This window comes from Budorcas taxicolor, chromosome 20, assembly GCF_023091745.1.
Source record: "Budorcas taxicolor isolate Tak-1 chromosome 20, Takin1.1, whole genome shotgun sequence".
NCBI classification, from domain to species: domain Eukaryota; kingdom Metazoa; phylum Chordata; class Mammalia; order Artiodactyla; family Bovidae; genus Budorcas; species Budorcas taxicolor.
The window spans coordinates 69,364,499-69,434,738 of record NC_068929.1 but is presented as its reverse complement, the minus strand read 5'-3'; the positions used below and the strand labels follow the sequence as shown (position 1 = coordinate 69,434,738).

The 70,240-nt window shown below is 53.9% G+C and overlaps 1 protein-coding gene across 2 annotated transcripts; it reads left to right on the top strand.

The window, feature by feature from the left end:
* The first annotated feature begins 19,513 nt into the window (after window positions 1-19,513).
* On the top strand, window positions 19,514-59,835 carry TENT4A (terminal nucleotidyltransferase 4A). Of its 2 annotated transcripts, none has more exons than XM_052659004.1 (13): window positions 19,514-20,262; window positions 44,013-44,136; window positions 44,916-44,962; window positions 45,790-45,910; window positions 46,811-46,918; window positions 47,979-48,107; window positions 50,226-50,439; window positions 52,306-52,432; window positions 53,418-53,518; window positions 54,065-54,237; window positions 54,487-54,645; window positions 57,000-57,164; window positions 57,736-59,835. In XM_052659004.1, exons 1-13 carry the CDS (start codon window positions 19,514-19,516, stop codon window positions 57,925-57,927), a joined length of 2,409 nt encoding a protein of 802 aa, XP_052514964.1. In that variant the 3' UTR covers window positions 57,928-59,835. The 2 variants fall into 2 exon arrangements, with proteins under 2 accessions (XP_052514964.1, XP_052514963.1); XM_052659003.1 differs by having other exon boundaries at window positions 57,733-59,835.
* Window positions 59,836-70,240: the final 10,405 nt, after the last annotated feature.

The window sequence follows — 70,240 nt, the reverse complement described above, 5'->3', positions numbered from 1 at the left end:
TTCCTGACCCAGGGATCGAACCCGGGTGTCCCGCATTGGAGGCAGATGCTTTAATCTCTGAGCCACCAAGGACATTAAACATGCCAATTTACAATCTAATAATTAAAATGGTATTTTTCTGGTTGAAGAATGGACAGAGTAATGGACAGAACAGAAAGAAACTTTAGAAACATACATCACAATAGTCAGAGACATACTGGACTGGATTGCTAATTATTTGGAAAAACTAAATCAGATTTCCTATTTCACAGTTTACACACAATCAGCTCAAATACATTAAGTTTTTTTTTTTTGACTGCATCAGGTCTTAGCTTCGGCACGGGGCGGGGGGGCTTAGTGGTTGTGGCACAGCGGCTCAGTCGCCCCTTGGCATGTGAGATCTTAGTTTTCAGATCAGGGAGGGAACGTGCGTCCCCAGCATTGGAAGGCAGATTCTCAACCACTGGCCCACCAGGGAAGTCCCAAGATGCATTGTTTTAAATTTGAGATATAAACGCATATGTTTAATTCCACCATAGATGCATACTATAAAGCAGACCTTATGGTGGAAATAAACACATGCATTCAACTGGTTGAGGGATGTCTAAGTGTGACTCACAGTCAGAAAAAAGTATTCTATGAATAGTTCATGCCTTCACTGTGCTTGATCATTACTCTCGAAATACTATAAAACCCACTGAAATGTTGTTTCATGTTTCACGATCCACCACTTGAAAACAGTACGCAAGTTCTTCGCTGGAATTATTTTCTCAGACAACACAAAAGTCACAAATGTAGAGGATATTTCCAGTATTGGGCCTAAGTTTACCGTGAGTGTTTTTTCTGCCATGAAATTACACATCACCTTTCAGACATTAGGAGACTGCGTCCTGAGTGGTCTCGACTTGAATTTAAACATGTCTAGCTTTCAGATGGACAGGGAGGCCTGGCGTGCTGCGATTCATGGGGTTGCAAAGAGTCGGACACGACTGAGCCATTGAACTGAACTGAACTGAGCTTTCAGAAATGTTAACTAGCAACTGTAAATGATGTGCCAGTGTGGGCAGTAATTGTTCACAGCTACTTTAAATGCTTGCATTCTGGAAATGCCTTTGCCTCCCCAGCCAGTCTGTTTTGCTTTAGGCATTTTGCAAACAAGATGCTTTCGAAACAAAACTTTCTAACTCCCCGGGTGGCAGGGGGTGGGGCGGGGGGAGTGTTTTGTCATTTTATTGTTTAGAAATGAAATGGATTCATCTGCCTGCTATAAGACAAGCCTTTGTTACGTACTGACCTAATTGCAGGATTTCTGCATATATTTCTTATGACACTTCAAATTTCACAAACTCATTCTTAGAGGTTAGTGGTTAAGAAGCAAGGTGAAAGTTTCACCTCCCTCCAATAGCTGTGTCTGGTAGAAAACACATGCTGTGATTTGTGCCTCTAAAACAAGCTGAGTCCATTGTCCTGAGAAAGAGCCAGTTCTTTGGGAAACAACTTAGCCAAGATCACATGCGAACGGCATGATGAAATGTAGGGTTTCATTATAAAGCACATGCAACCCACTCCAGTATTCTTGCCTGGAAAATCCCATGGACAGGGAAGTTCCCATGGCAGGTGCAGTCCATGGGGTTGCAAGAGTTGGACATGACTTAGTGACTAAACCACCATTTCAAAAGGAAAGGAAGTAATTTTTAAAGTTTTTATTGAAGTGTAGTTGATTTACAATGTGGTATTAGTTTCAGGTATATAGCAAAGTGATTCAATTATACATACATATTCTTCAGCTTCTTTCCCCTTATAGATTATCACAAGATACTGAGCAGAGTCCCCTGTGCTAGACAGTAGGTCCTTGTTGGTTACCTGTTTTACTGGGCTTCCCTGGTGGCTCAGAGGTTAAAGCATCTGCCTGCAATGTGGGAGACCTGAGTTTGATCCCTGGGTCGGGAAGATCCCCTGGAGAAGGAAATGGCAACCCACTCCAGTATTCTTGCCTGGCGAATTCCATGGATGGAGGAGCCTGGTGGGCTACAGTCCACGGGGTCGCAAAGAGTCGGACATGACTGAGCAACTTCACTTCACTTCAGTGTGTATCTGTTAATCCCTATCTCCTAATTTATCCTCCCCTGTTTCCCCTTTAGGCTTCCCTGGTGGCTCAGACGATAAAGCATCTGCCTACAATGCAGGAGGCCTGGGTTCGATTCCTGGGTCGGGAAGATCCCCTGGAGAAGGAAATGGCAATCCACTCCAGCACTCTTGCCTGGAAAATCCCATGGACAGAGAAGCCTGATAGGCTACAGTCCGTGGGGTCGCAAGAGTCTGACACACTGAGCATCCCTAAATCTGTTTTTGTGTCTGTGAGTCTCTTTCTGCTTTGGAAATAAGTTCCTTTTTATCTTTGTTGCTGTTCAGTTGCTCAGTTGTGTCCCACTCTTTGTGACCCCATGGACTGCAGCACACCAGGCTTCCCCATCCTACACTATCTCCCAGAGCTTGCTCAAATTTGTGTCCATTGAGTTGGTGATGCCATCTCATCCTCGGTCACCCCGTTCTCCTCCTGCCTTCAGTCTTTCCCAGTATCAGGGTCTTTTCCAAGGAGTCGACTCTTCGCATCAGGTGGCCGAGGTATTGGAGCTTCAGCTTCAGCATCAGTCCTTCCAGTGACTGTTCAGTGCTGATTTTTTTTTAAATCATTTTTCCTTTGGATCCCACATGTAGGTGATATCATTCCCTTCTGGAAGTGAATTTTAAGAATATTATTTGATTGAGCCAAAGATAAAGACAAAATAAATTGAACATCTCCTTTTGGGCTTCCCTGATAGCTCATTTGGTAAAGAATCCACCTGCAATGCAGGCGACCCTGGTTCTATCTCTGAGTCAGGAAGGTCCCCTGGAGAAGGGATAGGCTACCCAGTCCAGTATTCTTGGGCTTCCCTGGTGGCTCAGCTGGTAAAGAATCTGCCTGCAATACGGGAGACGTGGGTTGGGAAGATTCCCTGGAGAGAGAAAGGCTACCCACCCCAGTATTCTGGCCTAGAGAATGCCATGGACTAGTCCATGGGGTCACAAAGAGTCAGACATAACTGAGTGAATTCCACTTCACTTTTCCTCTAAGTGACATTTTGGGGAACTTTTAGCACCCGATAATCCATGTCAGCAATTGTGTTAAATTCACTGGACACCACTTGACTGATCGAGTGACCCATTTCAATCTTACTGTTTTAACTTTTTTTGTTCCGTTGCTCAGCCGTGTCTCTCTGTGACCTCTTGGACTGTAGTCCACCAGGCTCCTCTTTCCATGGGGTTCTCCAGGCAAGAATACTGCAGTGGGTTTCCATGACCTTCTCCAGGGGATCTTCCCCACCCAGGGATCAAATCCGCGTGTCCTTACACGTTTCTTGCACTGAGGACAGATTATTCACTGCGGAGCCACTGGGGAAAGCCGTTTTTCTTGGTAAGGACTTATGTTTTCAAAACAACGTGGAAAAGTTTCTCCCTTGTCCGCTAAGCTGAGTTCTTCAGGATAGCGGCCAGCTCAGAGCCTGGCACCCTGGCGTGGGGTGGTTGCTTCTTAAATATTTACAGATTGGAATGTCTTTCTTGTCTTCAGATTCCTTTTTCTGCTGCCTGTGGCAGGAGATGAACCATGTCTTGTCTGCTGCTTGTTTGAAACTTCTGTAGTTCTTTTAAAAGATCTGGACCCAGATGGGTTTAGGGACGTTTCGGAGAAGGCAATGGCACCCCACTCCAGTACTCTTGCCTGGAAAATCCCATGAACGGAGGAGCCTGGTAGGCTGCAGTCCATGGGGTCGCTAGGAGTCGGACACTACTGAGCAACTTCACTTTCACTTTTCACTTTCATGCGTTGGAGAAGGAAACAGCAACCACTCCAGTGTTCTTGCCTGGAGAATCCCAGGGACGGGGGAGGCTGGTGGGCTCCCGTCTCTGGGGTCGCACAGAGTCGGACATGACTGAAGCGATTTAGCAGTAGGAGCCTCCCCTGAGATGCTGCGATATCTCTGCCCACTGTGAGAAGGCCCAGTGCCCTCCCTGTCAATCAGGAAAAAGGGGAGGAGCCGCTGGAAACACGCCACACCCGCGTGCATTGAGCGCCTCCTGCCGGCCAGCCGCGGAGCTGGGGCGGTGCCGGGCTCAGTGTCCCAAGACTCCTGCTGTGATGAATCCTGCAGTCCACCTGGAGCACTGAGTAAAAGGGTCATAATCAAGTGACACCAGAGTTACCTCATTCCAGGCAATGGGAGAAGCCCACCTCTCCTTTTCAAAATCACTTGGGTGATGTTCAGAATGACTGTCAGTCTCCACCTCCCAGTTCCATCTCTCTGTGGCCAGGAAAAGTCCTGCAAAGATTTTGGCTGCACCCAGGTCTGGGAGGTTCAGGTTACACTGGGAGAGGCAAAGATGAGGTTGAGAGAAACTTTCAGAGAATCGACAAACCCTGAATGCAGGTCAGAGACAAGAAAGCTGGCTCAGAGGCTGTGAGCTCAGAGGCTGTGAGCAAAGAACTCTGAGAGTCTGGGCTCCAGCAAGTGGGGGAGTGGTTTGGGGAAAGGCTGGTCTGGAGACTGAGGTCCAGTTGGGAGGATCTTGAATGTCAGTTCTTTTATTCAGCAAACAACATTGTACGGGACACCCTGTTGAGCTCTGCTGAAGGGTGGGAAGGTTGGCAGTCTCCCTGTCCCAGCCCGGGGCAGGAGACGGGGACATCACCAAGGTCACCTCACTCTGAGCTGGCTCATGGTTCATGGCCCATGGTTGGTCCTATGAAGACTTTCTGCCCAGAACTTTTAGCACCTGCTTCCAAGCCTTGACCTTTTGCTCCTTGGGGCAGGACCTTCCCTGCGACTGAGGTAGGTAGGTAGAAGCCCTCATTCTGACTTTCTGATGGGAGGAGTCACACAGACGGTCCCTAAAGTGTTCCCTGCTGTCCATCCTGCGCCCGTCTTGTGGGAGGGACTCCACACAGGTCTGTGCAGTAATTGCGTCATGAACGTGCAAGTGGATGGATTTATCTACAGAAGAATTGAGACAGACACAACCATGAAAACAAAGCAAAACCTTCACCATCTGAAGTGGTTTCTTATCTCCAGACATCCTGATGGCAAAACATTCACCAATCTTGAATATTTTTAAGATAAAAAGAAATGGACTGGTTAATGGCTGTTTTTAAACTTAGCCAGACTGAGGCAGAGCCTGCAAACCCCAGAAGCAGCTTGGACCACAGCAGCATCGTCTGTGAGTGGGTGGACCACTGGTGAGAAGCAGTACCTGCAAGGTAGCATCCTTCACCCAGAGGTGTTGTGGGAGCTGATTATTGGAGCATCGTTCCTCCTGGTTGTTATCCGTCTTCTATCAGAGGGCCACCCATCACATCTTCTCCCTCGGGCATGGCTTCAGCCAGCAGAATGAGACTGTATGTAGCATCACCACATCCCAGCAGAACACTGAGAGTCACCTGCGGCTTGGCTAGGTCTCCCTTTTCCCTCGCTGTGGGGCTGAGAGGGGCTGCTGCTCCTCCTGTGAGGGTCCCTGAATGGTGAAAGCATGATGGAGATAGTGCGGGGGAGGTGTTGCCCTTGTTATTCCTAGAAGCCGGTGAGATGGGGTCATGGGTCGTTCAGTTCAGTTCAATTCAGTTGCTCAGTCGTGTCCGACTCTTTGCGACCCCATGAATCGCAGCACGCCAGGCCTCCCTGTCCATCACCAACTCCCGGAGTTCACTCAGACTCACATCCGTCGAGTCAGTGATGCCATCCAGCCATCTCATCCTCTGTCGTCCCCTTCTCCTCCTGCCCCCAATCCCTCCCAGCATCAGGGTCTTTTCCAATGAGTCAACTCTTCACATGAGGTGGCCAAAGTACTGGAGTTTCAGCTTTAGCATCATTCCTTCCAAAGAACACCCAGGGCTGATCTCCTTTAGAATGGACTGGTTGGATCTCCTTGCAGTCCAAGGGACTCTCAAGAGTCTTCTCCAACACCACAGTTCAAAAGCATCAATTCTTTGGCACTCAGCTTTCTTCACAGTCCAACTCTCACATCAGTACATGACCACCGGAAAAACCATAGCCTTGACTAGACTGACCTTTGTTGGCAAAGTAATGTCTTTGCTTTTGAATATGCTATCTAGGTTGGTCATAACTTTTCTTCCAAGGAGTAAGCGTCTTTTAATTTCATGGCTGCAATCACCATCTGCAGTGATTTTGGAGCCCCCCAAAATAAAGTCTGACACTATTTCCACTGTTTCCCCATCTATTTCCCATGTAGTAATGGGACCAGATGCCATGATCTTCGTTTTCTGAATGTTGAGCTTTAAAGAGCCAACTTTTTCACTGTCCTCTTTCACTTTCATCAAGAGGCTCTTTAGTTCCTCTTCTGCAGCTGGGAGGAGCTACCCCATGTCCAAGGAGTGGTGGCTGCACGGGCGCAGGAGTGCCTAGAGGAGCTACTCCACATTCAAGGTCAGGAGGGGCAGCGGTGAGAAGATACCCCTCGTCCAAGGTAAGGAGCAGCGGCTGTGCTTTGCTGGAGCAGCCATGAAGAGATACCCCACGTCCAAGGTAAGAGAAACCCAAGTGGGTCATTACTGCAGCATAAATGAGCAAAGCTGACTAATGAAGCAATTTTAAAATTTAATTTAATTCAGTTTGTGGCCGTGCTGCTTGACTTGTGGGATCTTAGTTCCCTGACCAGGGATTGAACCCTGGGCCCAGACAGTGAGAGCTCAGAGTCCTAACCACTGGACTGCCAGGGAGTTCTTGCGATTTGTATTTTAAACTGTTAAACCACACAGAGTAGGCCAAAGGAAGTGTGTATTAGGCCAGTGTGTTCTTTGAAACACAATGCCCATGCCCTCCCAGGCAGGAAGATTGATGTGATCTCAGTGCTTCTGGCCTGTCTGAACTTCTGCCTCCTGCAAGGTGTCTGGGCCAGGACGGGCAAATGCAGCACGCAGGAGCACCCTCCTTCCAGCCCCTTCCTGTAGGGGGATTTGCTGACCCCACCCACTCAGAAGACTCTTGAGAGTCCCTTGGACTTCAAGGAGATCCAACCAGTCCCTCCTAAAGGAAATCAGTTCTGAATATTCATTGGAAGGACTGATGCTGAAGCTGAAACTCCAATACTTTGTCCACCTGATGCAAAGAGCTGACTCATTGGAAAAGACCCAGATTCTGGGAAAGATTGAGGGCAGGAGGAGAAGGGGACGACAGAGGATGAGATGGTAGGATGGCATCACCAACTCAATGGACATGAGTGTGAGTAAGCTCTGGGAGTTGGTGATGGACAGGGAGGCCTGGCATGCTGCAGTGCATGGGGCTGCAAAGAGTCAGACACAACTGAGTGACTGAACTGAACTGAACTGAACCCACTCCTTTAAAATACCAAGTGAAAGTGAAAGCTTTCACCTTTTCTCTGCTGGTGGTAACACCCAGACCTTAATTACAGCCAGTGGTCTGTGAAGGAAGCACAGGTGCTGGTTTGAAGCTTCAGGAACAGGTTCCCTCTCGCTTGCTCAGTCATTTCCAGGGGGCTGCCCTGTGCTTTGGAGAACATGACGTCCTTGTGTTTCTCCCAATGACTGTTTTGTTTCTGCTGTGGCCGCCATTCACGTTGGGGGGCTCTAACTATTGCCCTGTGTGTGTGTGTGTGTGTGTGTGTGTGTGTGTGTGTGCGCGCACACTTAGTCGTGTCTGACTCTGTGCAACCCCATGGACTGGAGCCCATCAGGCTCCTCTGCCCATGAAATTTTCCAAGCAAGAACACTGGAGTGGGTTGCCATTTCCTCCCTCCAGGGGATCTTCCCGCCCCAGGGATCAAACCCGTGTCTCTTGCGTCTCCCTGCTTTGGCAGGTGGGTTCTTTACCACTAACGATACTTGGGACACCTGGCCTGAATCAAATTCAGAAGGAAGGCAATGTGAGGATGAGGATTTTTCTCAGCAAACAGCCAATTTGGTGGACCGGGCTGCCCTGGCCCTGTCTCCATCTGCCCTTGTGGCCGCATGGAATCCACTAGCAATGTCTCCCCAGCAAGTCTTCGCGTCCAGGCCTGCCTCCAGCTCCAGGGCTGCTTGGCTGGGCCTGCGAGGTCTCACTGTCGTGAGAAAAGAACCCACAGCTCTGTCAACTCGCTATTTTTAGGCCTGAGTGGACTTCAGCCAGTTCCCCAAGTGTAGTAATTACTCAGCTATTTTATTGAATAGAGCCTTGAAAAATGACAGCACACATCCTAACTCCACTCAGAAATTCAAATGGGCTGAAAAATGCCACGCAGTGGGTCCAGGCAGACGGTGACGCGTCTGCTTGCCCCGCCGTCAGGCTGGTTCCATCCCCATTTGTCTGTTCTGCTCACCGACACCCCCTGGGCGAGCTCACCGCCCGCGCTCCATGCCAGCAGGGAAGGCTTCCCTCCCAGTCGCGCCTCTCCAGACCAGCTCCTCGTCCAAATGCATCACTTCTGTGGCCGGCTGCCTCCTGGGTATCTCCCCGGGATGTCAGGCCAGGACATCACAAACCTCATGTTTCCAAAGGAGCTGCCTCCTGCTGCCCTGTGTCTCCATCTAGGAGAGGAAGCCTCTCAGTTGCTCAGGGCACCACCTGGGGTCCCTTTATTCTCCCCTCTGCCTCACTCATCAGTCAATCCGAATGATTCTGCCTTCAGACTGCACCCGCCCCCCACACCCAACCATAATGGTACCAGCATCCACATTTCTTCGGTGGGATGGCCAAGGCCCCAGACTGGTCCCCTGTCTGGATCCCTCCCTCTCGCTGGTTCCCTTCCACTCAGGGCAATTTGTTAGGAATGTAGACTCTGCCTCCATCCCTGGGCTCAGAATCCTCTTGCCCTGGCCCGTGAAGAGGGACATGTGTCTGTGGGTCTTGCTGGCCCTCGTCTCTAGTCATTCCATGTCACACACGGACGTTCTTGACCCAAGTGACAGTTCAGCAGCAACTGGGAACCGACATGTTCCGGCCCACATCCTTGACCCGAGTGACGGTTCAGCAGCAACTGGGAACCGACATGTTCCAGCCCACGGGCCCAAGGGCTCCGTTTGCACAATAGAACAAAACAGACCCTCGGAGAGTTTGTCTGGGGATGAAGATCTATTAGAGAAATAGAAAAATGAATGAGTTCATCAGACCTGCGGAGCAGTGAGCTCTTCTCTTTCATCACCAGGGAAGTTGGAGCCTGACCAAGAGCGAAAAAACAGGAAGCAGGGCCCTTGACTGCATCTTTCCACTGCGAGCAAGAGGAAACTAGGAAACTGAGGGTGTAAGGAAAATTCTAGCTTCTTTAAGAACCTCTGAGGGACTTCCCTTGTGATCCAGGGGTAAGAATCCGCCTTGCGATGCAGGGAAAGTGGGTTCAAACCCTGGTCGGGGAACTAAGATCCCACATATGGCAGAGCAGCTAAGCCTGGGCATTACAACTACAGTCTGCGCATTGCAACAAAAAATCCTGCATGCAGCAACTAAGACCCAATACAGCCAAACAAATAAAATATTTTAAGAAGAACCTCTGAGAAATAACATGAATACACGTGTAGGACAGATGCTCTGTGCCCGTCACTCTGGTAAGCACTCCACAGGTGTTGACTCTTTTAATCTTCATGCAGTCCTATGCACGTGTGTGTGTGCTAAGTCCCTGCAATCGTGTCCGACTCTTTGCGACCCTGTGGACCGTAGCCCTCCAGGCCCCTCTGTCCATGGGATTCTCCAGGCAAGAATACTGGAGTGGGTAGACATGTCCTCCTCCAGGGGATCTTCCCGACCCGGGGATCGAACCGCATCTCCTAAGTCTCCTACATTGGCAGGCAGGGTCTTCACCACTAGCGCCATCCTATGCATAAGTTCGAATTATTGTCACCGTTCTGCCAAAGGAGGCGACTCGGGCCACCCAGGTTAATCAGCTTGCCCGAGGCCCCACAGTCAGGAAACAAACAGGAGAGTGATTGCAATGTGAACTGGCTCCCGCAGGCCCTGTTCTTACACAAAGAAACTGACCTTGGTTTGAGAACTGGCTGTCCCAGTCAAGCGCTAAGGCAGAGGGAAATTTCAGCAAACCCCTGAGATGAGAGCCTGGGTCCCCGTATACCTGGCACAGCTTCCCTGTGCAGGGCAGTAGCTTACGAATGCCTCGGGCTGTGTAAGGAAGGTTTGGACCTGGCTGCTGGTGACCTCCGTCAGAGGGGGACCGAGCCCGGGGCTGCAGGAAGCGCCTGAGACTCTGGGGTGTAATGTGTGAACACTCAGGCAGAGCTTCTGGTTGTGGAGGCTTCTCCAGGGAGCGGGAGAAACGCTGAAGCCAAGGAGCCTCCATGAGGCGAGAATGAGAGACCACCAAAGAGAACCCTCCTGTTTCACCTTCAGGTTGCCTATCTACACTGGAGGTTTACAGCCGCTTGCATCTGTGGTTCTCCTCTGGCGGGAGGCGGAGTCCGGCAGGTGGTGGCGGCTGCAAGGTGGTCTGCTGGGCTTGTAGAGGAGCCCCTGGTCGGCTTGCCCAGGCTGGGGCTCCTGCGTGTCCTCCATCTGGGGGTCCTGGCCCGGGCTCCTCGCTGGAAGCTCCCGGCTCCTCCCTCTTCCCTTCCTCCACGTGGAATCAATTATGGGCCCGATGATCTTACCTCCAAAACATCCTGCGGCAGCCTCAGTGCTGCGGTCTGCCAGACGCGTTTCCTTTCTGCTGGGCTCGTGGCTCTATTACACTTTATATACTCCCCCAGTTAGGTGGGGCCGAGAGCGTGAGTTCTGGCCACCGGGCTGCCCACTGCTACAGATGTGGGCCATGCTAGGCCTGACCCCGAACCTCCCACCGGACCCATCATCCTGCTCCTTCCCTCCCCTGCCGGTCCTTGCTGGGTACCGGGGGAGCCTGCTGGGCCCAGGGAAGCCAGCACCCCTGGACAGGGTAGCTTGCGTCCCTGAAGGACCTTCACATGCCCTCCCTGCCCACACCCAGGCCCCATCAGGCCCAGCTGGACGCAAGTATGAATGAGAGACAAACCCACTGTGGCCTGCTGCTGAGACCTGAGGGTTTTCCTTCCAAGAGGCACAGCCCCTGACCTGAGCGAGTTTATCTTCAACTAAATTTTCCTTTGCAAACCTAACACCGTGCTCGTTATTGACTTTCCAGTTCTCTCCTCAGGCCCTAGGTCATCAGCCACTATCACCCCTCATCCAGCCTTGTGCATCGAAATTCCATCTCCTGAGGCAGAGTGAAAGTGAAAGTCGCTCAGTCCTGTCAGACTCTTTGCAACACCATGGACTATACATTCCATGGAATTCTCCAGGCCAGAATACTGGAGTGGGTACCCTTTCCCTTCTCCAGGGGATCCTCCCAACCCAGGAACTGAACCCAGGTCTCCCACATTGCAGGTGGATTCTTTACCAGCGGGGCCACAAGGGAAGCCCAAGAAAACTGGAGTGAGTAGCCTTTCCCTTCTCCAGGGGATCCTCCCAACCCAGGGATTGAACCCGGGTCTCCTGCATCGTAGGCAGATTCTTTACCTGCTGAGCCACGAGGGAAGCCCAAGAGTACTGGAGTGGGTAGCCTATCCCTTCTCCAGGAGATCTTCCCGACCCAGGGATTGAACTGGGGCCTCCTGCATTGCAGGCGGATTCTTTACCAGCTGAGCTATGAGGGAAGCCCCCTGAGGCAGAGTGAGTCTCCTTAAACAACTCAGCTCCTGTCGCTCCTCAGTGCAAATCTCTTCTTGGGCATCCAATACATCTCACATGCCGTTGGGTGGAATACGGCCTTCCCAGGCCAGGCCTCAGGCGAGATTTCTGTGGCCACCCCTGGACCTGGAAGCGGGCAGTGTGGTCCTCCTGTCCTCAGGAATGTTTCTCTCCCCAGGCCTAGAATATCCTTCCTCTGCACGCATTTCCTGCATCTCAGGTTAGATGGGAAGGGGCGTCTTGGGATAGCTGTGCTGCTGAAACGTGATGACCCCTGCCCTGGAGGAACCATGGGCAGAAGTCTTTGGTGATGCTCACACCAAGGGCGCTTGAGGACACAGAGCCATCTCCACGGTTGTCACACTTCCCAGAAAAGGCCAACCCTGAATTCAACGGAGAGTCTACATCCAACAGACCAATTTGCAGAAAACAGAGGAGACTTCCCTTGAAGGTCCATGGGTTAAGACTCCACGCTTCCACTGCAGGGAGCACAGGTTTGATCCCTGGTTGGGGGACTAAGATGCTACATGCCACAGCCAAAAAGCAAAACTAAATCAGTAAGTGGGGTCAAGACCTTAAACAAAGGAAAAAAAGAAAAGAAACTAGAGATGGCAGCGAACATGTCAAGTGATACCACAGGGAGATGTGCCTGCAAGACAGACTGTGGGACGAAGGAGCCATATTCTTCAACAAAAGATTGCCACCCCCTCGGCCCCCAGAAGAGAAAAAGATGAGGGGGAAATCACAGATGAAAAACCTGGGAAGATTCAAACTAACCATTGCAATTACAGAGCTTATGGGGGGAAAACAACCAATTAAAATTTTGTAAGATAATCAGATATCAATGATCCAGGAGTCATGTACAGATGTGAGAGTTGGTCCATAAAGAAGGCTGAGGGCTGCAGCATTGATGCTTTTGAATTGTGGTGCTGGAGAAGACTCTTGAGAGTGCCCTGGACAGCAAAAAGATCAAACAAGTCAATCCTAGAGGAAATCAACCCTGAATATTCATTGGAAGGACTGATGCTGAGCTGAAGCTTCAATATTTTGGCCACCTGATGGGAAGAGCCAATTCATTGGAAAATAGCCTGATGCTGGGAAAGATTGAAGGCACAAGGAGAAGAGGGCAACAGAAGATGAGATGGTTAGAGAGCATCACTGACTCAATGGACACGGATTTAAGCAAACTCCGGGAGACAGTGGGACAGGGAAGCATGGCGTACTACAGTTCACGGGAGTAACAAAGAGTCGAACACAATCGCAAAGAGTCGGACACAACTTATCAGCTGAACAACAACAGATATCGGTTATGGATCAGATGTTTGATGATATTAAGTAAGACATTATCATTAATACATTGATGTGATTAATACCATAGCTATGTTTTAAAACAAGAGTGCTTATAACTCAGAAATACATACTGAGATATTTATGGATGAAATGATATATTATCTGGGATTTGCTTCAACATATTTGGAAGGAGAGAAAGTGGGTAAGGATGTTAGTGAACACATTTGACCATGAGTTGATAATTACTGAATCTGGTTAATGAGTACATAGGGTTTCATTATATACTTTCTTGCTACTGTTGTATAAAGTTGAAAATGTCCATAATCAATGACGAGGATGATCACTCATTTTACAGAAATGCTCACCCCCAAGGTTTACTATTTTTTAAAAATTTATTAAATCGATTTACAATGATGTGTTAATTCCTGCTGTACAGCAAAGTGATTCAATCATACATATATTATACACATATATTCTAGATTTCCTTTAAGTAGTGCCCCAAGCTCTTGAGACTTTCAAAAAGCTCAGCCTTCACCTTGGTAGGAACAGAGCTCTTTGAAGAACACCTGTCTTCATGGACAAGAATCCCTGGGGCACAGCTCAGGTAGATGGCTCTTGCCTTCTCTCTCTTTTTCCCTCATCATATTATTTGCTTCCCAGTGACCAGAGATTATCCACAAGCCACAAATAACCCACTGACTCTTCCTGTCTGGCTCTCTCTGTGTGGTAGCATTTTCTGAGTCACTTGCTCTTGTTGTTCAGTTGCTCAGTTGTGTCTGATTCTTTGTGACCCCATGGACTGAAGCATGCCAGGCTTCCCTGTCCTTTATTATCTCCAGGAGTTTGCTCAAACTCATGTCCACTGAGCTGGTGATGCTATCTAATCAGTTCATCCTCTTCTATCGCCTTCATTGTTTCCCAGCATCAGGGTCCTTTTCCAATGAGTTGGGTCTTCATATCAGGTGGCCAAAGTATTGAAGCTTCAGCATCAGTCCTCCCTATGAATATTCAGGGTTGATTTCCTTGAGGATTGACTAGTTTGATCTCCTTTCTGTCCAACGGACTCTCAAGAGTCTGCTCCAGCAACACAATTCAAAAAGATGCTTGCTCCTTGGAGGGAAGACTATGACAAACCTAGACATTTTATTAAAAAACAGAGACATCACTTTGTTGACAAAGGTCCATATAGTCAAAGATACAGTTTTTCCAGTAGTCATGTAGGGATGTGAGAGCTGGATCATAAAGAAAGGTGAGCACTGAAGAATTATGAGCAATACTGAACACTTATTTTAAGCCACTGAGTTTAGGGGTGGTTTGTTACTCAGCAGTAACTCACTAATACAAACACATGCACAATCTGATTTTTGTCAGTTACTCATATCACCTATTTAGTTTCTGTGAGCAACTGAGTTAGGAACCTTGAATTAGATAGAGGTTTTCAAACTTTACTGTGCTTAAGAATTGTCCAGGGAGTTTACTTAAAATACTGATTCTGGGCCTCACTTCTAGAAAGATTCAGTAGATTAAACGAGCCCCTGACATCTGCATTTTGACCACCATGTCTGATTTCAGTACAGATCATTTATGAAATACACATTGGAAACCATTTGCTCGTGAGAACACTAAAACCGTGATGTAATCACAAATATTATCTCTCTTTAATATCAGGAAAGAGAGAGAGTGGGTTTTGGCCAAAGAAGGGTAAATGCTTTGTCTGATAAGCAAAGAGAAAGATGCGCCCCTTCCCGGAGTCTGAGACTGCATTTTGCTGTCAGTACTATTTCTTTTTTTTTAATATGTATTTACTTTTCTTCGGCTGCATCGGGGCTCAGCTGCGTCATTTGGGATCTTCTGCTGCCGCCCGTGGACTCTCTCTGGAGTGCTGGCGCTCAGTAGTTGTGGTGCCTGGGCTTAGTTTCTCCAGGGCGTGTGGGATTTTAGTTCCCCCAACCAGGGATGGAACCCAGGTCCCCTGCATTGCCAAGTGAATTCTTAACCACTGGACCACCAGGGAGGCCCCAGGATTGTTTCTTCATTTACATAAGGAAATGTTTCTTCGAAATCACATAAAAGGTTTACGATCAAATGCATAAATAGCAAAATCTGGATATAATTACTAGAAGTTGACTGGTGGCTGAGGAATCAGGCTAAGAGGGATTAGCTAGAGGTAAACAGCAAAGAGGGAGTGGGAGGTTGGGCGGGTGGGGTGGGCGGGAAGCTTAAAATGGGGAAAACAAGTAAACAGTGACAAGCTGTGTAATGGATCCTGGAAGCTCGGCAATGCAACTGCTGCCTTTCATTCCCACCGGGTCAGTGAGGTGACGACTGGTCATCCCACCAGTTCATTAAGGGCCCATCATGTGCCAGACACAGTCCTGGAGCTGGCCTCCACCAGGGAAAAGGACAGATAAGGATTCTTCTCCTTGTGGAGCTTACATTCCTATGGGGTGAGGGGACACAGATGATAAACAACGTAAAGAAAATTTACATCAGATGGCACAGTGGGTCGATTTGCGTTCCCTGGCCCCTCCCCCTCAAAAAAAGCTCTGGTCAAGCTCTCCCCCCGGGTGCCAGTAGCACGTGCCCTTATTTGGAAATAGGGTCACCGCAGACGTAGTCGAGTTAAGATGAGGTCAAGCGTGAGCCCTGATCCAAGGTAAACGGTGTCTTTATAAGAAGGGAACAGACACACAGAGAAAACTTCATGCAATGCTGGAGGCAGACAGTGGAGTGATGTACCCACAAGCCTGAGGAATACCTAGAATTGCCGGCAACACCTGGGTGGCACAGTGGTAAAGAATTCGCCTGCCAATGCAGGAGATGCAAGGGAGAAGGCTTTGATTCCTGCGTTGGGAAGATCTCCTGGAGTAGGAAATGGCAACCTGTCTAGCATTCTTGTCTGCAAAATTCTATGGACAGATGAGCCTGGGGGGCTGCAGTCCTTGCGGGTCGCAGAGTCAGAGGTGACCAAGCACAGGCACACACACTTCAGAAGAGTAAGTTTCTCCCCCAGAGCCCCCCGAGAAAGGCAGGGCCCTGGCGACACCTTGATTTCTGACTTTTAGCCTCCAGGATTGTGAGAGAATGAATTTCCGTTGTTTCAAGCCATCTGGTTTGTGGTATTTTGTTATGTGGTCAAGGAAACGAATGGAGATAAATGCTAAGAAAAACAGAGCAAGGAAAGGAAGGAGAGAATGCTGACGATCAGGTTTGCAGTTTAAACAGAGCCACTTGGAAGGCCTCCCTAAGACCTGAGAGCGGGGAGGGACGTCTAGGGTAGGAGCATCCCAGGCAGAGGTAACAGTAAGTGCAAAGGCCCTGGGGTGGCAGTGTGTCCACTGCCTTGTGATTGAGTGGGCAAGGTGATCAGACAAGGCAGGGACTTGCAGGTCATAGTCCGGCTAAGTGAGAAACAGAGCTCCCAGAGCGTTTGGAGCAGTAAAGTGGCATGATTCTTATTTATTTAAAATCAACACTTTTTTTTAAGGCTCACTCAGGTGGCTCTGGGGAGACAAGGCCAAAGGGGGCAAGAATGGGTTGGGGAAAGCCAGCTAGAAGGGCCTGTTTAGGTTAAACCTATGGAAGCTTGGGGCTTCCCAGGTGGTACTAGCAGTAAAGAACTGCCCCGGGCCAGGAAGATCCCCTGGAGGAGGGCATGGCAACCCACTCCAGTATTCTTGCCTGGAGAATCCCACGGACAGGGGACAGAGGAACCTGGGGGGGGGGGGGGTGCTGTGGTCCATGGGTCACAGAGTCGGACACAACTTAAGCGACTTAGCGTAGCACATGGAAGTTTGAAGGGGCCATGGGTGGAGGGTGGGGTGGATGGAGGCTTTTGGCTGTTTGGAAGGTGAAGCCTAGAGGGTGTATTGGCTCTGGAAAGAGGAGGCTGGGATGACTCTGAGGGCTTTGGCCTGAGTCACTGGAAGCAACGAGTTCCAGAATAACAACTGACTTGTTTTGTGTGTTTTCTGTGGTTTATTTTACTGGACATGTTCTAATCCTTGATCATAATTTCCACATGTACCATATACAGGTGCTGAGCAATGTCTGAACAGAAATAGCCACTTTTATCAAGTAACATCATTTGAGGGAAGAAAAAAAAACACCAAAAACCTCAGTATGTAATACACGGACTTTTTCATGTTGGTAGGAGAAGGCAGTGGCACCACACTCCCGTATTCTTGCCTGGAGAATCCCAGGGACGGGGGAGACTGGTGGGCTGCCGTCCATGGGGTCGCACAGAGTCGGACACGACTGAAGCGACTTAGCAGCAGCAGCAGGAGTTTCCAGTGTCAAGCACTTAGCACAGTCTACTCATCTGAGATACCGACGAAGACGAGACCATTTAAAATACGCTTTGTTCTGAGGTTCGACAGGAAAGGCGTCCAGGCTGCGGGGAGGGAAGGAGGCAGGCTCGGTCAGGGAAGTCGCCTGGCCCAGGAACGCCCTCCCCGGGTCAGGCCAGGCCGGGTGGGGCCGCCGGGTCCGGCAGGCAGGCAGTCTTAGCTCCCCTGGCACAAGGAGACTGTGGACCTCACCGAACGTGTGTGGTCAGCAGTGTGTGCCAAACACCTCCAGCGTCAGAGCGCCGGGCTCAGAGCACTCTCTGGACACGGGAACACACAGGGCAGACGGCTGGGCAGAGTCGCTGATGAAGCCCGCAGAGCCCGGGCCAGCCCGCAAATCCAGGCCACCACGGCCTGCTTCCCTGATGGGCAGCGCCGCCGGGCCGGCCTCGGGAGCTAAGCTGCCAGCTTGAGCTTCCTTTTCCGCATAGAAAATTATTTTTAAAAGCATAACAACAGCAAACCAACGAACAAAATAAGCCTGTGAGGCGGGATGTGTATTTTCCTTTGGAAACAGAGTGGAGAGAGAAGCTGTGAATATTCAAAACTGTTCCTGGTTAGTAAGATGGGGTATGAGAAATGTAGAACTCGTTTGAGTTTTTGAATTCAGAGAAGGCATAGCACAACGGGTATGCGCTTTAGGCGTTACAGCCACAACAGAAATTCAGTGTTACCACCTACTGCTTGAGTGAGGGTGAGAAAGGACTTAGAAATCTCTTCGAGCCCGGATTTTTCTTCAACCAGGAAATGAGAATAACAACGCCTACCTCACAGGGATGCTGACCTTAGCCCACCCCGGCAGCCCGTAGCGTTGTTTGCGTTGTTATAGGATTCATGCTTTATTACTTTTGCTTTGCTTTATTACTATGTAGGTCTTTTTATGTCTCCTAAAACTTGGGGGGGGGGGTGTGAATCTTAATCTATTTAATTATATTTTAAAAAAAGCCTGTGAGGAAACCGGCAGATGAGGGTTTCCCCCCCGCAGGGTGTGGGGCGGCTCCTCAGGAGGACGAAGGTGAGCACGTGGGCGGCGCCGACACCGGGGACCGCGGCGTGACCGGCCGCCCGCGGGACCCTGGTCGACGCGAGGGCGGCTTTGGGGCATCTCTGTTCTGCCCGTGGGGCAGCGACCGCCCCGCCGAGGGGCCGGTCAGCTCCCTACGTACGGTCTCGGCCGGCGGAGGGCGAGGACGCGGAAACGTCCCCCACAGGCGGCGCCGAATTCGGGCTCCTGCGCATGCGCGGCGCGGCCGAGCGGCCGCCGGACACCCAGCGCGCATGTCTCCACGCCTCGGCCTGCGCGTGGTGGAGGGAGGTGCGGCCGGCGGATGCAGACGGGGCCGAGGGCGGTGCGTCGCCTCGCGGCTTTCCCCTCTGCCCCCGCCGCAGCCCCAGTCTGGTCTAGAAAGGCCCGCGAAGCCGGCGTCCCCTCTTTCCAGCCCCTCCCCCGTCGCGTATCCTTCCGACGCGGTGCCCCGCCCCTCGCTCCCTCCCTCCCCCCGCGCCCTCCTCAGACGGAAGGGAACGCCAGCACGCAGGCGCGCTAACCCAGGCGGCGGTGTCTAGTGAGGATTTGAAATCGGCTGCGCGTGCGCACTGGCGTCCGGGCCCGGGCACGGGAGGCCGCGTTTCCTGCCCGCCCGCCGCCCCCGCCCCCCGCCCGGCTCCCTCCCCGCCCCTCATTGGAGCGGAGGCGGCGGCGGCGCCCCCTCCTTCACCCGCGCCCCGTCGCCGCCGAGCGTGCCTTTTCGCCGCCGCCTCCGCCGCCGCCGCCGCCGCTGCTGCTGGCAGGGACGCGGAGCTAGCGGCGCGAGCTCGCCTGAGGGCCCGGCTCGCGGCGGCGGCCGCCCTCCCGCGGGTCCCGGGCCGCGCGGCGCCTGGGCCCGCCCCCCTTCGATGGCCTCCGCCGCCGGCCCGTGTGGAACGCCGCCGCGGCCCCCGCGCCGCCTGAAGGGAGCCTGACAGGCCCCAGCAGCACCGCCGCCGCCTGCCCGGGGACCTCCTCGTCTCCTCAGAGACCGCCGCCGCGAGCCGCGACCCCGACGGGAGCCGCCGCAGCGAGCCGGCCCGAGGCGCGGCTCAGGCCCGCCCGCCCGTGCGTCCGTCCGCCCGTCCGTCCGTCCGTCCGTGCGCGGCGCGGCGCGGCCCGGGGGCGGGGCGGGGCGGGCGGGCGCGCGGGCCCGCGGGGCGGGCGCGTGGATGGATCCGCGCGTGGCCTGGATCCAGCCCGAGCAGAAGGGGCCAGCCAATGCCCTGTGGATGCAGATCTGGGAGACCTCGCAGGGCGTGGGCCGCGGCGGCGGCTCGGGCTTCGCGCCCTACTTCTGCCTCAACTCGCCGGCGCTGGACACGGCGGCCGCGGCGGGGACGGGGGCGGCCGGGCCGGGCAGCGGCGGCGGCCTAGGGGGGCCCGCGCTGCCCGCCGCGTCGCCCCCGCCGCCCCCGCCGCCGCCTGCGCCCGGCGCGGCCGCTCTGCCCCCCGCGCTGCTGACGGCGCTCGGGCCCGCGGCCGAGGGTGCCCGGCGCCTGCACAAGTCGCCGTCGCTGTCGTCGTCGTCCTCGTCGTCGTCGTCGTCGTCCTCCTCGTCCAACGCCGAGTCGGGCACCGAGAGCCCCGGCTGCTCCTCCTCGTCCTCCAGCAGCGCGTCGCTCGGCCGGGCGGGCGGTGGCCGCGGCGGCGCCTTCTTCCACTTCGCGGACGGCCCCCCGAGCGCCCCCAACGGGCACGCCGGGCCGCGCGGGCCCGCGCCCGCCGGCTCCCCGCCGCCGCAGCACCAGTTCCACCCGGGCCGCCGGAAACGCGAGAACAAGGCCAGCACGTACGGCCTCAACTACCTGCTGTCCGGCAGCCGCGCGGCCGCGCTCAGCGGAGGGGGCGGCCCCGGGCCCCAGGCGCCGCGGCCCGGCACGCCGTGGAAGAGCCGCGCGTACAGCCCGGGCATCCAGGGGTGAGTGCGCGCGGCGGGGCGCCGGGGAGGGGGGCGGCCTCGGCCGCGAGGGCTCTCCCGGGGCTGCGCCGCGGGCGATCGGACGTCCCCACCCGGCGCGCTCACCTCGTTTGAAGGGTGGGTGTTGGAAGCCGAGGTCCGACTCTGCGAGGAGCTTTTTTAGTTCCTTATTTTCATATTCAGAGTATAAACGAGCGGTGTGTTGAGATTCTAGAACTGACGGTGCAGGAAAGGGCCCACTGCGTTCTGTGCGTGCAGGTGTTTTCCTTTTCTCGCTGGCTAAACTGGAAAGGTGGAGAAGGAAACAGCAACCTACTCCAGTATTCTTGCTGGAGAATCCCCATAGACAGAGGAGCCTGGCGGGCTACAGTCCATGAGGTCGCAGAGTCGGACACCACTGAAGCCACTTAGCAAACTGGAAAGGAGGTCGCATACTTTCCAATACTACCCCCGCCCCCGCCAGGTTAGGGACCTTTTGTCAAGTGGGATGCAGAGGGGTGTTTTATGTTAACTTGCAGAGGCTTTTTAGTATTGTCGGGAACTTGAATCAAGTTGAAGGGAAATGTTGGTTAAATGTTAACTTTTTTACCCCCCACCCCCCGCGAAAATCCGTTTAGAACAGGACTAGATTTTTCGGTAGCGATACACTTTAACCAACAGCGACTTTAGAAACGACTTTCTCGTGAAGGGGCTTGCATATTGTGGTTTAATTTTGTGCCGAAATTGCCAAATAGCGTCTTCTGCAGTTTTTTTTTTTTTTAATAAGTTAGTAGTGTTCAGAAAAAGTGAAAAAACGTTTGTAGCTATTGGTTATTCTCTGGGAAGTGTCATCTCTATTTTAAGCATTTCCACATCAGCCTAATGGGGATTAGAAGTTCCTTTTAAGGTTAGAGCAGTTACAGAGGCCAGGACCTGTGAGGAAGGTGGGTGTGTGGGGGGGAGCTGTCCCAGGTGAGGCTGTCTGAGGTGTGAGTGCTACTTACCTAGCCCTTCTTGCGCTCTTCTGAGCACCTGGAAACAAGGTATCTGTAGGCAGGGTTTTTTTTTTTTTTAGTCAGCATTTTTAGGATTTAAGTTATAAACTTTTTTGTACAGTTAGGAGCTGATTTAAAGGTCACGTAAGGATCTTTCAGGGTGTTAAGGTTGTAAAACATTAGTTTTATAAATCCCACAGTTGCTTGGTATTTGGATTATTTGTAAAAGTAACTAATTGTTTATCTTCTAGGTCTGTTTATTCTCTTCTGAAATGTGTTGTGAAACCTAAGTTGATACTACTTTAAAGCATGTGTGATACACAGTAATAGCTGCTCTTTCTGCAGTTTGTTTCACCTGGTGTGGGTTGGAAGCAAGTTACTTTCAGAAATTCCTGAAGCCTTTGAGTTAGGGCTTCCCTGGTATTTCAGCTGGTAAAGAATCTGCCTGCAGTGCAGGAGACCCGGATTCAGTTCCTGGGTCAGGAAGATCCACTGGAGAAGGGATAGGCTACTCACTCCAGTATTCTTGAGTTTCCCTGGTGGCCCAGCTGGTCAAGAATCTGCTTGCAATGCAGGAGACCTGGGTTCGATCCCTGGGTTGGGAAGATCCCCTGGAGAAGGGAAAGGCTACCCACTCCAGTATTCTGGCCTGGAGAATTTCATGGACTGTATAGTCCACGGGGTGGCAAAGAGTCTGACACGACTGATCGACTTTCAGTTTGAGCTAGTACTTCAGCCCTGAGTAGGAGTCCCACCTCCTCTTGCTGTCTCCCTCCAGTTGCTACTTGTGGAACTTTCTGAGCAGAGGTGGTGGGGGGTGGCTGTAGGTTTCCAGCCTGTCTCCCCTGGAATTGACTGTGTCTGAGCCCTAGGAAAATAGGAGGACGTGTGGTCTTCACCTGTAGAGCTTTGGGTGTGATGCTCTTGTGGGCCCTGCTCAGGCTCTGCAAGCGGTGTCCTTGCCTGTAGTTTCTAGTAAGCCTGGGCACATGGGTTGCTGTCTTTCCTTAAGGAGCGCACGACCTGCCAGGCGCTGTGCTGGCATCTAGGGGAGGGGTTGGCGTGGGCTATGGCCCTGGGACCCTGACTCGGGGGCCCCTCTCGTGGGCTGTCATCCTCTCTAGTGAGGTTCAGTCAGGGCCCACCCCGCCCACCTCCCTCATTCCCCTTAGGTTAGAGGCAGAGCAGACACCCTGCTTGCCACTACAGGCTCTTCTGGGGTCTCCGCTTCCGGGGGCCTGCCTCCTCCACTCCCACCAGTCCGTTAGAACTCAGCTCCGCAAGGTGCAGGGCTGAAGAGTGGGCTCCCAAGCTGCCAGGAGTTCTGCCTTTCAGCCCCTTAAATAGGTGGGGTTTTTTCCCCCTTCCTCGTGGGACTCTGTGGGTGGCCCTGGGTCTGTCTACTCTCTTCCATCCCTGCCTAGAGGAGGAGACTGCTTGGATTGCCCACCTGTGCCTTGAAGGGTGAATGTCCAGCACCTGGTTCCCTGCTCTGAATCCTAGCGGACTGCCGCTTTAGAAGGGCAAAGAGGAGGCGGAGTGCACCCCAGCAGCGGTCCAGCTGGGGGGTTCGCCTGTGGGGGGAGGAAGGAGGCCTTCCTGATGGTCAGTCATGTCCGCCGGCCTGCTGGGCTTCTGGGAACTCACCTTTTGGTGTGGAGAAAGATCTGTGTCTGGAGCTTGCTCCTGGTCACCAACTTCTCTGGAGAGATGAGGAAGGCCACCAGAACACCTCTCCCTTGTGGCTTAGAAAGAAAAGGAACTGAGGTCAGAGAGCCGCTGTCCACCCAGCAGACGAGACTCTTGTTGATGAAAAGTTGCCGGACAGCGTTTCTGGAAGGATGGTGTCTGCAGCCCTCCAGAAATGGTTCACACTTGCTGGTGTGGCAGGAGTTTGAGTGGCCTCCACTGAACCCCATTGGGCCTCTGCCTGGCAGCCCCTGTAGCAGCCGGCACCATCCCTCCTTTCTTGGGGAGCTTTCTGCCCTTGGGAACTCAGCCTGATGGCTGCCTTGAGAGATGGCCAGCCTGTCTTCATATGAAGAAAAAGCATGTGAAAGTGGATGGGAACGAGGGTGAGAACTTCAGCGTAGAGAAGGTCACATGCTTCTCTTGTAGCTGCCATTGCCTCTAGTTCTTAGTCTGTTTCTTTGGTTGAATCTCAGTCTTTGGGGAACCGTGTGGGCAATGGGAGGGGTGCTCTGCCTGGGCTGCTGACCTGGGGATGCAGGCAGGTGGCGGACAGGTTCAGGGCTCCTGTGACCTGGCCTCTGCCTACCTCGCTGAACTTTGCCCAGGTCAGCCTCAGCAGCTTCAGAAACCTCAGTTTCAAGGTAAAGAAAAGTCCTGCATAGCAAGTCAGGGTGTGGGCCCCAGTTCCGCTCTCACATCCCCCCTGGTGCTCTGTGGGCCCCTGGGAAGGAGGTCCTGGGATGAGAGAGGAGGCCTGGCGAGCCTGCCATCGGGTCCTGCCCAGGCTCGGGCTCCGAGTTTGCCCTCTCAGGCCTGCCGGCGTGTGTGGGGTCACCCAGCAGCCTCCCCTCAGGTCTCTGGACGTTTCATTTTTAAAGGTCTTCTGTTCCCCCAAAGAGAATTCACTCAGCCTGAGTGTCCGAGACACCAACAAGTGTCATTCATAGGGGTGTCCAGCCGCTCCCTCGGGACCTGGTCCGGATTCCTTCTGCCCTGGGTCTGTTCCCTTCTCCCCACTCTCCTGAGTCAGCGCCTGGAGGAGGTCATGACCTCGCCCCTCCCTCTGGCCCAGCCTGCGGTCCAGCAAGCTGCCTCCCCTGGTGCGTCCTCGGGACCGGTGGGAGGGCACAGGGGAAGGCCCAGCATGACTGCCATGGACCCTGGGCTGTCTCCACTCTCCTGCCTTCGTCTCATCTAGATGTCGTCCTCTGAACGTGCTGGGATTCGCGGGAATGGTATTTGGAGATCTGCCTTGAAAGGTGGCACACCTGGGCCTGGTTTTTCCAGTGTTCATCCCCGGAGGCCCTTGGTTGTGGAGGGCAGCAAGGGCGATGCGCTGGGCATGCGTTTGCTGCTGCCCAGGCCATTCATGAAATCCGCTGCCGTGCAGGCACTTACCTGCGTGCCAGTCACATAGCTCTTCCTGCCCCTTGCACCATGGCTGGTCTCTCTGCAGAGTGAAATTGAAATCTCGCTCAGGGTGCTGGCTGTGACACTCAGGGAGAGTGGCGCCTGGTCGCTGGTAAACAAGGATGGGCTGACCCTCAGGGAAGGGGCTGCCAAGGAGGAGGGAGGGAGGGGCAAGACAGAGTCCTGGAAGTGGAGGGGCAGCTTGTTACACCGGCTGGCGAGGGGGCCTTTGAAATGGGGGCCCTCAGAATGTTTTGTAAAATGGCTTCCCGATTGCTCCTGTGTGGAGGGCAGGGTGGGATGGAAAAGCCTTGCCAAGGCCGGGCCACTGCGGCTGCTGAGACATGGCATGTGGTGGGGCTGTGCACTCCTAAAAGGAAGTCTTCAGTGTTATGAAGTTAAAAAAAATTTCATAATTGAAGATTTGTCAAAGTAAAGTGTCAGACTTTCCTTTTGTTTGCCATTTAATTTTAAATTTTGGTCCCCGTTTTAAGTGGGCTCATGTGAATGGAAGGAGAGGTAGCAGTCATCCTTGAAAAATGCTGTTGTTAATGTGATTCTGGTTTAAGCTTTGGCTTTTTTGGTTGTGGAGTAAAAGAGGATTGCCATAAACAGGCAGACACAAACCTGTGATGTTCGCGTTCACAAACCTGGTTTTGATGATGCAGCCAGAACGTGGGCTTACGGGGTGTGGGAGGAGGGCTGACTGAACCCGGGAGCAGCCGGGTTGTTGAAAGCCACAGTGCTTGCTGGGAACAGTTGCCGGCCTGTCTAGAAGGCTCCAGCTGGCCCGGCAGGGTTCCTCTGCTCTGAAGGCTGCGCAGGGGGTCTGGCAGTGGAGGAAGGGGAGGTGGGTGGGCTCTAATCGGGATAGCCCGAGACACCCGCCCACAGTGCACTGCACGTGCGACTTCTGACGCTGAGCTTTCAGCGCCACACCTAGTGTGCTGCTGCTGTGTAACACACATCCAGGCTCCGGGCTGCCCGCCGCTCTCACCGACTGTCTCACGGGCTCTGTGGGTCGGAGGGTGGGCTGGGGGTTGGCTCCTCCACTCGGGCGCTCGCTGGGCTGAAGTCCTGGGTTGCCCACTGCATCCTCCGCTGTGGCTCAGGAGCCGTCTGTGAACTCACTCCTGTCATGGCGTGATTCTCCCTCAGGGTCCTAGGACTGAGGTCCCTGGTTTCTTGCTGGCCGCCAGCTGGGGCCTCTCTCAGCTCCTTTAAGCCACCAGTGTCTTTTGTTCCTGGTCCTTCTGTCTTCAGACCTGCCAGGCTTTGAATCTTCGGTAGCCTCTGCCAGCTGCAGGAAGCCTTCTGCTTTAAGGACTTGTGGAGTTGGTTCAGGCCCACCAGGGGACTGTGTTAAGGGCTTGCAGTACTACAGCATGGTCCCAGGAGCCACGAGCATTTCCTCATGGCCACAGGTTCTGGATCTTCCGGGGTGTGGGTGGGGAGGTGTTCTCTTGTAGGTAGACCTGTCTGCCTGGGGACTTGGGCTGCGCTGTCCTTTTCCAACACTGCTCTCCTTTGACTGGACACTAGCCCGTCACTATGACTGGCAGATTGTCTGTCTTCTGGTCTGGTTGTCACCACTGAACTTGGGCAGCCAGAGCGACCGTAGCTCTGAGGGCCTGTCTGTGCCTTTCATGTGGACTGTTCTTAAAATATGTTATCTGAGCAGAGTTTATGTGAATGTTGTGGACATACAAAAATCTCAGTGATTGAGAAGTCCTGTGTGTGAGGTGTCCTGCCTTGGCTTGCTTAGCGAAGGTGCCTTTCCTGTGCCGGGGGAGGGTGGCCGGTGACTTGCCCAATCACCCCTGGATTACCCCGCGGTCCCTCCATGCTTTCAGAAGACCTAGCCCAGGTTTGGGGACTGGTGCCTTGCTCAGAAGCCCCGCCTCAGGGCTCTCCCCCTGCCTGTGGAGTTACTGCTGCTCTTGAGAACTGGCGTCAACTCTCCTGTGTCCTTTTGGGGGAGGGTGGGCTGTGTCCAAGCCTGGATTCCCAGCACCAGGCACAGTCACACTATGTGCACTGCTGCTGTGTGTCTGGTGGGCGAGTGAGCGAATGAATGAGAGAAAGAAAGGAAGAGAGTCTGGCAGGTGTGGCAAGTCTGCTGAGTTGAAATAAACCAAATGCTAAAAATAACTTTCACTGTTTTTCTTAGAATTTTTGAAGATTTTATTGCTAACTGAGGTTATTTAAGTGCAGAATGAAGTAAAATTTATCACAGTGTATCTGCCTCCTTTCCTGAAAAGTGGTGAAGTCAGGTTTACGCTTTGCAACCCAGAATGTGAAAAACAGAACATTCAACAAAAATTCTATTTGGTGTTAGAAAGGCATCTCCATTTAGTTTTTAGCTGGTCTCTCTCTCATTATGAAATTAATACCTAACATGAGGAGGTAGAAAGCTTGGTGCCCAGTGGGTGTCCTGTGACCTGGTCCCACATGCCCTGGGCTTCTGAGGCCTGGGTTCCCTTTGCTGTGGAGAGGAACGGCAGAGGCTGGACCCACGCCGGCCTGAGGCGGCTCTGCGCGGAGGTCTGTCCTTCTCCACACTCACAGGTGGACAGCGCTGAGGTTCCCCTTGGCCGAGATTGGCTTCAGTTATCCGAACCATGTCCTTTTCTTGTGGGTTTGTGCTCCTTTTAACTCCCAAGTCAGCTGCTGTGCATAGCCGTTTCAGCTCTGTGTGGTTGGAGATGAGAGTGAACTTCTTCTTAAGTGTAACAGGTGGATTGTAGGTAGTTTCTATCTTTTCACATCTGGAAGGGATTTCGCTAGAAATACCATCGCACACGTTACTCGCTGGCTTGCTCGGACGCTGTCAGTTGTGTCCAACTCTTTATAACCCCATGGATTGTAGCCTGCCAGGCTCCTCTGTCCGTGGGGGTTCTCCAGGAAAGAATACTGGAGTGGGTTGCTGTGCCCTCTTCCAGGGGGTCTTCCCCACGCAGGGACTGAACCTTGTGTCTCTCATGTCTCCCGCATTGGTGGGTGGGTTCTTTTCCACTGGAACCATCTGGGAAGCCCTTGAAAGGCATTTCAGATCTTAACATTCTGGAATCCTGGGAATCAGAAGGAATGGCTAGGGTGGAGGAGTTAAAAGGAAATGAAAAATCAAAACATTTGCCTGATGGTGGTGGCTGCGTGGGGAAGCATGTGCAAGGCCTTGAGCTCACTGGGTTAGCCCCATCTCGGGTAGCCTGGTTTTCCTGTCTGGATGTGACTGGCTTCTTTGAGGGTCCTGACTTCTGAACCTCAGTTTCCCACTGTGGAAGGGGGCCCGCCCCTTCGCCGGGCCTGTCACATAAAAGGCGAGCCGGGTGAGTTGTCACATGGAGGAGTTAGGAAGGCCACTGGTTTCGTTCCTCCCTCTTCTCTAGAGAAATCGAAACCAAAAGTTAAATGGTTCTTGTTGCCAACCGAGTAGTGGCAGCGTTCCCCCTCAGGCCAGAGCCTTTGTGTTGGAGAGACGGCTACAGGGCACTGGGCGGCCCGGGGGCACGGCTGGGATAGCCCCACCGAGGCTGGGAAACGCTTTCTCCCTTTGGTCCCAAACAAACTTTTCTGCTTTTAAAAATTTAAACAGTGCCCAAGTCTTGTGTCCTCTAGGTTTAAGCGTCCTGTTTTCCCAGAGCTTCCAGGGTCCTCTGTGTATATTTACCGGGTATGTGGGGGCTGCCCTGTGTAACTTGATTAGAAGCCTTTGGGAGTTTGGTCTTGTCTTGAGTAGAAGGGGCGGGTGTTATGCTGTTTCTCTGAGCTCCTTGCAGCCTTCAGCACGTGTTCTAGATCGTGTCACAACTTGCGACTGAATAGCAGCTGTGTGTTGTGCAGGAAAGCGGGGTGAGAGTCTGGGCGGGTCAGAACTAGGGCCACGCCGCCCACAGGACCAGGATGGGACCTGGTTCTGTGCTGCCCAGCGTGGGGGGCCACTGACCCACTGACACTCACAGGACTGAGGAGCTGGGTTTTCATCGTAGTTAAATTTACTTTAAATTTAAACAGTTTTACGTTGGACAGCACTGAACTGCAGTAACTTAAGATTCTTTACTCAAAACACAGTGCTTGATTCAGTAACTGCTGCCTAAATAAATCCAAACCCTCACACCAGCAGAAGCCATGCTGCTCACCAAGTTACCACCAGAAAGCCCTGGAACAGTGTTTCTGAGTTTCTAGTGGAATTCCTTTCCCAGGGCTGGCATCTGCAGAGTGCACAAAGCATAAACTGGGTTCCTGGCGGAGGACCCCGACGGCCGGGGGGTCTGCTCCAGCAAGTGGGCGGCAGTCTCCTGCATCCCAGCCTCTTCCGCTGGGTGGTCTCGCTATCCCCGCCCGCCCCACATGAGGTTTCTCCCTGTAAGCCTTTTCCTTTTGTGTAGACGGAAAAGCACAGCCTGCCCAGGCCAATGTGATCTGGCCAGAGGTGCTGCCCGTGGGAGTGTCAGTCTGGCGCTGACCCTGGGGAGACAGCTGGAGACTGGGCTGGAGCTCACAGCTCTGCACACCTGGCCGCAGTGTGTCTGTTGTGGGTCATCTGCTGTTTCGCTTTCCTGGAGAGAGCAGACCAGGGGAGGGCGACCCAGGCCCTCCCTGCCTCAGGACTTTGAAGATCTGATGACCAGTGACAGAGCTGGGGGGCTTGGGGGCCCTTCCGGCCTCTGAGGTCCGAGGAGTTTCCCAGGCATTCTGGAACTGCCTGGGGAAGCTGTGGTGAAGGCCGCAGGACTCCTGCCATTGGGATTGTTCTTAGAAGTCGGGGTCTATGAACAGTGAAGGGTTTGAGGAGCTGTTGACTTGGGTTCTTCCAGAAGACAACGGAGAGATGGAAAAGCAGGGCTGGCGAGCGTGTGGCTCCGCCACCTCGGTGTCAGGGCTGCTCTCACTTCCCGCTTCCTCCCAGGTCCTTGGGCTCACTGTGAAGAGCAGGTTAAGTCTTGGTAGATGACGCGTCTTGCCCAGGGTGCAGCTAGAAAGCCAAAGAACAGGCAAACGCCTCAGCCTAGGCCTGCTGGACAAGAAACCCCGCTTCCCCACTGCCTGCTGGGGAGGGGTTGGTGCCCTCGGGAAGGCCCAGAGGAAGGAATGTGGTGAACAGTCAGGGGAGCCTTGGTGCAGCGCACAGAGAGTATTCTGTTATTCAGAGGCATCTCCTCTGAACTTAAGCAGACGGGTTAAAAACTTGAGGTATAACTCTGGAAATGACTGAAATATAGGAAAGAGGATACTTTGCCTGGCTTGTGAAATGCAAAGGGATTCCAAAGTATTGTTACGAGTTATCTCCTGGAAAAAAGTGGATGATGAATCTGTCTGAAGAGTTGGTATCTCTGTCAAAGACTGACTCACGAGGAACCGATGTGCAAACCTCAGTGCAAGGTGAAGGTTAGAGGTAAGAATACAGAGCTGAGTCCAAATTCCAGAGACCAGGGACCTGTGAGAATTGTCACAGGTTAAGGCTGGAGTGAAGGAAAGCTTGCAGAGTTGGCCTCTCAGGATGGGTTTTAGAGTAAGCCCTTGGGAAGTGAGTAGCGGGCTGGGCTGGGGAAGACGGCTCCGTCCCGGGGCAGCTGGACAGGGCAGCTGGGCCTCTGCTGCGGGGACGGCAGTGGTCCTCAGTGCATGTCGTGGTGTTTATCAGTCATCGCGGGCCTCCCGAGCTCCCACCTCTCCAGGAGGAGGAGAGGGCGTGAGGCTCAAGCCGCTGAATCTGAGTGTGCTGTAGGCTGACTTAAATAATGGTACTGTTTATAAAACAGATTTGTGTGTTTTTTTTGGTAAAAAGTAGAAAGCTTAAAATCACTCAAGCCTACCACCGGGAAATATTCACAGGCCCTCAGGTGACTGCCATTGTGGACATCTCTCTAAGTCCCATTTGGATGGACACATGGCATTATCAGCAGATGTACTTCAGTGTTCCTTAAATACAATTTACTGAATTATTAATTTTGCTTGAAAGCGAAAGTAGGATTCACTATCAAATAGAATAATAGTTTCTAAGAGCTCTTGTGGAGATGAAGAATATAAAAAAGATGATGAAAACCTTATGTGGCTAAGTGTAAAGAAAAGTTGGATTAAAAGTTGTTTTTTTTTTAATTATTGATTTTTGTGCTGGGTCTTCATTGCTACATGAGCTTTTTCTCCAGTTGTGGCTGGCAGGGCTCCTCTCTAGTTGCAATGCATCTCGTCGCGGCTTCTCTTGTTCTGGAACACAGGCCCTGGAGCGCGGGCTCCGTGGCTGTGGTGCGTAGGACTCACTGCTCCGAGGCCTGGGTGCGTGGGGTCTTCACTGGTCAGGGATCGAACCTTTGTTCCTTGTGTTGGCAGGCAGACTCTTTACCACTGAGCCACCAGGAGAGCCCTAGAGTAACAAGGTTAATAAGGTCACTTGCGTCTGCTTGCTGCCATACAGAGATGTGAGCCCTTGCTGGGGAGTTGCCTCCCGCCAGAGTCACGTGTCGAAGCCCTAGTGCACGTGGTGTGGTGGTGGTAAGAGGTGGGGTCTTTGTGGGTGATGGGCTCGGATGAGGGCAGGTGGGGCCTCATCGTGGCATGAGTGGCTTTACGGGAAGAGGACCGTGTTCCCGCGTTCTGTCTCCACCGCACGGACACGGAGAGTTGGTAGTCCGTCCGCCCGGACGAGGCCCTCACTGTTGCCCATACGTGTGGGGAGCGGGCGCTGGGCTTGCCGCGCCCGGAGCCGTGTAAGGTGCCCGTCTGCAGGGCCCGCGAAATGGCCCTCTGTCCGTCCCCACCTCCTGACACGGGCGCCGTTGTCTGTAGCCGCGCGTTAGACGTTGGTGTCTTGTTCCATCACTGTGATCACTGCCTTCGTTTATGGAGCTCCTCCTGAGTGCCAGGCCCCGTTCTGAGCACTGTGGACTTGTTGAGTCTTGATGATGATGCTGTGTTTCCCGGGGTAAACAGGCCCGGAGCGGCGGGGGTCCCGCCCCGCCCCCGCAGTCTGCAGTGGGGCGTGTGCTCCCCGAAGCCTGCTGGGGGCCAGCGTTGTGACCTCAGTGTGCTGCCCACCGTCTCTTGGTGTTGTCAGAGATCTGAGGCAAGACAGAGCTCTGCTTAGGGACACTGGTTGCTTCTGGATGCCCACCTGTCCGAGCCTGCCTCCCGTCCTTACCTGGTCCTTTCTGCGGCATGGGCCCTGCCTCAGGCCTTCTTGCAGCCGCCCTGCCATCCTCAGACCAGGCTCTTCCTTGACTTTCGGTGCTGGGTGCTTGTTGGTTTCATCTTCCTGTTGGCGGGAGTCTTCCACCTTTTCCACGTGGACAGCCTGCCTTCTCTCTTTCCTCTCTCTGTCCGCCCTCCTTAAACTGGCCCTTCCCAGGCTGTGGCTGCAGCGGCTCCCCTGTGCTCCCCGTGGCTCCTCACCCTCCTTTCGCCCCGTGTGTATGACCACATTCTTAGCTAGGTTTTCCATAGCATGAGGCACAGGAGTGGGTTTTCCTGACCCAGCCGGAGTCTGCTCCTGCACTGGGCTGCCGCCCTGGTGGCCTCCGGCACCCTGGTCTCTGCCTCTCGGTTTGCTGTGCCGTGGTCCTGGGCTCTGGTCCCTGAGGATGCGGCATGAGGGTGTCTGAGCCCCCCCACTCCCCTGGCATGTTCCCTTCCCGGCCGTCTGCAGGCTGGAGGGGCTGCTGTGTCTTTGGCGGGCTCTCTGGCACCCGTGGCCCCTGGGTGGAGAGGAGAGTCTTGGGGCGAGTCTGTGGGCCACCTTTTGGGGCTTGAAGCCCGTCCCCTGAAGAGCTTGGCTTCTTGGGGCCCAGCTCCCGTCCTTTCATGGACTCCAGGCCTGGCGTCCGTCTGCTCTGAGGTGAGGTCAGCCCAGGGATGGCCGGCCCTCGCCGCCAGTGTGTTGGCCCCAGGCTCTCTGTGCTCCAGGCAGCATGGGTTCCTCTGGCCTGCAGGGCTGCCCTGATCTTTGAACGTTTGCGATTGCCCTCTGTCGTAGCTCTCGCACCAGCTCACTGGGAGGCTGCCTCTGACCCCACGCTGTGGAGTAGCCGTGACGTTGGCCGTGGCCACCATCCGGAATCTCTGCAGGGTGTGCTGTGCTTCGGGTTGGTTTAGTTGCTTGCTTGGCTTCCTCCTCTACGGCCCTGACCCAGCTCCACGAGATGATGGCCTGCTTTTCTCTGTCTGGTGCTCTCCATTGCCGGGGTCAGAGCCTGCTCCGCCGGGGTTGGCCGAAGGAGCCAGACGATGACTTGCGTCTGCTTTCTGGTCTTCAGTGTGGACTTAAACCTTCGGGGCCAGTGAGTTCTGTGCTTTGTCCTCCCTGCCTGCCTGTTTTTCCTCGTTTTCAGCGCTGTTGTGTCACCCCCTTTCTGTAAAATGTTTTCCTGGTCGTCTTGGGGGCCTTGGGAGGCTGGTGTGTGCTTTTGCTGGTGTCTTGAGCCAAAACGCGGGGCCCGACCCTGAGACTCGCGAGGTGGACGTGTCTCCCTCATGCTGGGCAGAACTGGAACAAATGATTTACAGCCTGCTCTACACACGTCGAGACCTTTTGCCGACTGAATGGAAAGTAAACATTTGATAGTTAAAAGTTATGTTTTTATTCTTCTGGTATCATAGGTCACACTTGATTTTGATGTATACACAAATACTGGATACTGTGAAATTAAGTAGCTTTAATTACAGTGGACTTTGAGAAATGCTGACATATGGGCATGTGGGGAGACTTGGCTCTCATGTGGCCAGTGGCGCACAGGCGCCTGGCAGTGATGAGCGCCCACGTGGTCACGTGCATGGTCTGTCGGGAGCGGGCTCAGGCTCACCGAGTGCCCCCCTGGGTCCCGGGGACATGGATGGTGGTTGGCAGCGCCCTCCATCAGGTGTGCCACCAGCGTTCTCTGGGGAGAGGTGCACACGGCGTCTGGCGTCGCTGCCCAGCGGTCGGGGCCAGGGACGGAGCAGCTGGCTGGGCGGAGGTCTGCAGGAGGCGGGGGGCACGCTGGGGAGCTTTGGGGCTCCAGGGGGCTCTCGCAGCAGCACGAGCAGAGACACGTGAACCTCGGGTTCCTCCCAGCAGGTTGCGTGTGGGCCGCGAGGCTCGGGCTGGATGCCAGCCCCTGAGCATCTCTAAGGCAGGAGGGGGAGGGGTTCTGAGGTCGTGCTCGTAAGGTTGTCACAGGTGAGTGGCCCCAGCAGGCAGGCGTGTGTGTCAGTTACTTGTCTGCATAGTAAGAATACTGATACGATAACACTGCTAGTGAAGTTTAGCAGTTTCTAACTTGGGAAGATCCCCCGGAGGAGGAAATGGCAACCTGCCCCAGTATTCTTGCCTGGGAAATCCCATGGACAGACTGCAGCCAGGTGGGCTGCAGTCTATGGGGTCCCATAGACCCAGACACAAGGGAGCACACATGCGACGTCTGCATGCAGCCTCACAGTCCCACCGGACACAGCCCTCGGGCAGCAGCACTGTTGACAGGAGCCGGCCAGCGGGGAGCCAGCCGGCAGTCCCTGGTATGGAGTGGCCAGAAAGACCAGCCGGGGTGGTGGACGTCGCCTTCCTTGCTGGTCCACTCCGCTCAGTCATCCACGTCCCAGAGGTGGTTCTGGGCTTGTAGGGTGGCTTTCTTAGAAGGCCTGTCTCTCTGCTAATAAGCCAGTGACCTGGGCGTACTGTAACCAGAGCTCTAGGGCTCCACGGCATTGGAGATGAGCACAGGAAGAGGCCCCTGGGCCCCCAGGTGCCGGGCAGGGGCCCAGCCAGAGGGAGTGCGTGCGTGGGTTTGGCCTTAATGTGGACGCTGAAGGGGGCCCGCCTGAAGAGGAGTGAAGCTCAGCAGTGTCTGACTTTGCTCTTTGGAGTAAAGTCAGTCACTAACCCTGCATGGGGACACTTTCTCTTGGCTTTGATTATAAAAGCAGTATAGTACTTACTGAAGAAATTTGGAAAATAAGGGAAAAAAACGACCCATGCTACTTTTCTGTTCTTAACATATTTCTTTCTCATTTTTAACGCTGCTTTAAATGTGTCATAAATGGGTCATTTTGTATGTTTGTTTAAATCTAACTCTAGATAAATGGCTCCTCCTGTCTCAAAAGGCTCTTTTAAACAATTTTTAAGGATGGAATACATTGTTTCTCAAATAACTAGGAATAGATAGATACAACTTTTCACTTTTTATAAAAGCCTGTCGTGCATATTTCTGCCCGTGTCTGTGTGTTGGGCGACTTGCTGAGCGTGACTCCCCAGCCTGTGGCTGAAGGTCAGGATCATGAGCTGCAGGGCTGTGGGTTTGAGTCCTGATCAAATAATACTTGCCTGAAAGACTGTAATGGCACCCCGTCCCATCGCTTTATAGCAAATACATGGTGAAAAAGTGGAAGCAGCGGTAGATCTCATTTTCTTGGGCTCCACAATCACTGTGTACAGTGACTGCAGGTATGAAATTAAAAGATGCTTGCTCCCTGGAGGAAAAGCTTTGACAAACCTAGACAGTGTATTAAAAAGCAGAGACATCACTTTGCTGACAAAGGTTCATATAATCAAAGTTTCCGTTTTTCCGGTTGTCATGTACGGATGTGAGAGTTCCACGAGAAAGAAGGCTGAGTGCCAAAGAATTGATGGTTTCGAATTGTGGTGCTGGAAAAGACTCTTGAGAGTCCCTAGGACTGCACGGAGATCAAACCAGTCGATCCTAAAGGAAATCAGTCCTGAATATTCATTGGAAGGACTGATGCTGAAGCTCCAATACTTTGGCTACCAGATGGGAAGGGTGGACTCATTGGAAAAGACCCTGGTGCTGGGAAAGATTGAGGGCGGGAGGAGAAGGGGGCGACAGAGTATGAGATGGTTGGCTGGCATCACTGACTCGATGGACATGAGTTTGAGCTAGCTCTGGGAGATAGTGAAGGCCAGGGAAGCCTGGCCTGCTGCAGTCCATGGGGTCACAAAGAGTTGAACATGAATTGGCAGCTGAACAACAACAAAGACTATTTGGGAGATGCTAGTGAAAATGCTGGCAACGTGGATAGCATTGTGTAGTCTCCCAGAATAGTACTCTTTTCAGACTCTTAACCATATTGCTGCCCAGAAGATTACCCAGCTTACCTTCGTGAGTGTAAGCACGTCTGGAAATAGGACAGAAGATGTAGCTGTCTCTATCTGAGAAATGATCCAGCTCCTGGAGCCAGGAGCACGGCTGGGCGGTTCCCTCTGAGCCTTGCGGCCTGAAGGGCTTGTGCTGCGGCTGTCGTGCGGGGCTGGGTGGTGGGGTCCTGAGTTGTTGCGTGTGGCTCAGCCAGGGGCCTTCTTGGCACCCTTTGCCCTGGCAGCCTCTTGGCTGTGAGCTCCTCCAGACTATGGGTCCTGGAGGGCATGCAGGCTCCTCAGGACCCCAGTGTCAGGAGGCTGAGCCCCACTGGTCATTTGCATCCCGTGACGGGTTGAGGACTTGCTTAGTGAGTGGGAGTTCCTTGCTGGCTTGCTCCAGCTGGTGGCTGTGGCAGTTCATGGTGCATCCTGGCAGAGCAATGGTTCTGAGCAGTTGTAACCACAGGAATCTCTGCTCATGCATCTGTGAAATGCTGAGGTTGGCTTCGTCCTGGTCTGTGGGAAGCTCTCAGGTGTCTTACCAGTCTTCTCTGTGTAGAAATTATGTTAGCATGTCTTTTCTGTTCTCGCAGTGGGTTTGTAAAGACATGCCTTAAGTTAACTGCCTCTGCCATGATTAATTAAGAGCTTCTGATATCTGACCTCTTGCTTTCCTCTGTGAGGAAGAGGAGATCGTTGTGGTTCTTGGGCCATTTGGAGCCCCAGGGCCCTTGCTTGGCGTGTGCAGTATGGTTGGGTTTGGTCTGCCAGGGTGAAGAGGCACTTCCCCTGATCCACACACAGGCACCTCTGCTTCCCTCAGTTCAGGTGCTTGGACGTCGCCTGCACGCAGTTCTGTGTGAGTCATCCCAGGACAGATCTCTGGAGGGAAGGGGAGAGAAAGCTTGCTTTAAAAAAAAAAAATTATTTTTGGCCGTGCTGGATCTTTGTTGCTGAGGGTGTGCTTTCTCTCGTTGTGGAGCGCTGGCTCTCAGGTGCCTGGCTTCAGTCATGTGGCCTGCAGGCTTAGTTGCCCTGCAGCATGTGGGATCTTCCTGGACCAGGGGTCAAACCTGTGACCCCTGCATCAGCGGGCAGATTCTTAACCACTGGACCACCAGGGAAGTCTGAAAGCTTGCTTCTGCCAAGAGCTGAATTTGCATGGACCAGGGTGACAGAGTTGACGATTCCTGAGCTGCAGAGCCCTCTGGCCTGGCCCTCTTGTCCTGGGTTGGCCTTGGCCTGGCCTGGCGCCCCAGGGTCCCCCGTCCATCACTACGTCCTCCTCCTCCTCCTCCTCCAGTCACTCAGCCCTCAGGACCCTCCCCTGGCAGCAGCTTCTCCAGAGGGCCTCTCTCTGCACTGTGAAGGCCCCGCAGCTTCCTGCAGGGCTGTGCTCTCAGGAGTCCCTGGACACAGGTGGGTGCTGGCGGATGCAGTGAGGCCGAGGTGCGGCCCCGCAGGCGGGTGGTGGGAGCCCTGGTTTGGCAACGACTCAGAGCACTTTGGAGGCACACCGGCTTTTGACCTTGTGGTTTCAGTCTCCTTACACTTTTGAGCTTAGGTTAAAAAGTTAACCTTTGACGGTCTCATTCACAGTGTTCTAAATAGTTGGTAGAGATAGTGATTGGTCTGTAACATTCTTTAAAAATAAATGCAAATGATTTGTAATTAGCTCACTAACCATGTTTTAGAAAGGATTGTCCACCCCCAAAATAGAAGTCATTTGGTCATCCCCTGCAGGTCTGTCTGTCCAGGAGCCTGTGCTTTGCAGCCGCAGGGGGAGCAGGACTGTTCGTGCCGTCGGCGGTCGGGCGCCGGGCTCTCACTGTAAGAGAATTCTGGTGGCTTGAAAATCTCCTCTAAGGCTCCAGTGGTTCACTCCAGATCTTTTCACCAAGGTACTGTTGGTGGCAGAAATGCAGAACATGAACATTGTGGAGCTGAGGAAGGGCGCTTCAGTTTCTGAGAATCCACTGGCTTATCAAGGCTTGTAAGGAGAGCTGGAAGGAGTGGGGGAGAGAGAGAATGAGAATATGTCAACAGTGGAAGGTTCTTTTGCCTTTTTCACTGTAATCAAAAAGCCTGGCTTTCCACAGGCATTTGGAATTGACCAGGTTCATGGAGGGTGTGAAAGGGAGGGTGACTCGTGGTCAGCAGTAGGGGGGCTGTGGGGGCGGGGGCCGGGGCGTGGGGACCGCGGGGTGGGGAAGTTGGACGACTGAGTGCCCAAGAGCATGGTGGGCATGGGCGCTGAAATGTCCTGTCACCGAGCTGGAGGAGGTTGTATTCATTCGTCTTGTTTTTCTTCTCCTCCTAAGCGATGAATGAAGTCTGATCTCTGACCGTGGCTTTCCTTAGAAAAAGCCACAGGGATCTCACATATAGGGGAACAGGCAGCCCTCTGTGCTTCCCCCTTGCAGACCTGCGTCGGCAAGCGCTTGGCCTTCCCGTTTGCCCCACTCCTGCCCACACTGTTCTAAGTACATTTCGTTGTCTTCGCTTCTGGTCCCTTGTGGAATCGTGTCTCCTGCCTGCTGCGGTGCATCGCCTGCCCTCTTGTTTGAGTGCAGAGATGTCTCCATGGAACCACTTGCAGACTGTGCCGCGCTGGCAGTGGGAGAAGGAGCCTCTCTGCCTGGGGCTGGGTGCCAGGGCCCTGGGCTGGGGAGGTGCTGCTGCCAGGCGCCCCCTTCGGAACCAGCCAGCCCTCGCTGGCTTTGGTTCAGATTTAGCCAATGTCGGAAGCCATGTAACCATGCCAGCTCAGCTTCTGCAGGCGAAAATCCTCCTCCTGGAATGGGTCGTCTGTTCTCTTGAATAGCTGTATTAGCTGTGAAATGACATAGTTTGGTACCCAACTTAATTCTGTCTTTTGCTCTTTAAAAAATTCACTGACTTGGATTTCATAAATATGTACAGCAGCCATGTACCAGGTATTTACTAAATAGATACTGAAACAAATGCAAAAATTAATTTGGCTAATTAATGTACTAAGGTACTAAAAATTGAAAAGTCATTACCTTTTGAGTGGGTTTGAACTCTTACAAGAGAATGATTATAAGAAATGTCTTTTCTCATTTTTCAGTGAATCTTATTTTCTAATATTCAGATTAAAAGTACATTTTAAAATAGGCCTCAGAGGCTTGTTTTCCAGTAGTTCCTTAATTAAAATTCGCCGAAAATTCTGGTCGCACCATTTTCATCTTTCTTAAAACAACCAGGAAGGGCATCAGTTCAGGACTTGTTCCGTGGTGTCGTGTCGGTTTGAGAGTCTTCCGCCCTGACTGTTGAAGCCGCGTGTGGCCTTCATGGCCCGTCGCCAGGGCTGGAGTGTGTCAGAGCCTGCCTCGCAGGCACGGCGTGAACTGCCTTTAGTTCCTCACCTGCCAGCAAGGCTTGCCCACCACGTCCCAGCTGATGGCATCTCTCCAGAGGCTAGAGCCGCCCCACACACAGCCATCCTGGGCTCCGCTCCTCGTGCGTGACGCCTTCAGACCCTGTGATGGGCAGCAAGGACACCCGGGTCTCCTTAGCTGAGGGTGAGGTCTGTGTTGTGCAGAGGTTTCCGGAGGCCATTCTCTGCCTAGTGTCTGCAGAGTCACAGTCAGGCCTCATATCCCGTGATCCTCTGTGGCTCTCACTGCCTCCCCATGGTGCCTTGTGGCCAGCTTCTAATTCACGTGTTCCTTTGGATCTGAGGTGCCGTTACTTGCAGGAACTTGACCCATTTGAAATTGAAATATAAACTTCATATAGACAACTTTCTGTTCATCAGCCAGCTTAGAGGTGTACTGTTATGAAATGTACCGTGAAGAAAGAAAAATACTTAAGTCTGAATTGGTTTGATGCTCAGCCATTGATTGAAAGATGCATCCCAGTTTTAGACACATTGAAATGTTAAGGGAAAAAAAGAGTACGTTTTTGTGATAATGGAAGAATAATAGTCTTTGCCCAATTACAAGTTACATCAGTTACTTGGAAAATGCTCTAATCAGGCACCGTTATTTACCATGGTCTTATTGAGCTATTAAGTCACAGTTTTGTGAATGTAGCAGTATGTATGTATATAAATTATATCAAGAACCATAACGCTTTCTTTAACAGTTGTTGCATGGTGTCTGACTCTTGGTGACCCCAAGGACTGTAGCCTGCCAGGCTCCTCTGCCCATGGGATTTCCCAGGCAAGAACGCCGAAGTGGGTTGCCATTTCCTGTTCCATTTTCTGTGTGTATTTAGTGTTCTTTCCGGATGTTAAATACAATTAGCGGTGTAATGAGCACACTCATGGGTGAACTTGTATGTGCTTCCTCAGTTGTGTTTCCTCCAAAATGCATCTTTTTTCCTTGTTACTTTTTAAACATTATTTTTTAATTATGCACAATTTAAATTATTTTTTGGCCACACCATGGAGCATGCAGGATCTTAGTTCCCCAATCAGGGACCCAAACCCACGCCCCCTGCAGTGGAAACTTAGAGTCTTAACCACTGGACACCAAGGAAGTCCTGTTCACTTTTCAATTTATATGTAGATGAGTACATTCTAATAAAACCCCCAAATTCCAGCAGCACCCAGGTGTCTATAGAGTAGGAGGTGGTCACTCTTGCCAGCTTGTCGATCACCTGGAGGAGGAAGCCCTTGGCTTGTGGCCTCTTGGACCTTTCACTGAGTTACGTGAACACAGAGTGTGCGTGTGTGTGTGTGTGCACGCCAGAGCCCAGGTGTTTCAGGCTCAGTGAGGGAACCTTCGTTCAGTCAGATCCATGATCAGCTGACCCCAGAGTGTGCGGTTCAGCCCGAGAGTGCCTTGGTCTTTCTGAACAGATCCTTCCTGTTTCTGCCACGTGCAGCTGACAGTTTACGCGCCACGTGTTTTTGGATGAATTTCTCTGCGGTGACTCGGTTGTCTCAGTCTTTGGGATCGCCATGTTCGGGGTGGAGTCTGGAAGGCTGAGAGAGCTCCCTTTGGTTTTTCTTCTGTTTGGTATTTTCGTTTAAGACTTTGGCTCTGCCTCTGTATCACGTTTTCAGATGGAGAGCGAGGCGGGAATCTGCCTGCCTTGCGTTCTTAGATACTGTGTCAGGATTCAGTTTGCAGAGAGGGAAAGTCAGAGTGATGGTTCCCTGACCCCAGAGTGCCAGGACCAGGGAAGGGGCAGGCGAAAGGGCTGTGGGTGCGCCGCTCTTAAACTCTCTGAGAAGGTCCCCGGGGCTTCTCTCGGGGCTCGCTGGTACCTGTAGGAGCAGGAGGTCCCTGATCTTTTAAGCGCCTGGGCCCTCCAGGTTACCGTCGCTCTGGCTGGTTTTGCGATCCCGCTTCTCTGATTCATGATAGAGGAGATGGTTCTGTGACGGTCACAGCATAGAAATTTCCTTGAGAGATGTGGGAACAGGTGACGCGGGCCCCGGGAGACACGATGACTAAACTGCATGCTGATGCGAGACTTGAGTGTGGTTTTTACGCGGAGGTCTTGTCAGCTGTGAGATTCCTTAGAGGTTTTGCTGTGTGAGAAGAGAAGAGCAAGCATGTTCATTTTCGTTCTTGAGTAGAAAAGATCAAACCTCTTCCTGGCCACAGTTCTGTAAACCCCTTTGGAGAACTGAGGGTGCGTGCGTGTTCACTCTCGGACGCGGCGATCGTCAGAAGGCCCTGCCACGTGTCCTGGTGTGGTTGGCAGCGCTCGGTGTGGGAGTGTGCTGTCCCGACCGTCACAGGCTGTGTCTTAGGCTGGTGGATGATGCTTGTGGTGTCCGTCAGTCCAGTCGCTCAGTCGTGTCTGCCTCTTTGCGGCCCCGTAGACTGCGGCACACCAGGCTTCCCTGTCCATCACCAATTCCCGGAGCTTACTTAAACCTATGTCCATATTGAATAGCAGCATCCCAGCTGTTTTATTTAGGACTGTGTACCTTTTCCTAGGATACTTGGCTGTTTAGGTGACTTGTACTCACGCATTGAGCTATCCAGTGCAAGAGTCAGACACCTTCTGTGTGCTCGTTTTTGATGACGTTGTATAGGGAAGGCCAGGTCTTCAGTGACGAGGTCATCAGCAGACTATGTATTTGATCAAAACTTGATTGATCCCACACGTATTGATGGAGTACCTGCCCCAAGCCAGTGCTGAGACAGGCCGTGAGCAGGTGCCCTGTCCTGGTGGTCGCGTTCCCCTGGCTGAGCCGGACTCCCGGCCACCCCCATGCCTAGTGGGGGCGGGGGCGCTGCTCCTTCCGCCCGCAGGCCCTATTGGGTGTCTCTGTCTGCCCCCCAGCCCTCTCCTGCCTTTGGAGCTTCCTTCCTCTCAGGGCTCCTCCAAGAGCCTGAGCCGGAGGAGGCAGCTGCAGGGCTTTCTGATCTGTCCAGATGGTTGTCAGACCTTGTCATGTCTTTCTGCACCATCGGGGCCTCCCATTCCAGAGCCACAGCTCTGCCTGCCTGGAGGAAGAGCCCCAGGGTGGACCGGAGCCTTCTTGTCCAGCCAGGCCTCCAGCAGGATCCCTTCTATTCCCAGAGGCAAAGCAAGCATCCTCTTCCTGACACGTGCTACAGCAGTTGTGAATTTATAGATGCGGTTTATTACGTATCTCAGACACACATTCAGTGTGTCTCACTGGTGGAACAGGACAAGGCAAGTCAACAGCCATCTGACGCCGCCGCTGGTCACACGCGGCCCTGAGGGCAGGCCCCGGGAAGCTGAGGGGTGGCAGCGTGTGGCTGTGTCTCTCGCAACTGTCCTTTCCACTCTGTGGTGGTGTCTGGGGGGTTGGAGTGGCCTGTCTCCTGATGCTTTCACATGTTAGATGTGTGGAACGTGAGCTCGGATTTGACCGCATCGGCTCTGCTGTTCTTCTTCCAAGTCTTCCAGCCAGTTGCCTGACTCCTCCAGGCCTGTGTCCTCAGTCAGTGTCTCTGCACCTCTGTGCTCTGCTCTTATCCATAGCGCTGAGCTGCAGGGGAGTGTGTGCCCCTGGTGCTGGGGTGGGCTGACTGCTCACCAACAGACGGCTGACCCAGGGGTGCGTGCGGCCTCCCGGCAGGTGCTGGGAACAAGGGCTGACATGCTCGCTAGCAGGAGGGTCCCTGGCTTGGTCACTTACCTGGCACGTCTGTTCCTGCTGATGACCGTGCTGAGCTCGGGAAATTGTGGTTCACAGCTCTCACGACGTACCATCTGAGCCACTGGAAGGGTTGCGGGAAAAGGCTCAGGATGTCATTGGCTCTCAGTCATTGTTGAGATGATAGAAGCTTTACCCTTTAAGTCTTGGAAATTTGATAGCTATTTTGGTAAAATTACCGCATTTCAGTGTGGTATGACTTACTACCTTTTCTGATTGACTAAAAACTGGACTCATGGCTTAAGCACTAGCAGGCTTGGGGTGGCATTTCATTTGAAAAATTAGACATGGTGGGCTCCAAGTTAGGTCCCTGATGGGTGGTGGCCTCGCTGACACTGCCGACGCGCCGTGAAAAGGGTGTGTAGGGCTTGTCTCCTGCCCCGCCCTGTCTGGGCTTTCAGTGGCTTCACGTGGCTTGTAAACTGAGTGCTTGGACTGTCCGTGCAGGTGAACTGTGTGGGGAGGCGATCCTGCGGGCAAGAGAGCCACAGCTGGCTGTGAGCTGGAGTCGGTGAAGGACCAGATGTCAGCTGTCTGGCCTCACCTTCATGGCTAGGCACCAGTTGGCTCCGCCAAGTCTTACCTGCTCTCAGGTAGACTGTCTTACTCACTGTTGAGCTGATGTTGATGTTATTATTGAACGAATTTCACTTCTTCTTTTCCATACTAGTAATCAAACTTGGGATGGAACCAGGTAGATTTGACTTGATACATAATTTCTGGGAGTAAGTTATTTGCTCCCTTATCTTTAATCCCGTAAAGTAACTGAGGGTGACATGTCCTTCTTTCCAGCAGAACGATGACCCTACGTTGCTCCCCCAGGGGACTGGCAGAGAAGTGACTCTGGGGGCTGGGCTGTGAGGTGGCTTTCGGAGCCCGCCGGTCTCTCCTGAAACCACTGCTTTTTATTTTATATCTTGGTTAGAAACGCTGGAGCGGGGGAGGGCTGAACTGACTGGTGTCCCTCACACCTTGGTCGCTGGCTCCCAAGTCGTGGCCTGGGCCCTTGTTGCTGATCCGGGGCGTTATCTCAGTGGGCCGGGCAGACCTGGCTGCTGAGACTCGGGCCTGCCAGGCTCCTGAGGTCAGGTGTCTTCTCCTGGCCTGGCCTGTCTCGGACCCCGCCATGAGGGCGCCCCTGGGCCTGGAGCACATCTGGCTGAGGTGAGACCCCCGGGTAACTGGGGGCCCTGCCCTGCCTCCGTTGGGAGCACCCTTCATCTTCTCAGTTTCTTAACGTCACGTCACTGAGACGCTCCTTTCGGATAAGACTTCAGATACCAGTTGGAAGCTTTGGTACGATGCGCTCGTGTTACTCTGGGGTGCTAAGCCATACTGCATCCCCACAGAGGGGTCATCTCACCCTGCACTCCAGAGGAAATAAGAAGCTGGATTTTAAGTGGCCAGAGATACGCCTTAGTGTCGTGCTGATCTGATAACAGAACGAGACGTGTGGTTACATCTAATGGTAACTCTAGTGTGTTTCTCTTTTGTCCGCTAGACTTCACGAGGAAATAATTGACTTTTATAACTTCATGTCCCCTTGTCCTGAAGAAGCTGCCATGAGAAGAGAAGTGGTGAGGAGGATCGAGACCGTGGTCAAGGATCTCTGGCCGACGGCCGACGTGGGTATATGCGCCGTGTGCCGTGCCACTGCAGGCACCGTGTGTCTGCGGGCCTGCGCAGACCCGGCGGGCGGGGCCCCCGCTGTGGCGCTGGGAGGGCGGCGGCCTCACCTGGAGCCTGTTAGAGAGGCCTGCGCCCCTGCCGAGGGTGACCTCGGGAACCTGGGCTGGGGGTAGGGCTCTGCTCAGCTTGCCGCCCCCCACCCCCACTGGTGGTTCTGAGCTTCTGACGTCTTCAAGTGTGAGGACTGTCTGCCTTGGGGAATTCTTTTTTGGAATCTTGTGATTATTTTCCTTGTTTGTAATATACCCTAAGATAAGTTTACCCCTTCCTGCATCAGACTGCATAGTAGGGTTCCATTGTGTGAACCCTGGAAGCGTTTGCTCGCAAACTGCCTCCCCAGTGAGTGAATCACATGTGCTCATGGAGGCGCGCTCCGTGGGCCCTGGGCACGTGGGGGGCAGTGGGAGACCGCCCTCTGGTGCCCTGGCGTCCCTGCCCCCACCGCAGGAGTTTCGTCCCTGCCCTTGGGTGCCCTGGGACAGAGCCCTGTGCTGTTCACAGCCTGGATACCAGTGCTGCGTGGCTGTGGGTGCCACCAGGGGCTGTTTCGTCTTTTGATTATGAGCTTCGGAGAATTCCTTTTGGGGCAGGCTTTTAACTTAAGGCTTGAGAGGATGCTTTCCGGTCAGTGGGGCCCCGGGCAGGAGCCGAGTGAACAGTGGCGGAGGGCGCTGCCCACTTGTCCCGGGTCTGAGCCGCGCGCCCTCTGTTGCAGGTGCAGATATTCGGCAGCTTCAGCACCGGTCTCTACCTTCCCACCAGGTGAGCGCCCACTCTGCACAGATGAGGGTGTGGTGGATGAAGCTGGGGCTGAGGGGCGGCATCTGTGTGCGTGCTGAAGGCTGAAAGCAGCTTCCTTGTGTGCAAGTCTGAGGCTGGAAATGCAAACTGAAGGGAAAGGCCGCAGCGCACGGGGCAGATTGCAGGGAGCGGACATCGACTTGGCCGTTATGGCCCTGGTCGCTTTGCCTCTCCTCTCGCACTGACCGCTCACGGGGATGAGGAAGGAGGAGGTGGGGAAGACGGGAGCTGTGGAGCAGCGCAGCATAAGCAGTCCGCGCTCTTTGGATGCTTTTGAAAAGATACCTTTACATCTTAATGAAACTCAAGCAAAATTGCATTTGAATAGGATTTTGTGAGGATTTTTAATTGATAGAAAAATATCAAACAGGTGTTTGCATTTTAAAGCCATTCCCCAGCGTTTCCTCATAAAGGGTTTTTTAATGTGCATCATTTTATTAAAAACTTGCATTTTGCTAAGCCAGTTCAATCCTCCGAGACTGAAGAGACTGCAGCCTCAGGATTTTTGGGGTGGCATTGGCGAGGCTGGTGGGGAGCTGGATCCACCGCAGGTGTCCGGGTCCACTCAGATGGGAGGGGCAGGCCTCCACGGTCCCCTTGTGGTGCGGCGACTCGGTCAGCGTCTGCTCTCCACCCGTGTTACTATTAGTTCACAAACTTCCTTTTCTCTCACTAAGAGGGAGAGGCTGGGGGGATATGTCGGCCCTGGAAGCACTGTGGGCCTGCAGCCGGTGTGTTGCCGTGCAGATAGGGGAGCAGGGGTTTACGCTTGCTTCTCTCCCGTCCAGTGACATCGACCTAGTGGTCTTTGGGAAGTGGGAGCGCCCCCCACTGCAGCTGCTGGAGCAGGCCCTACGGAAGCACAACGTGGCTGAGCCGGGCTCCATCAAGGTCTTGGACAAGGCGACGGTGAGTGCCGCTGCTGGGGGCCCCGCCCGAGCAGGGGGCGCACGGCCACCTGCTGCAGCCTGTGGGATTGGCTGGCGTGGTTTGCGGTGGGCACCGGTTCTGTTTGAAGACTGCTCACTTCTCGTGTGAATGCACTTGCGTTGTTTTGTAGTTAGGGTTTCTAGCTGACGATATGTTTAGAGACCGTCTGGAGTACACATTATACTACAAACACTGCACTAAACTCTCGCTGCACTAAGATACACTACTGGGCCTCCTTTGTGAAGCCGTGCAAGGAGGGGATAATCATACCCGCAGCAGGGCGCATTCAGAGGCTGCCCTCTGTGGAGAATGGGGCCCAGTGATCAAACCATGGCGTTTATTACATAGAAAAGGTTACCATTTGCCAAGTTACACTTCAGAAAGAAACACTTGCCTGGTCCTTTCCCATTCCAAAAATGTCCACATGTGAAAAAACATACTTCCCTTAGGCAGAAGGTGGATGACCAGGCCTGTCTGGTGTGTGTGTCAGGGTCTGTCCAAGTCCAGAGCTCCGCACAGCCCAGGAGCCCTGTGTCAGTGGCCTGCTCCGTGACGCTCCTCAGTCTTGGCCCCGCCCCCTCCGTGGCACTGTCCCTCGTGCCGGGTGGCTGCTGGTCTCTGAGCGGGCATCGGTGTTTACATACAGAGCAGCCAAGGGAGCTCAGCCTGACTGTCCTGAGCAGCCCCCAGAATGTGAGTTTGGCAGTGTTACTACTAGTTCCCAGGATCAGAGGTTCATCCTATGAGTATGGGGTGTGTGTGTGTAAACTCCTTTTGTGTTTAAGGAGAAAACTCCCTGTATAACTTGGGAAACATTTGATACCTGACCATAAACAACTTTGCCTATTAAAGCAAGTTTCCTAAATTAAATCTCTGCAGGTACCAATTATAAAACTGACAGACCAGGAAACGGAAGTTAAAGTCGACATCAGCTTTAACATGGAGACCGGGGTGCGGGCAGCGGAATTCATCAAGAATTACATGAAGGTGCTGTCACCGCAAGTTAGCACGATGCAGATAAGGGGCTTAAGTTGGCTGACGTTTCCCTTTTAAATGTTGAAACCTTTAAACTGATGATAATCTTTAATGAGAAAGATGGTTACAGATGGATTTACCTTAGAGTATTATTTCTTTGGAATTACATAGCTGTTTCGCAGCTTTGCCTTCCTTTCCTAATAATTTTAGACACTTGTGCATCATTATAGAGATCCTTCTAGTTATTACACAGTGACCATCCCTGCAGCTCGTTGTGCCGGATTTGCAAGTTGAGTACATCACAGTGGAGCATAGGTTTGCTTTCTCTGGGGTGGGGAGGTCTCAGTGCCTCAGGATGGGAGGCGTTCCTTGAGCTGAGGGACTCTGAACTCTGACCAGGTGTGTGGTGCAGTTAAGCGGCGCGTCCTTCTCCGTTCAGAGAGCTGCATTGTCTGGACCCTGCCTCTGCCCCCAGTTTGAGGCCTTGCTCCTCGGGAGCCGCTCACTCTGCTGTCAGGCTTGTCCGCAGAGTCCCCTCTACCACAGCAGAGCTGGAGCGCAGCGGAGGCGGCCGGGCCCCTGCACCCCTCCGCAGATCCAGTCGCTCCTTGTTCCCACGCCCTGCTCTCCACCCTTGTCCTGCGTTTGGCAGTGTTGCGTCCTGCTGGCCTTCTGCCTCGTGAGCTGCCCACCCCACTGCTTGTCTCATGGGTGCCCCTTAGTGTGGGCGTTTTGCCTGCTGGTTCTGGGACCTTCCCTTACCCACAGAGCCCTGTGCTCAGCGCCTGAGAGGGGGCAGGGACTTGGAGGAAGCACCTGTTCACTCCCTGCGCACCTGGGCCTGGGGTCTCCATGCAGGCCTCCCTCCTCAGCCACACTAAACCATCATCTGGGGAGGCGCCCCCAGCAGGGCCCTAATGAGCCCCCCATGGAGTGAGGAGGCCTGGCCTCGAGCCTCCTGAGGAGCAGGACGAGGAAGTGAGCTTCCTGTCTGTGTGTGGAGTCTGCCCAGTGCGGACTCTTCAAAGCCACAGTAACTAACCAGATGCTGTCTTTCTTTTGGAATTTGCAGAAATATTCATTGCTGCCTTACTTGATTTTAGTACTGAAACAGTTCCTCCTGCAGAGGGACCTGAATGAAGTTTTTACAGGCGGGATTAGCTCGTACAGCCTCATTTTAATGGCCATTAGCTTTCTGCAGGTGAGTACACTTTGTCTCAAGAACCCTTGACCTTGAGGCTGACATGGGAGTCATTTTTCCCTGGTGTTCTGACCAGTTGCTTCTTGGCTTCCAGGTCTTTGGTGTCCCTGCACAGCTCTGTTTTGATGTAGTAAAAATTGACTTCTAATCTTGATGATGAAACTTTTGATCAATACTTTTTTCCTTTGCACTTGTTTTTTTGTGTGTCTGTTGTAACTGTTAGAGGGCTTATCTCATTATATCAATCAAGTATATATTGACCTAACTCTGAAGAAACATTATGTTTAGAAAAATTGGAAGACATGCCTTGAGAGACAGTGAAAGCCTTTTCTTGGTTCTTGACTGTCAATTTATACTGAAAAATTCGCCTCAGAAAAAAAGTCGAGTCCCACATACGGGGGGGGGAAAAAAGAGAGCTTTTTCCTGAGTGATGAGAAGTTGGTATTTCGTCTTTATCTGTTGCCCGTATTTTGTTGAGTAGCGTGGAAAGACCTGTTAGGGAACCTGAGTATTAAATGCTGTGCCGCGCCGATGACCTGCCCTTGTGCTGCGTTTCTGACACGCGGTCTCTGTGAGTCGAGGCGTGATCGTGCTGTTTACACTTGTCAGCCCCTCTGCTGTGTTCTGGCCGCACAGCGCTGCTCCTCTGTTCTGTGTCTGTGGTGGCGCTGAGGGTTTTGTGTCGAGACTTGGGTCATTTGTTTCGATACTGTCAGCACTGCTGATGGTGGAGCGGCTGGGCCCAGCGCCCTGCACCCCGGGGTCTCCTCCGCGCGCCTCTCAGGAGGCCCCGTGAGGGCCCGCGGGCAGGTCGGGCTCTCTCTGCCGCGTCCTTGCTGCACCTCTCTCATGCTGCCCTTAGAGCCCTTCTACCCGAGGTGTCGGACCTTTTTTTTTTTTTAAGAACTAAGCATGAGCTGTGTCCTTAATTTATTTCCTCCCACTTACCTGAACTGTCTTGGCAGCTTTGTAGTGTGACCTGCCCACTCTCGTGATGCTGGGTCCCTGGCTCAGTGACCCTGTGGAGGCCACCCGGGCCTGGGCGGGGCGGCCACTGTCAGCTCCACCCCCTTGGTGCCCGGCCCTTCCCACCTCCGTCCTGTGCCCACTGCATCGTCTGATCCATGCCGGGGCTCACGGAGGTCGAGGCTCACTTGCTTGCCCTGGGTAGCGCTCAGGCGGGGAGACAGAGGAGGGAGAAGGCCAGACAGCAGCAGGACCACGGCGCTGAGCCTGCGTGAGGGCTCCTGAGCCCGGACATGCCTGCAGCCTGGGAGCCGAGCTTCCTCCACGGCCACTGTGCTGTGAGTGCTTTCAGCCGCTGTGCTTCTGCCGGGACTTGGACTCAATGTTCCTGTTCTTGACCATCACTGTCCAGCAGCGCGGGTGGTGCTGTTTGCTGGTCCGGTGGGATGGCCGCATGAGCCTGTGGGGCTCTGGCAGGACCGGCAAGCTGAATGTTTGGTTTGTTTTAACTTGTTTAAATTCACAGCTTGAGGCCGTCACAGTGGGCCGTGCACTCAGATTCCTGAGCCTTTTAGTGACTCAGGAGGGTCAGTAGACAGCGGCTCAGCTTCAGAATAAATCCATTAGCTGCTGCAGGGACAGGTGGAGTGGAGCTGAGGCTGAGCTGTGTGCCGGGCAACAAGGCGAGTTTGCCGTAAATGCTGGCGCAGAGCTGGTGGCCGTTCACAGAGTTAGGCCTTTCATTTTGAGCAGTGATGCTCTTCAGGCTCACACTGCCCCCTGCTGGTTGCATTTCAGAATAACGGAATTAATACTAGTATCTATAAAACTGCCTCCGCCATCTAGGTGACTCTGCATTGTACAGAATATGGTCCACTCACCTACCACTATTTGGGAATTGGGGGTTAATCAGATGTCTGTGTAGAAATGTGTGGCTTCTGAATTTCAAAGGATTGGCGTATAATTTAAAAATTCAGATGAGCAGATTTTCTTTCTCTTGAACACCCTTGGTTGACAAGCGATCCAGGCTCCAGTGGTGGTGGGTGGATGAGGGCCCCTGACTGCGTCCTGGGCCGGCCGTCTGAGCTCGCTGCGTGTGCCGTGTCTGCAGTGCCCACAATCCACACAAACTGGGGTGCCTCGCTTTCACAGCTGCATCCGAGAATTGACGCCCGGAGAGCGGATGAGAACCTTGGGATGCTGCTCGTGGAATTTTTTGAACTCTATGGAAGAAATTTTAATTACTTGAAAACTGGTATCAGAATAAAAGAAGGAGGTGCCTATATCGCCAAAGAGGAGATCATGAAAGCCATGACCAGCGGGTACAGACCGTCGATGCTGTGCATTGAGGACCCCCTGCTGCCTGGTAAGGACCTTGCTCTGTGCGGGCCCCCGTCTGCAGGCACTGTACTCTGGCCGCCAGTGCCAGCCGGGGAGCATTCACAGGCGCCCCGCCACGGGCAGTCACTGGGTCTCATGTAGAGTCCTGCTGCACTACCGGGGTCAGGGTTGGCACGTCAGGATTCCTTGTTAATACTTCTAAATAACTTACCGTAAAGTTGCAACTTTGTTTACTTTCTGTAATCAGAGAAATGTAGAAAGTGTGAATTAAGAAAAAAACTTCCATTTTTTCTGAATAGAAATGTATTACCTGTCCGTCATAAAAACCATCTGTTTCCCGGAAGCTTGTCACATAGGAGAGTGAAGTGTGCCGTAATCCCCTCCCCTTTTGCGCTCTCTTCTCCAGTCTTCCACATGTGGATATTAACATTGAGTGTTGCCTCCTTATTAATTGGCGTGTGTGCTCAGTCCTGGTCGATTCTCTGCGACCCCGTGGACTGTAGCCCACCAAGCTCCTCTATTCATGGGATTCTCCAGGCAAGCATACTGGAGCGGTTGCCATTTCCTGATCCAGTTAATTGTATGGCATCACATAATACAGACAGCTTTGCTGTCTGTTACTTTAACAGTAAACCTGAGAGTCCTATTCTGTATGCAGAGGGAGGTTCCGATATAAGGCTGGCTGCCTTGCAGAGCCCCAGGTTAAGGTGCGTTTCCCACATCTTTGCTGACTGTCTTTGAAATCTTTGCCCACCTGGTAAGGCCAGACATGTCCATTTTCACTTACTGTACTTTTCTTTAAGATGGCTGAGGTGAAGCACATGGATGCTTGTCAGTCCCACAGGTGTTTGTGGAGGGTTTATTAGGTGACAGGCCGCTCTTTGTGGGTGATAAAGTCAGAGGCAGCAGGCGACAGGCCAGGTGGTGAGATGGTCCGCTCTGGTTGCAGAGCCCTTCATGGTTTTCTGTGTGAGCTCACGCGCTTTGTCTGTCCGTCCACTGTCCTCCCTGGTTTTGTAAGGTCCTCTGTGGTCAGGGAAGCCTTTCTCTGTTGACATGTTGTACTTCTGTCTCTCGCATCTGTATTTGGTATTTTTTATTATTTGTGTGTATGTGTTTCTGCTAAGTCACTTCAGTCGTGTCTGAGCTCCTTCTGACTCTATGGACTGTAGCCTGCCAGGCCTCTCTGTCCATGGGGTTCTCCAGGCAAGAATACTGGAGTGGGTTGCCATGCCCTCCTCCAGAGGGTCTTCCTGACCCAGGGATCAAACCTGCATCTCTTTTATCTCATTTATTGGCTGACAGGTTCTTTAGCACTAGCGCCACCTGGGAAGCCTTTTGTCTCTTGCATTATATTTGGTATTTTTCTAGTGTTTAGCTCATGTGTATGTTTTTCAGCACCTTCAGATTTATGGTTTTTGATTTGTGGCTCCTGGGGTATGAAATTTATTTCTTAAAAGTCTTCTGAAAGACTCTCCTCTGTGGTCGCGTGGTCTGTGTGGCGCTTCCTCAGCAGTGCATTTCCCTCCCCCAGGATAGGCCTCCAGCCCCGGCGTGTCTGCGTTGGGTCAGCTAAGTGGCCGGCAGTTCCTTTGTCTTCAATGTTTGCTGAAATGTAATTAAAATAGGAAAACCCAACAGTTATTGAGCAGCTACATGAGTAAACCTGGAAAAGAGAAAATGTTGGCGCTTAAGGATATATTTCCTAAGAAAAATACCCCCACCTGAACTTGAGGAATGAGTTACATGTAAATTGAGCTTGGAAAGTCTGCTGTTTCAACAAAGTCCGCTCCTTACCTGGACTCCCTTAATGACTTCAGTGTTGCTTCATTTTATTTGCTGTCTGCAAATGTGAGAGGCCGTACCTCTGACGATGGCTGTCTTGTCTCAGGAAACGATGTGGGCCGGAGCTCTTACGGGGCCATGCAGGTGAAGCAGGTGTTTGACTACGCCTACATCGTCCTCAGCCACGCCGTGTCACCGCTCGCCCGGTCCTACCCCAACAGAGACTCCGAAAGGTACCCCGTCCTGGGGGCGGCTGCCCCTGTCATTTGCCTCCATGGAGTTTGCCGCCCTGTTTTAGGAGGACCTGAGAACGCTGGGAAAGGAAGGCCTTTCAGGGGTTCAGGGTGGTCACGGTGGTCAAGAGATGAAAGGTTTTCATTTAGAAAGCTAGGATTTTCCCACGGTATTAGTTTTAGGGAGGTCATTTCTGTCTTTTAAAGCTGTGGAGTATGATACTTTTTTCCGGCTGCCCTCAAGAAGTGGGTGTCTGGCCCTGAGGGATGCACCCCGCCCCCAGGCCCCTCCCTGCACACTGGTCAGCCCTGAGGGACGCATCCTGCCCCTGCCCCCCTCCCTGCACACTGGTTCTTCCTGCCCCTGTTTTGAGTGCTCACTTTTCCGGTGTGCACTTTTTAACTGGTGAGAAGTGTTTCTTCCTGACTGCAGATTATGTGCCCTTGGAGGTGGGGCTGGGATGGAGGGAGAAGCTGAGGGGAAGTGAGGAGCAGGGGTGATGACTGTCGCAGGAGGTTGCTGAAGCTGGGCCGGTACGTCCATCCTCAGAGGTTATGGAGGACGCGGACTCTGAAGCCGGCACAGTGGTGGGGGCACGGGGGACTCGGTGGCTCCTGTCCCCTGGGTGTCTGCGGGCAAAGCTTTGGGCTTGTTCTGGGCACTCTGTCTCCCCCATGTGGTGGGAAACGGGGCCTCTGTGTCCCTGGGGCTGGGGGGTGGGCTTCCCTACCTGGCAGGGACTTCGGCGGTCCTTTGTGGACAGATGGAGGTTCTAGGACTTGTGCACCTGTGCCCCCACTTTTTCTGTACCATGTAGGTTTGGATTCAAACAGCAGAAGTCAGTTGTAAGATTACCTTAGCTTTCCCCAGCTTTCACTTAGCAGAGCTCGGTGTTAGGAAGTAAAGTGGCTATTGGATAGGGTGGTTGGCCGCACGGCACGCTCTGTGCTGCACTCACACCCGCGTACCCTTACCCTTCCGCAGCACCTTAGGGAGGATCATCAAGGTGACTCAGGAGGTGATTGACTACCGGACGTGGATCAAGGAGAAGTGGGGCGGCAGGGTCCACGGAGCGCCAGACCCCGGTGAGAGGCCATCCCTCCTGTGGCTCTGCACGTCCTGACACGCCCGCAGAGCAGTGTCTGTCTTCTAGTAACAAACCGTCCATACTAAGAAAGCAGCTTGTTTCCTGTAAGAGTTAAAAGCTGTAAGGTTTAGGCCAGTGCTGTGCACACATGGCAGTTCTGAAGTTCCCAGGAGCTGCATTGTAAGTGGAAAGAAGCAGGAGAAATTAATTTTAGTAGTCTGTTTTATTCAGCTGAGTGCTCAGAATATTGTCATCTGAATGGGTAGTCAGCACCCAAAGCTGCTGGGTCTCTCGTGCCATGTGCTCTGCGTGCAGTGTGTGTTCACACCTGAAGCGCCTCAGGGCCAGGCTCTGTGTAACTCAGGTGGACCTGTACACCCGTGTTGTTTTGAACATAGTTAAGTGTGCTCCAGTGGCTGAGATGTAACTTAAATTGATTGATGTGAAGTGAAACTAGCAGCTGGCTTTGTCGGCCTCATGCACAGCGTCAGGCACAGTGGGGCCTCAGGCTGAGGAGCATGACAGCTCTACCTTCCTCCCACAGACAACAGGGTCAAGACCGCAGAGCGGATGGGCGTGTGCGAGGGGGACCAGCCTCCTCGACGAGACCCTGAGCCTCCCTTGGGCCCGCGCCTGACCCTGTCCCTGCCCGGCCCGCAGCTCCGGTCGTCCGGCTCATCCGCCTCCTCTGTGTCCTCGCTTTCCGGCAGCGACATCGTGAGTGGCGCCCTCTGAGCCGGAGGGCTGCCGGGGGTCATGGTGTACAAACTTAGGGGGAGATGAGACCAGAGGTTGGGACGTCTCAGCTGTGATTCCATGATGTTCTTCAGTTTTGACCTGACCAGGAGGAGCCCTGGGCAGAGGGGGGCAGGCCGCATCCTGGGACCCCCTGGGGCTCGCCCATGGCTGCTCCTGTTGCTCTGAGAGGCACGAACCTCGGGTGCAGCCCTCCTCTTGTCCCCCCAGGACTCGGACACGCCGCCCTGCACGACACCCAGCGTGTACCAGTTCAGCCTCCAGACGCCCACCCCGCTGCTGGCCAGCCTGCCCACCGCCCTGCCCATGCCGAGTGGGAAACCACAGTCCACCACATCCAGGACGTTGGTCATGACAACGAACACCCAGGTATGTGGCTGGCTGGGCCCTTGCCAGTGACGGCCGGGGACCAGGTCCAAGGTGCTGCGCGTGGTAGAACTGACCAACACGTTAGATTAGAGAGAGGACCTTAGACATTCTTGGAACAGATACGTCTGTCCTGTAAGACGTTCTCATCCTTGGGTTGATAGAATGTGAGTCCGGTCGTTCTGTAGAAGTTCTTGAGCTTCACCATATGCTGTGTTTGCACCGGGGGACTCTGAGTGGCCCAGTACTGGATCTTGACGAGGTCCACGTGGTCTTTCTGCAAGTGATGTTGGTGCGCTTCATGAGGCCACTGTCCTGGGCTTGTGCTCAGAGGGCCCCTGGTGCTGTCCCTCGCCCGAGAGGGGCACGGGCCTCGATCTCCTCGAAGAATCTCATCGTTTGCACTGCCACTCCGATTTGATGCCAACTTGACTTCTCTGCGTCATTCGCTACATGCTCTGTAGAGTTGTTTCTATTACAGTATGTCCTTTTCCAAAAAATTTAGACGAAAGTAGTCTAAACGGTAGTCTTTTAGAGGTAATTTTTGATGTTTTAGATTTGTAGCTACTTCCCAAATACACATCAACTCCATGTGTATGAAACTCATCACATTAATGCACTTCTGAAGTAGAGTCGGCTTTCACAAGCGGTTGTAATCTGAGCAGAAGATGATGGGGGTGCCTGCATGTCGCCATGTCTCTCTGCTTTGCTGGGCTCCCCTTGTAGGTAGGGCGTTCTCAGGACATACCCCAGGCTAAGGGGGTGCGGAGGCAGCAGGCGCAGGACACAGCCCCCCGAAATCTTTCACTGGCGCCTTAGTGAGCAAGAACCGCAGAGGCAGTGCCTGCAGTGTGGACGAGGACCGCGGAGGCGGTGCCTGCAGTGTGGACGAGGATCGCGGAGGCGGTGCCCTCAGTGTGGACGAGGACCGCGGAGACGGTGCCTTCAGTGTGGACGAGGACCACGGAGGCGGTGCCTGCACGCGGGCGAGAGCCTCTACAGGCAGGCATGGGGCTGGCCTCTGCTTGGCCGGCTCCCTCGAGAGCCGTGTGCAGGTGCTGCCCATGCACCTCCAGGGCGGCGTCAGGGCCACGTGCTGCCTCTGGTCCTGTCACCTGCACAGGTAGTGAGGCAAAAGCTAAGGCCACTCAAGGGATTTTTTTTTTCTTAAGCAAAATATTTATTCACTTTACTTGGCTTCTCTGGGTCTTAGTTGTGGCATGTGAAATCTAGCTCCCTGACCAGGGATTGAACTTGGGCCCCCAACGTTGGGAGCGTGGAGTCTGAGTCACTAGGCAACCCGGGGAGTCATCGTTCAAGGTTTAAGACAAAAAGCTCAAAGCTCACTTTCTCATTTTATCGCCAAACTGCAAATGTCACTTCCAGTGGGGAAGTGACTGAGGGAAACCCCACTTGCAAACCTCACGTGCACAGTCTCTTGAGTGTCTCACTCGCGGTGAAGTCTCCCACATCAGGATGCAGTGGCGACACCAGCCAGGGCACAGAGCTGTCAGAGACCCCGGGAATGGGCTCTTTGTGCTCCTGGGGGCACACAGCCCCCACTGAAGAGAGGCCCTGGGTGGGAGGAAGCGTGAGGAAGGGGTGCCATCCCTGAGACCAGCTCCTGCCATAGCTGTTCCCCAGGAGGCCACAGCCACCCTCCTGAGGTCTTGGGAGCGAATGCGGACAGTTAAGATGAGAGCAGAGAGGGTCTGGAAAAGCAGGGGCGGGGCTCCCGAGCCAGCATCTCTGCCCTGATGGGAAGGTGCTGCAGAAATGGGAGGGGAGCGGAGGTGGGGGTCGTCCCGTCTGCACGCCTTCGCTCCAACTGGCCCGGGGCCTCTTACCCTGCTTGACCCGGGGTGCTACCCGGAGACTCAAGGGACAGTTTCTCCGATAATTGTAGTTCTCTTGAATTTTTTGTTCACCAAAACCTCATGGCTTGGGTGACTTGGACATCTTCATGTTGTCATTGTGCTTCAGAGCAGACTGTTGTGAGGTTGTAATCAGACACAGACTGAGGAGCCTGTTGTGAGATTATAGTTGGACAGACCAAGGGGCCTGTTGTGAGCTTGAAGTCAGAGAGTGAGAAGCCTGTTGTGAGGTTGTAGTCAGACATAGACTGTGGAGTTTGTTGTAAGTTTGTAGTCAGAGACAGACTGAGGAGCCTGTTGTGAGGCTGCAGTCAGTCAGACTGAGGAGCCTGTTGTGAGGCTGCAGTCAGTCAGACTGAGGAGCCTGTTGTGAGGCTGTAGTCACACAGACTGAGGCGTGGCTGTGAGTGGGGTCCTTCTCAGGGCTCCTGGTAAGAGCCGTGTCGCGTTCGCGCTCACGCCGTCTCTGGTCCTCTCCCCCAGACCAGGTTTACTATCCCGCCCCCGACGCTCGGTGTGGCCCCCGTGCCCTGTAGACAGGCGGGCATCGAAGCTGCTCCAGCGCTGAAGGCCGTCCACCACGTGTCCTCCCCGGCCATCCCTTCTGCGTCCCCCAACCCGCTTTCCAGCCCCCACCTGTATCACAAGGTATGGCCGCGGGGCCCCCGCGCTGGTCCCCTGCAGGCTGGCGGTCAGCCTGCACTGAGTGCCTTCTCCGCGGAGGGAGTCCACACGTGCTCTTTGTCTCGAGGGGCAGCTTGGTCATTCAGCTTCATGTTTGCTTTCCCTGTAACGAGCAAAGTGTTAAATTGTTTTAAAATTTAGTGTAGTTTAATTCATTGAGTTTGTTAGCATAGAAGTTAAGTGCAAAGTAAAGAATATTTCCCATTTTTCTGTTAATTTCCATGGTAGGAACTTTGGTTTTCAGGAAGCAAACGATGAAGCGGGAACGATGACGCTGCCCACGGCGTTGCCCCTCCCACCACGGCACTGCCCCCCCGTCTTGCTGCGGGTGCCCTGGACTGGGCCGGGCTTTCTGCTGCCCAGGGCCCCTCTAAGTCTTCCCTACACGTTAGAAATGAGGTTCAGGGAAAAGGCCGGGATGTCGGGAAGAGCCATGCTGGGGTCCAGGCTCTTGGCCCGCGGTGGGGGACAGGGCTGCGGGTTGGGGTCTGTCCAGACCGGCCTCGAGCCGCGTCCCTCTTGATCTCCTCAGCAGCACAGCGGCATGAAGCTGTCCATGAAGGGCTCCCACAGCCACGGCCAAGGCGGCAGCTACACCTCGGTGGGCACTGGCAGCGTGCGGCCTCCTGTGGGCAACCGGGGCCACCACCAGTACAACCGCACCGGCTGGAGGAGGAAAAAACACACACACACAAGGGACAGCCTGCCTGTCAGTCTCAGCAGGTAATGCTCCCGGCGGTGCCGCCCAGCCTGCCTCGCAGACTGCAGCTGGGCGGCTGCGGGGCCCCGGGACCGGAGACCAGCCCCGGCCGGCCACGCTGCATGTCCCCATGTGGTGGTCACGTCCTCAAGAACAGCTCCCTGTGTCGTCTGTGAAGCCTTACTAGACGTGGATGCTGTCTGCTGCCTCCCAGGTGCCTCCTTCAAGGCCGGAGCGAGTCTGCAGGGAGCCGGGGGCCGCGCGGGGTAGGGGCGCCTCCCGGCACCGTGCCTGCCCTGCGGGTTGGGCACTTTCATTTCACGTTGTTGGAGCAGCAGAGAGCGAACCCCATTATTTGTTGGGAGATCATCATTGTTTTACTGCCCTCACGTTTTGTTTCAAATTTCAGAACTGTTTTTCTATGTAAATATTGAAAACTTATGATTTGTGCAATAACTCAGATATTTTTTATTTAATTTCATATTTTCACATAAGTTATATTGAAGGGAGGAGGGAATTTTTTTAAACAAGCTTAGATCCTTTCCCGAGTTGCATTTTCTAAGTTGGGTTCATCGTGTCGGCTGGATGTCTGATGAGCGTTGTTGTGAACACCACGAATGAGGGGCTTGGGTAATTTTTATGTTCCTTCTTCAGGTCAGACGTGAGGCCTCTCAGCCTGTGGTGAAGGAGCCGAGTCCCCGCTCCCCCAGGGGTTCGGCTCCTAAACATTCTGACCAGCTGCCCGCCGGCTCTGCCGTCTGGTCTGTCTGTGGTCCTGCTCTGACCTCGGAGTTTTAATGTTTAGGGTTTGGTTCTTTTTAACTGTAGACAACAGACCCAGCATTTAAAGTGCCAGAGTATAACTTTCTACAGGGAGAAAAGGTTGTTACGTGATAAGATCTTAAACAAGCGTGAGCCGTGAAACGCTTCAGTTTTTAGTCACGCAGCCTGTCATAATGGGTCTGGCGAGCGTCATCACAGACAATGGTACCCAGTTTTAGGAATGTGGAGAAAGGAGTTATGTTGATTCCATTGTGGAATCTGTAGCGGTATGCATTCGTTCTGTTAAGAGCAACTATAGGAGAAGTACTTGAGCTGCTTGGCGCGCCGTGGGGGGTTTTTAACACATCGCTGGAGAGCACAGCCCAGTGTCGGGCCGGAATGGCCGGCGCCCGACCCGAGAAGCATCCTCTGCAAGTGTGTTCTGCCACGACAACCACTGTCTCTGTTACCCATCCCGAACAACAACGCAGCCACCCTGCCTCCCCCTGAGTTTCCCGAGCGCTGCGGGTGTCCCGGGAGTTGGGCGCCTCTCCTGGGTCATCTGGTTCCCATTTTTAAGACGGGGTTCTGACCCTGCCACACTACAGGTGGGATGGTCTTTGAAGTCCACTAGTGAGAAACGGGATGAGAAGCTTACTGCCATGACCCCGGTAGTGTGCAGAAGCGGGGCGTTCTCGAGGGCTCCGAGCGCTACACGCCCCGCTGTGTCCTCGGCCCCCGGAAGGCGGGCCCGGCCCGCTGGTGCGGAGAGGGGCCGCCGTGCCTGCAGGCTCCCTGGGGGGCTTCCGAGCCGAGTAGCACAGTTTGTCTGCGGTTCGTGATGATCCAAGGTTATCAAAAATATTTAAAGATATTTAAATTGTGAACCTATTGATAAAGAAATATTTATAAAAACTGATACGTAGGTCTGTACTAATCTCTGCGCATTAGCAATATCGACTGTAACCCTCCACTGAAGAAGCACGGCGGGGACGCAGGAGCACCGCGGGTGGGCCCGGGACGGAGCCCCAGGCCTGGGTGCCAGGCTCAGCCTGTCACGGTGAGCGGATGAATTGGCCTGGCTCCCTGTGGCCACACGCTGCGGGCTGGCAACAAGATATATCATGTTTCGATTTTTTTTGTGCGTGGACAACAATGTGGAAGCTAAAATTGACATATTTTTATGTGAAGTTTTTCTATTCTTTGATTTTTAATAAACTTGGGAAACCAGGTGGTGGCTGTGTGTGTGCCTTTTTCTTTCCAGGCGGGGGCAGGCTGCCTTCTGCAGGCTCCGTTCTTGCCTTGTCCAAGGCCGGACAGCCAGCGATCATGTTGTCATTGGTTCATGAACTCGGATTCCAGTGAGGTTGCAGGCTGGGCATGGGAGAGTGAGCCCTGTCCCGGGCTAGGTGACAGGACGTGCCAGAGCCGTTTGTTGACGCTCTTCATGTATAGTTTCTGACAAGCCGATGTCACATGGCACTTAACTTCCCATCAGAATCCTTTGTTCCACCTCTCTCTCTCTCGAGTCAACATTATACGACTTCAAAATAGCACATTTGAAACCACCAAAAATCATAGCATGGCTTAAAATGTAGCTTATGATTAGAACGTATAAGGAAATTTGTGAAAATTCCCACTCCCTTGCGTTACGGAGCTGCTGGCCTCGGCCCGAGGCCTCTAGCCCGATGCCCCAGAGCCATCGGGCCTGGAGCCCGGCGCTGTCGGGCTGGTGTCGTGGGCCTGGCCTGCCTTCACGTCCTTCCAGAGAAGGCTCCTTCCGAAGACGCTCTGAGCAGCAGTCTGCAGACACCAGGCCTGGCTCCTCAGGCACCCCCCTTGCCGTGAGGTCACAGAAAGCCTCCAAGGGTAGCTGACGGCCCACAACCTCAGTGGAGAAGGGAGCTGGGGCTGGGGGTGCAGAATGTGTGCCAAGCCACTGGAGTTGTGTCCCAGTCTGTGACCCCGCCAGGCCCCTCTGCCTGTGAGATTCTCTGGAGGTGAAGTGTTATGGGTGCATGTTTCTGAGCTGGGCGCCTCGAGTGGCCTTGGGCCAGGACTCGAGTTGCCTGGGGGAGCTGGGTGCGTTTGGGGCACAGGAGGCTGCCTGGGTGGGGCGCAGGAGCTGGCTGGAGGGGCAGAGGGAAGGTTCCTCTGCCCCTGTGGCCACCTCTGGAGGGCGGGTTGGAGGAGGGCCTTGGGTGGTCCAGCTGAGAGGACAGCTGCTGGGTTTAGGAGGTAGGGAGGGCCCACAGGTGGAGCTGTAGGGCCGCCCGGAAGACTCGGGGGCAGAAGGGGGTCTCTGCCCACAGTGCTCTTTGCACCAGGTTGGACAGCGTGATTCCAGGTGCCCGAGGCCTCCTGGAGGGGCAGGGACTCGGTAGGCGAGCCAGGCTGGGAGCCTGAGGTGTGGGCTGTAGAGACTGCAGTCTCAAGTGTAAGCTGAGTCTTGGGGGCTCAGGGACGGCGAGGGGCTGCCAGTGCTGTCTGACAGGACCCTGCGTTCTACTGGGACACCACATGCCGGCGTCAGCCGTCTGGAGGGGGGCCCCTTAGCTCACTGTATCTGCGGCCCGGCCCCATGGCCTCAGTATGACCTGTTGGTTCACCACGTTGTCCTGGGCCCATCAGCAGATTGCCAGGCTTCCAGATGCCCCGTGCCCCCGTCCTGCACCCCCCGCCACCCACAGCTGGGTCTCCAGGATTTCGTCTCTGAGTTGCTTTGGGATCTCAAGTGTGCTGTCTTACCACCATTCGAGGGACCTGGTAGCTGGGCCCCAAGCTGCCTGTGTGCACGGGGTCAGTGGCGTTGGTAAATCAGAAGCAAGTGTGTGTTTTTGTCATGCTGTGATGGGTTTTTAAGTTTGTTCTTTATAGTTGACACATTAATTGCAGGTATACAGGTACTCACCTGGGCTTCCCTGGTGGCTCAGATGGTAAAGTGTCTGCCTGCAGTTCAGGAGACCTGGGTTCCATCCCTGGGTCAGGAAGATTCCCCTGGAGGAGGGCATGGCCGCCCACTCCAATATTCTTGCCTGGAGAATCCCAAGGACAGAGGAGCCTGGCGGGCTGCAGTCCATGGAGTCAAAAAAGAGTCAGGCATGACCGAATGACTGCCACACACATACAACATTGTATTTCAGTATCTGTATAGTTTACATGCACTGGGTTGCCATGCCCTCCCGACCCAGGAATCTTCCTGACCTGGGGACCGAACCCAGGTCTCCTGCATTGCAGGCAGATTCTTCACTGTCTGAGCCACCAGGGAAGCTCACTCCACTGAAAATCATTATGAAATACTATGTGTTCACCAGGTGATGATCTGATGAAGCTTTGAGGAAGGCGTGATACTTATATCCTTATACTTGAGAATTTGCAAAGCTTCTGCCAATCCTCAGGAGATTTAGATGACCAAAGGAAGCTGACTTAAAAAGGACAGTGGCTACCATGAAACACACACAGTTCCAAAGACCCCATTCAGTTCCGTTTAGTTCAGTCGCTCAGTCGTGTCCGACTCTTCGACCCCATGAATCGAAGCACTCCAGGCCTCCCTGTCCACACACTCCCGGAGTTCACGCAAACTCATATGTCCATCAAGTCGGTGATGCCATTCAGCCATCTCATCCTCTTTCGTCCCCTTCTTCTGCCCCCAATCCCTCCCAGCATCAGAGTCAACTGTTTGCATGAGGTGGCCAAAGTATTGGAGTTTCAGCCTCAGCATCAGCCCTTTCAGTGAATACTCAGGACTGGTCTCCTTTAGAATGGACTGGTTGGATCTCCTTGCAGCCCAAGGGACTCTCAAGAGTCTTCTCCAACACCACAGTTCAAAAGCATCAATTCTTCAGTGCTCAGCTTTCTTCACAGTCCAACTCTCGCATCCATACATGACTACTGGAAAAACCATGGCCTTGAAAACAGACCTTTGTTGGCAAAGTAATGTCTCTGCTTTTCAGTATGCTATATAGGGTGGTCATAACTTTCCTTCCAAGGAGTAAGCATCTTTTAATTTCATGGCTGTGGTCACCATATGCAGTGATTTTGGAGCCCCCCCCAAAATAAAGTCTGACACTGTTTCCACTGTTTCCCCATCTATTTCCCATGAAGTGATGGGACGAGATGCCATGATCTTCGTTTTCTGAATGTTGAGCTTTAAGCCAACGTTTTCACTCTCCTCTTTCACTTTCGTCAAGAGGCTTTTTAGTTCCTCTTTACTTCCTGCCATAAGGGTGGTGTCGTCCGCATATCTGAGGATATTGATATTTCTCCCGCAATCTTGATTCCAGCTTGTGTTTCTTCGAGCCCAGCGTTTCTCATGATGTACTCTGCATATAAGTTAAATAAGCAGAGTGACAATATATAGCCTTGACGTACTCCTTTTCCTATTTGGAACCAGTCTGTTGTTCCATGTTCAGTTCTGTTTCCTCCTGACCTGCATATAGGTTTCTCAAGAGGCAGATCAAGTGGTCTGGTATTCCCATCTCTTGAGGAATTTCCCACAGTTTATTGTGATCCACACAGTCAAAGGCTTTGGCATAGTCAATAAAGCAGAAGTAGATGTTTTTCTGGAACTCTCTTGCTTTTTTGATGATCCAGCGGATGTTGGCAATTTGATCTCTGGTTCCTCTGCCTTTTCTAAAATCAGCTTGAACATCTGGGAGGTTCATGGTTCATTGCTGAAGCCTGGCTTGGAGAATTTTGAGCGTTACTTTACTAGTGTGTGAGATGAGTGCAATTGTGTGTTAGTTTGAGCATTCTTTGGCATTGCCTTTCTTTGGGATTGGAATGAAAACGGACCTTTTCCAGTCCAGTGGCCACTCCTAGGTTTTCCAAATTTGCTGGCATATTGAGTGCGGCACTTTCACAGCATCATCTTTCAGGATTTGAAATAGGTCAACTGGAATGCCAGCACCTCCACTAGCTTTGTTCATAGTGATGCTTTCTAAGGCCCACTTGACTTCACATTCCAGGATGTCTGGCTCTAGGTGAGTGATCACACCATCGTGATTATCTTGGTCATGAGGCTCTTTTTTGTACAGTTCTTCTGTGTATTCTTGCCAGCTTTTCGTAATATCTACTGCTTCTGTTAGGTCCATACCATTTCTGTCCTTTATCGAGCCCATCTTTGCATGAAATGTTCCCTTGGTATCTCTAATTTTCTTGAAGAGGTCTCTAGTCTTTCCCATTTTGTTGTCCTCTATTTCTTTGCATTGATCGCTGAGGAAGGCTTTCTTAAAGACCCTGTACCCAGGGCTAACTCCCACTGTCTACGAGCTGCTCAAGGAAAGGTTTCTTTACTGTGTTTCCATGGCTCCGTGGGGGCGGGTCAGTCCCCCAGTAACGGATGAGGAAGCCCTAGGCCACCCCTGCTGGTGTCATTCACCGTCCATCTCCTGGGGTCCCTGGGTCCTGGAGAAGGACCAATTCGTGATTCAAAGTCCCCAGGGTGAATTCTGGAGCTCCCCTGGTGGCTCATATGGGGAAGAGTCCACCTGCAATGAGGGAGACCTGGGTTCCATTCCTCCCTGGGTCGGGAAGATTCCTGGGTTGGGAGGAGGGCATGGCCCCCCACTCCAGTATTCTTGCCTGGAGAATCCCCATGGCAGAGGAGCCCGGCGGGCTACAGTCCAGGGGGTTGCAAAGAGCCAGACTCGACTGAGTCACTAAGCAGCAGCGGCGGCGGCAGGGTGAATTCTGGAGCAGGGCAGATGAACCGGATGGACCTGGTGTTAATGGGTTCCCAGGAGGAGAGGCGAGTTCCACCTTCAGGGAAGGTGCTTGGTGGGCATCCCAGCTGCCGTGGACCAGCCCAGAGCTCCTCGAGGCCTCCCGTGATCCTCGGAGAAACTGCTGAACTCAGCCTGAACCCCTTTGCCTTATGCCTGGTGTCGGGGGCCGGCCGGGAGCCACCTGGGTGGATGTGTTCACACAGTTATGAGCAAACCACCTGGACTTGGATTTTCTCTGCCAGTGTTTGTACTGGAAGATGCTGATCCTCATAAAGATGATGCTAGAAAAGCATGCTCCTCCCAACGTCCCGGTCCTTCCGGCTCCTCCCTGGTTCACCGGTCTTCCCCTGCACCTCCCTTCTCATGTGCGCAGGCCCTCCTGGTAAGACAGGCGATCCCTCCCTCTGCTCCGAGGGTGAGGAACATGGGAGTGGGGTTGGGGGGTGCAGCTGAGGCTCCAAGCACTTAGTGGGCCCGAGTGATACCCGTGACACCACCAGCACTGTAGCTCACCCCGCATCCATGTCATCCCCCTGTGAGGCACAGAGGTCAAGGAACTCAGCCAAAGTCGTTTAACAAGAGTGGACTGACTGGGACACAGCTTCCCATGGCCTCAGGGCTCCTTGCCCCTTTCCCAGAAATAAGGGTCTCAACTCCCCCAACGCAGTTCACATTCACACCCCAGGTCCTCTCGCAGACATGGCCTTGCCTCTTGGGTCAGGAAGAAAGCCCCGGGCCTGCTCCTTCCCCAGGCAGTAAACAAACACACAGGAGGCGCGGCACAGCCTTTGCTGGGTTCCGCTTGTTCTCTGTCTCAGACGCCCGCTCCTGTCTCCCTGGATATGATGAACACTCAAGCTCACGTGGTTGGTTACTGGATCCGACAGACGTGAGCCCTGCTGTCAGGCGTTCAGGCATCCAAGTGCTCCCATCGGTGGTCTCCGCTCCCACGTGGCCCTGGCAGGGACCCCAGCTGGCCCCTCACCCGCTCTGAATGGCAGCCCCCACCCATTCTCCGAACCTCTCCACGGCCTTCCTGGGGTGCATTTATCCCGTGACACTCGACTCATGTTTTGCGATGATTCCTTCTTGTGGGTGGCCAAGGGTGCCCACCTTAGCATCATTGCTCTGGACAAAGTGATTCAAACACCTTTGCTGGGCATCTCAAAGGAGGCTCAATGCCGGGGCCCCACCTGCAGAGATTGGGATTAACTGTGTAGATGGAGCCTCCGCCCACCGGCTTTAAGCCATGGGATTCTCCCCTGAGGCCAGGGGTGACAACCATGGCCCAAAGCACCACCTGTCCCATTCCTACGACCTCCTCGACGAAAGGAAAAAGGTTCCTTTGCCGCCATGTCCATGTGGCTGTACACGTTAGGTGAACCACTGCCTGCTCTTACAGTGGGATCTGTTCTGTTCTACTCTGTCCTGCTCTATTTCTTTAAAAAGCAGAATGCTGGCAGCTCACAAGCTGCATCCCTCTCACACTCGTGACGGTCTGGACCGTCATCTGAAGCATGGCTCTGGAGCCAGGAGAGGAGGAGCACCACCTTGGACAAGGAGAATGGGACATGGGCCTGAGCTCAGCTCCTTCCTGGGGTCCACGGGGCCAGACCAGTGTCCTCCACAGCTTTCAAAACAAGCTGGCAGAGTGGGCTCTGAGGGGCTTGGCCTTTGAGCATCCTCTCACAGACTGGAGCTGACAGCTGCGTGGTCACAAGCTAAGTGCTGCTCAATGCTGTTTTGGGTGCAAAATGAAGAGCGGTCAACAGGTTTTCTTGGCTTCCCTGCTTCCTCACGTCTGGAATTTCCACCTGGCGGCGAAGGTGTAGAAGACATGGGTAGGTCTGGTGCAAGGCTGGGGTCCTTCCCTATGGAGGGGGCCCTGACACCCCTGGCCTCCCCCTGGGTGTCCTGGGCCCCTCTCTGGCACAGGGGTAGGATAACGTCGGCCGTGGTTGGGAGCTCTTCCTTCATCCATGTCCAGAGGGCCCCCCTCCCTGGTCAGAGCTTCCCAGAGGGTCAAGGGCTGCCTGTCTCCTCCGTGCTGCACCCAAAATCGTCACTGGTCAGTCTGTCACCTTTCTGATATGCACTATACCGTGATACGAAGGTGGGGGGCTTCCTTGGTGGCTCAGAGAGGAGAGAATCCGTCTGCAATGCAGGAGACTTGGGTTCAACCCCTGGGTCAGGAAGATCCCCTGGAGAAGGGAATGGCTACCCACTCCAGTATTCTTGCCTGGAGAATCCCATGGACAGAGGAGCCTGGCGGGCTACAGTCCCTGGGGCTGCAAGAGTCAGAGATGACTGAGCAAAACACAGGCCCACACACAAAAAGGTGGTATTTCTTCTGTGTTGTTTGACTTTTTCAAATTTATCTTCTTTACTCAGGAGACTGGAAGCTTTCTGAGGCATGTGTGTGTGTGTGTGTGTGAGAGAGAGAGAGTTAAAGGGCTTGCGTGTGTCCTTCACAGGCTCAGTGCCACTCCGGACACCCTGAAATCCCTTGCTGAGATCTCACTGGTTTATGGGTGGGTGCACATTTTTCTCTTGTTCCATGGGCAAAGAAAAAGTGCTAAGTCATGTTCGACTCTTACAACCCTGTGGGCTGTACTCCGCGAGGATCCTCTGTCCGTGGGATTCTCCAGGCAAGAATACTGGAGTGGGTTGCCATTTCCTTCTCCAGGGGATCTTCCACCCAGGGATCAAACCCTGGTCATCTGCACTGCAGGCAGATTCTTTACCAACTGAGCTACAGGGAAGCCCCAGGGGCAAAGAAGTCAGGAGCAAAGAGCAAAGCTTAAGTGAATTTTTAAAAAATGCTTTATGTGAAGGAACGCAGCAGGAAATAGTAAGATTCCAGGTACATTTTGTAGGAAAACTGCAATCTAGACACACACTTGCATTCAAAACGTCTCGGGTCATCCTCGCAGCTGCAGCATCTCACTGCAGAGCCACCCGCTCCGAGGGCTTCCTGTGGTTCTGTGACTGCCAGCCTGCCCGCAGCACTGGGCGAGGGGCAGGCCACAAGTGAGGCTGCAGAACTGGGGTCACCTGGACCACAGCCTATGGCAGGCACCCCTCCCGGCCGCCTGCACACACCCACACCCCACCCATACTCCACACCCCACCCACACCCCATACAACTCACACCCACCTACACCCCACACCCCACACACACCCACACTCCATCCACACCCCACCCATACCCCACTCTCCATTCCCCATCCACACCCCACACCCCACCCACACCCCACACCCTACACCCCACCCACACCATACCAACATCCCATCCACACCCCACACCCCACCCACACCACACACCGCATGCACAACCCACTGCCCATGCACACCCCACACCCCATCCACACCCCGCTCCCCACACACACTCTGCACCCCACGCACACCCCACTCCCTATGCACACCCCACACCCTACGCACACCCCACTCCCCACAGCCCACACCACACACCCAACACACACCCCACACCCCACACCTCACCCAACCCCACTCCCCATCCACACCCCACCCCCCACCCACACCCCACACCCTACACCCCACCCACACCCCGCCCACACCATACCCACATCCCATCCACACCCCACACCCCACCCATACCCCAGCCACACCCCACACGCCACTCATACCACACACCGCATGCACAACCCACTGCCCATGCACACCCCACACCCCACCCACACCCCATTCCCCATCCACACACCCCATGCACACACCACACACCATGCACAACCCACCCCACACACCCCACACCCCATGCACACCCCAAACTGCATGCACACCCCACACACCATGCACAGGCCACCCACAACCCATCCACACCCCACACCCCACCCACACCACACACCACATGCACAGCCCACTGCCCATGCACACCCCACACCCCATCCACATCCCGCTCCCCACCCACACTCCCCACCCCACCCACACCCTACGCACACCCCACTCCCCACAGCCCACACCACACACCCAACACACACCCCACACCCCACACCTCACCCAACCCCACTCCCCATCCACACCCCGCACCCCACACCCCACTCTCCATCCACACCCCACACCCCACACCCCACCCACACCACATGTCACACCTCACCCAACCCCACTCCCGATCCACACCCCACACCCCACCCACACCACACACTCCACACCCCATGCACACCCCAAACTGCATGCACACCCCACACACCATGCACAGCCCACCCACACCCACAACCCATCCACACCTCACACACCACTCCCCCTCCAACCCCACACACTCCTCCCCATCCACACCCCACTCCTCCCCACGCACATCCCACACCCCATGCACACCGCACTCCCCATCCACACCCCACACCCCATCCACAACCCACACTCCACCCACACACCACACCCCACACCCCATGCACACTCCACACCCCATGCACACCCCAAACTGCATGCACACCCCACACACCATGCACAGCCCACCCACACCCACAACCCATCCACACCTCACACCCACTCCCCCTCCAACCCCACACACTACTCCCCATCCACACTCCACACCCATCACACACCCACCACACACCTCACTCCCCACTCCCCACACACACCCCACCCACACCCACACCGCATGCACAGCCCACTCCCCACACCCCATCCACACCCCATACCCCACTCCCCACCCACACCCCACACAACTCACAACCACCTACACACCACACCACACACCCAACACCCCATCCATACCACACACCCCACACACCCCCCACACCCCACACATACCCCACACCCCACGAACACCCCACACCCCACCCACACCTCACACAACTCACATCCATCTACACCCAACACCCCATCCACACCACACACCCCACACCCCATCCACACCCCACACCACATGCACACCCCATTCCCATCCACACCCCCACCCCACACCCAACATCCCACTCCCTATCCACACCCCACAACCCACACCCCACGCACACCCCACACCCCATGCACACCACACACAACTCACACCCACCTACACCCCACACCCCATCCACAACACACACCCAACACCCCACCCCACACCCCATACCCCATGCACACCCCACCCACACCCCACACCTCACACACACCCCACACAATTCACACCCACCTACACCCCACACCCCATCCACAACACACACCCAACACCCCACCCACACCCAACACCCCACCCCACACCCCACATCCCACGCACACCCCACGCACACCCCACACCCCACGCACACCCCACACAATTCACACCCACCTACACCCCACGCCCTATCCACACCCCACACCCCATCCACACCCCATTGCCCCCCACGCACACCCCACACCCCATGCACACTGCACTCCCCATGCACACCCCACACCCTACCCATACTCCACATCCCACACACACCCCACTCCCCATCCACACCCCACACCCCACGCACACTGCACTCCCCATCCACACCCCACACCCCATCCACAACCCACACTCCACCCACACACCACACCCCACACCCCATGCACACCCCACACCACATGCACACCCCATTCCCCATCGACACCCTCACCCCACACCCCATACACAGCCCACCCACAATCCACACCCCACACCCTACACCCCACCCACAATCCACACCCCACACACCCCCACACCCTACACCCCACTCCCCATCCACACCCAACACCCCACCCATACCCCACACCCCATCCACACCCCACACCCCACTCCCTATCCATACCCCACTACCCACACCCCATCCACACCACACACCCCACCCACAACCCATCCATACCCCATCCACACCCACACCCCACATCCCACTCCCCATCCACACCACACACCCCACCCATACCACACACCCCATCCA

Excerpts from the sequence above, each read along its gene's own strand:
- TENT4A (XM_052659003.1), top strand. The coding sequence starts at position 19,514 with ATGGATCCGCGCGTGGCCTGGATCCAGCCCGAGCAGAAGGGGCCAGCC. Across the intron at positions 20,263-44,012 it reads TACAGCCCGGGCATCCAGGG|ACTTCACGAGGAAATAATTG; the intron begins GTGAGTGCGCGC and ends TTTGTCCGCTAG. Across the intron at positions 50,440-52,305 it reads TGAGGACCCCCTGCTGCCTG|GAAACGATGTGGGCCGGAGC; the intron begins GTAAGGACCTTG and ends GTCTTGTCTCAG.